The 52,500-nt window shown below is 35.0% G+C and overlaps 2 protein-coding genes and 2 long non-coding RNA genes across 5 annotated transcripts in view; 1 reads left to right on the top strand and 3 right to left on the bottom strand.

Moving 5' to 3' along the window:
• Positions 1–2,130: 2,130 nt before the first annotated feature.
• Positions 2,131–8,760, bottom strand: LOC144973116 (3-oxoacyl-[acyl-carrier-protein] reductase FabG-like). Its single transcript, XM_078915163.1, has 2 exons — positions 8,675–8,760; positions 2,131–6,451 (listed from the first exon to the last, which is right to left on the bottom strand). The coding sequence occupies exon 2, from the start codon at positions 6,426–6,428 to the stop codon at positions 5,586–5,588; it is 843 nt and encodes a 280-aa protein (XP_078771289.1). The 5' UTR covers positions 6,429–6,451; positions 8,675–8,760; the 3' UTR covers positions 2,131–5,585.
• Positions 8,761–17,345: 8,585 nt separating this feature from the next.
• Positions 17,346–39,671, bottom strand: LOC144973113 (uncharacterized). The gene is made up of 10 exons (XM_078915159.1): positions 39,518–39,671; positions 36,503–36,640; positions 34,895–34,999; positions 30,156–30,226; positions 29,086–29,158; positions 27,789–27,887; positions 27,166–27,402; positions 26,599–26,719; positions 25,551–25,617; positions 17,346–25,140 (listed from the first exon to the last, which is right to left on the bottom strand). Exons 1-10 carry the CDS (start codon positions 39,644–39,646, stop codon positions 21,867–21,869), a joined length of 4,314 nt encoding a protein of 1,437 aa, XP_078771285.1. The 5' UTR covers positions 39,647–39,671; the 3' UTR covers positions 17,346–21,866.
• A 1,836-nt stretch (positions 39,672–41,507) lies between these two features.
• On the top strand, positions 41,508–44,971 carry LOC144973112 (uncharacterized). The gene is made up of 3 exons (XR_013645493.1): positions 41,508–41,752; positions 42,788–42,967; positions 43,298–44,971. It is a non-coding gene; the product is annotated as an uncharacterized LOC144973112 (long non-coding RNA).
• Positions 44,972–46,758: 1,787 nt separating this feature from the next.
• LOC144973111 (uncharacterized) overlaps positions 46,759–52,500 on the bottom strand; it is a 12,059-nt gene continuing 6,317 nt past the window's right edge. The window contains exons 1-4 of one of the 2 annotated variants that reach the window (XR_013645492.1): positions 51,928–52,500; positions 50,579–50,691; positions 49,976–50,052; positions 46,759–48,648 (exon numbers count right to left, since the gene is read on the bottom strand). The exon at positions 51,928–52,500 is cut by the window's right edge and continues 391 nt beyond it. This is a non-coding gene — a long non-coding RNA (uncharacterized LOC144973111). The remainder of the gene's footprint in view (positions 48,649–49,975; positions 50,053–50,578; positions 50,692–51,927) is intronic. The other variant, XR_013645491.1, reaches the window with a different exon arrangement.

Genomic DNA, 52,500 nt, shown 5'->3' with positions numbered 1-52,500 from the left:
TTGCATGATCATCAATGTTTACATGTTATTCCAAAGTTAGGAAAACTATTACAAATGGGAATCGGACAAAAGAGAAAAGAAACCATCCATTATTCAAACGATTTACTTTTGAAGCTATTGATTTACTATTGATTTTAAATTGATCTGAGGAGGTGATTTCAAATGTCTGCTTTGACATCATCCCAAGAAATGGCTATTTTTTGCCATTTGCTTAGAGAGTTACTAAATACAAAAAAATGAGCTCTTTGCCTTCTGTATTCTAAAAGTTAATCTCCTTATCAGGAGATTTCAAGGTGTCAAGCCGACTAAAAGAGAGTGTTAACTCATGATCTCTCTTGGTGTGAGATAGTAGCAGGTTTTTAAAGTCACCTCATCAACTTATTTTAGAATCCTCATTGCTTGAACAATTTGTAAGAGCAGACCTGTCTACTCGGAAATATAAAAATTAGTGATTCTCTCAGGGGATTAAAATTGTATTCACTATAGATAACTTTAAAAATCAACAGTTCTCCCTCAAAATCCTTAAAATTATGTATTCTGGCATCAACATTCGTTTTCAATAGGTTTTAATTTCTCAGAAATCCTCATAAAGTTCTGAAATTGGAGCCAAATTTTCGGAATTCTACGAGTTTTTATTTTTTTTTTTTTTTTTTTTTTTGTAAGATTAGGCAGGCCTGGTAATAGGTACCCTATATGTTGCACACAATATATAAAAAATATAATTATATAATGATATTTATTCATTTATCAACTTATATACAATCAATAAATGTCAGATCTCCCTTACACTCCAGTCCTGTAGTAAAATGACTTAATAGCATATTATCTTATTTTGGCTAGGAAAAAAATAAACTTCGTTTAAAAATGATTGCCTTACCAAATTCATCGCCTACGGGAAATCTATTTAAGGGTTTATTCAATAGAAGATTACAATAAGTCGGATATCGGCTGTAGTACGGTGCGGCAGACTGAGCTAAGGCGAGATTCGAACTAAAATTGTATGGGTGAAGCTTAAAATTCCAATCTAAGTACGAAATTTACTGTGACTTATTACGTTTTGAGACGATTGGTCACTTATTAACAGACTAATATGTCCTTTAATCATTTAGCCACTGTACCCTGAGAAAAACACGTATTTAACAATTTGGCCAGAAAACTCGTCCTTCAAATATTGATCAACTTAAATGACCCTCATCTTGTCAAAAACTCTCAAACCTGGGATTTCGCGAAGTCCCACGTTTGAGCGTTTTTGACAAGATGAGGGTCATTTAAATCGGTCGATAATTGAAGGAAGAGTTTTCTGGCTAAATTTTAAAATTTGTGTTTTTCTAGAATACGGCAGTTGACTGATTAACTTGTCAGAAAATCCTGGATTTGAGAATTGTCGGTAGAGAGTAGAGACTCGATATTTTAAAAGGTTTTAATAATTGGGTTTTTGCATGCTTTATGCGAGTATAAACAGCCAAGAATAGAATTTCAACACTAGGATTCGTTTGAATTTTGATTTGGAAAGATTAAAATAAAGTAATATCATTTTATTGACCTAGTTTAAAAATTAAAATAATGTAATATTATAGGAAAACATTCCATATAATTTAAATATCTTGCGGAAACTGATTGTTTGTTTTTAAGAAAACTTCTTGGTCAGAATTAAATTACGATTTTTGTTTTAAATGGCGCATCTCGTCTCCTTTTTTAAGTTTCATTTTCCTTTTGTACTTTGAACGACCTGAAGAATTTTTAAGCTGAGTGAAAACCACAAAATCTGATTCTTGGTATCTTTTCTTTTTTATGTTGTTTTTTTTTTACCTTACCTTGCCATTGTGTCCCAAATTTGCCCGATATAAGATCTATTAACAAATGTACAATGTATTTTAAATTTTACCAAAATATTATTATTATTAGATGAAATAAATACAGCTATTATACATCTTGTAAAATAACATTGTTGTTCCTGCTAATGTTTACTCCAGTTGCTATACATCTCAGCAGTGAAAAGAAAAGTCGCTCCTCTGAGGCGTATAAGGCATTTTGTTGGTCGTTAGGACGATTTAATGCCTATTGATGCTATGCGTTTATGGACAATATTCACAACATCCAGATAGAAAGTACCAACACACAAAACGGTGGGTAACTTTAAACGTTTGTAATCTGATTGATATAATTTTGTGAGAACTAATAATGAACATGGCTGTTTAAAAATAATAACAAAGAGCAGTGTGACGTCAATTTCATTCCATTTATATTCTTTATAAGGGAAAATTATAGGTATAAAATCGTCCCAACTATCGGTGACCTCTATGGTGTAATGATAGCACGTCTGACCGGTAATCAGGGGGCCTGAGGTTCGCTCCCAATAGTTATTTTATTGTATTGTTCTCCCTGCTTTGTCTGACACTGTTTCATACACGCTTTTTTTCAAATGTTTATCTTATACCATATCTATAGATAGTATGCGCTTGGCTAAGAAGCTCACAATATTACCATCCGGAAGAATAACGGACCAACACACAAAACTATGTGTAACCTTAAACGTTTATAGTCTGGTTAATACAGTTTAGTGAGAATTACTCATAACCGCGGATGGCAAAAACCAATAACAAAGACCCGAGTGACATCAACTTCATTCTATCTATAAGCACAAAATCGTCCAATCGAGTAACCTCTGTGGTGCAATCGTAGCGTGTCTGACCGGTAAACAGGAGGTCTTAGGTTCGAGTTTGATTTTGGGGGTTGTATTTTGTCTTGCATTTTTTCTCTGCTTTGTCTGGCACTAGTTCTCATACGTTTTTTCAAATTGCTATCTTGAACCACTGCCTGCTCCCTAGTTTGGCACTATGACTGTACACTATGCGAATGCTTAAAATGAGATTTTATATAGCGCAATATCCACTAAACGTGCTCAAAACGCTTTACAAAGGGTCCCTGACCAACAGCAACACGTGACATAAAGAACGAGACATGACGACGCCTGTTAGGCGATAATACAATACGTTTTTTTTCCGACAGAGACAACGCTGTTAACGGCCAGGTACTCATTTTACACCTGAGTACGGTGAGAGAATGTGAGTAAAGAGTCTTTTCCAAGGACTCAACTATGCGCCGAGCGAGGCTCGAACCCAGGACCTTCCGATTGGAAAGCGAGTGTCATACCACAAGACCACATAGCTATACAATGTTTATGCTAAGCGATCACAGCACATTATTGAATATCACTCATATAAAATAGCAATGACTATCCCGCACAAATCTTTGGGCCTCTTTTTCGCTTACGAAGTGCCCGAATTCGCGTCAAAATATGGGACGAAGCCGTTTCGTATATGCTATTTTAAAAAAGTAATTACGACGCTGTTTATCGATGAATATGACTGAAAGTTGGCACACAGTTAGAAAAAAGGTCATTTAAGATTATATCAAGCGACAAAACTCGTGCGATTACCAAAAGACCGTTAAAACTAGATTTTTACTATTTGGAGTAAAATATTTCTAAAACTACCGGGCCTGGAGGTTTTGTCGCTGACAAGGTAATACATGAACATTTCTTCTTTTTGGTTGTAAAATTTCATATGAATATGACGAGTACTTTTCCCGTATTTTACAAAACACCATCCTAATTTGCTCTTCAAGTTTCAATCTTTTAATCCACTTATTACGCAAGATACAACCAAAGGTCGAAAAAAATGCCGAAAAAGCGTCCCATATTTTCGCGTTTTTTTTCCTCTTTGCAGGTCATCCAAATAAATGACACCTTTGAAACTGCATAACTTGTTTATTTATGAATGGATTTTCAAAATTCAAAAACATTTTTACTCAGTGGAGATAGGGCTTTGATTTTAGACAAAATTTTTCCTCAAAAATAGAAAAAAACATTTCTCATAGTCATTGCTATTATAAAAGTCTTTGAGGTTATGTTTATAGAATTATATACCAAAACAAACAAAAAAATTGGTAAACGATTTTCGTGAAATAATAAACAGCCTACTTCCGACCGTGCACCTGTTAGACGGAAAGTATGCACACATTATTTTTTGTCTGCTTGGGAAAAATATGGATGAGACCCAACGTGTACATATATGCAGCTCTGACATCCGAAAACAATTATGGGCCTAGTTGAAAATTTTTGTAATGGACAATATTTACGTCATATTTTTCTTTCGATTTCCATTACAACAATGAACCCATTATGAATTGGATTATCAGACCTGCAAATACGTGCACGTCGATAAGACCCAACGTTAAGATCCATGCGACAGGCAAAAATAGAAGTTTTGGGTGTATCGAATCAAAATGAGAATAGAATGGAATTCAACAACAACAACAAAAAAAAATCGAATCCAAAACAACAAAAAGAAAAGGACCAGGCAAGCCCATACATTTTTGTATACTCAACATATGAAGTGATGGGGTGTAAGTATGTTAATTTTGTTTGAGTTCTGGTGATTCTTTTTTATTTTTCATGTCTCACAAAAATAAACATACATTAGACATGTATCTCCATGCATTTTAAAAACTCAACTGTTAAAACTTGCTGCTTTTATTTCAAGATTCAAAAGACGGTATTAATCACCCAGTAATTATAATGAATTAAAGTTGTCTCTCTCTCTCTCTCTCTCTCTCTCTCTCTCTCTCTCTCTCTCTCTCTCTCTCGCTCTCTCTCTCTCTCTCTCTCTCTCTCTCTCTCTCTTTCTTTTTCTCTCTCTCTCTGTCTCGCTCAGTCTCTCTCTCTCTCTCTCTCTCTCTCTCTCTCTCTCTCTCTCTCTCTCTCTCTCTCTCTTTCTCTCCTTCCTCTCTCCTTCCGTTTCTATCTTTTTTTAACTTGCAATTATCCAATACCTAATTGAGAAAACATTAGGTTTTTAATAGGTACATTATACTGGATAAAACTGAGTGCTTCCTTTATTGTGGACACCCTGTGGTCGTGCCATTGTCAGAGGAATGTCGTTCGTCTGGGTCAGTGGGATGTTCATTGATTCACAACCTCGTACATTTCCTCTAAATCCTACATTATGTATCATATCCCTTTTAACTCTCTCCTTACCGATCCTTTTCAGTATTTTACCCAAAATGGCAAGCTTATCCAGCAGAAAAATTGATTTTTAAAACTCAAACAAGCAATCTACAAAACAACATCATGTTCTTATTAATTAAACAAAGATCAATCTTCAAAGTTTGTGATGTTCAAAATAAATCTGAATGAGAACAATGTATATTCTGTCGTGACAAATGTGACGACTTTGCAGCAGGTGGTAAGGAGAGGGTTAATGAGATCTACTTGTAAATCGTTATCAGCTGATTTTGAGACTAAAATGCCCCATGTTTCCAAATTAGCAAAGAATGGTCCTAATAAGGAAAGCAGGTCTAGAACATTTCTTGTGATGGCTTAATAATTGCCATTGCTGCAGGTGGTAAGGAGAGGGTTAATGTGAATTTGCGATATTATTCTGTATATTCTAAAATGGTTCCTCAACGTCTAAATACTTTTGAAACAAATGTTTCAATTATTTGGAAATTGTTGCGTCTCTTATTTAAGAAGAATTAATAATCCCAAATGGATTTATATTAAAATGTAATTATTTCATGGGAATTTATCCATCGGCTTCTTTGAAAAGATAAAAGTTTTCATTAAACCCGGGGCAAAGCTTGTTGCACAACCCGTCCACTGGAATCAGCTCTCCGTTTACGTAGCTTGACTCATCACTGGCCAAGAAAGATATAACCTCACTCTGTTCTTTGAGTGTACTCACTCGGTTCTCTAGGGGATGATCTTTGCCGGCTGTGATAGCAAAGGCACTTGTCATGGCGTCCGCCTGGTCTCCTACTGCCCGGAATATTTTAGTAACGGCAAACCCGGGACATGCAATGTTGACTCGAACACCCTTTGGGCCCAGTAATATTGCAAGAATTCTACCCAGATGGTTTAAAGATGCCTTCATGCAACTATACACCCACAGATTTGGGGATTGGTAGATACCTGCGATTGACGAAAGGAGCACGATGGAGCCTTTGGTAGACTCAAGATGTTGAACTGACTCCTGGACGAGAAAAACTGTTGACTTCAGTAATATGTCAACCATTTGGTCGAAATCTTCTTCAGGTACGTCCATAAATGTTCTGGGGAAGCTGGCTTCTCCGGCGTTGGCTACCAAAATGTCCAGTCGGCCGAAGGTCTTAACTGTTTCCTCCACTGTCTTTGTTCTGACGGCCTGGTTGGTCAGATCTCCAGACACCGCAATAAAGCGCTCAGGATGCCCAGTCAGCTCGCAGCACTTAGTCCTAACGGCGTCCAGTCTCTCTGTGTTACGGCCACACAAGGTGACGCATGCACCTTTTAGGGCAAACATCAAAGCAGTTTCTTCTCCAATGCCAGAATTTGACCCTGTCACTATCGCCACCTTACCATCAAGCCGTCGTGAAGAAAGGGTGGACATGTTGTCAGTTTAAATCTTTTGAACTAAATGACAAATTTAAAAAAGAACACGATATTAATGACATTAACACATCAAAACAGTATTATGACTGGTTAATGTATCCAATGACAATTGAATTTAAAGTGGAAAACATGACTTGGTTACGTTATTTCAAATGTTCTAGTAAGTTTATATATGAAATTAAATTTTCGGTATCAGGTATTCAGCGGTATAATAAAAGCAGATCATAGCGGCGGGTCATATTTTCGATGTGGTTTCATTTACTTTCCTCATGTAAATTGTAAAATAAGCGTAAGAGTTAAGTACCGCTATATCATGTTTGTGGTGATAACGTGCTAAGGCACAAGGGTAAACATTTCCCCCGATTAATTTCAATTTCAGAAATTATTATTATTATTATTATTATTATTATTATTATTATTATTATTATTATTATTATTATTATTATTATTATTATTATTATTATTATTATTATTATTATTATTATTATTTTTATTATTATTATTATTATTGTTTTATTAATTATTATATTATTATTATTATTATTTATTATTATTATTATATTATTATTATATTATTATTATATTATTATTATTATTATTATTATTATTATTATTATATATTATTATTATTATTATTATTATTATTATTATATTATTATTATTATTATTATTAACCCACCCTTTTATGGGATGTAATCCAGCACCTTATGAGATCGGTCACAAGCCCGGATAAATCGGAAGTGTTTGCTCAGGAAGGGCATCGTGACAGTAAAATTTAGGTCAAAGGTAGTTTTAAAAAATGAATTAATGAAACCAGAAGTATCCTACCGAATAAGCAGAGGCCCTGGATAAAAACAACGCCTCTGTCATTATTAATTGGAGAGAAGGATTTCAGTGAAAATTCAGTGACTGATTGTCACCCACAAAAGGAGGAAAGGCGTACGCGAGGGGGGGGGGGGATGAAAGGATGGGAGTGGAGATCAAGACTAGAAGTTAGAATGCTGGAAGTATGACAGGCAGATCAAGGGAAATCGTGATACCATGGAAAGAAGGAAAATTAACATTTCGTGTCTGCCAGAAACAAAGATAGAAAGGTGAAACAGCAAGGGAGATTGTTGGAGGATTTAAATTGTTTTATAAAGGAAATGAGGCTACAAGAAATGGAATTGGTATCCTTCTGGATAAAGAACTTGCACAAAATGTTGTTTAAGTCCGCAGGGTGTCCGACTGACTTATGTGGATCAATATTGTAGTTAATATGGAGCAAATCACTGTTTGTGAGTAGGTACATACGCACCCCAGACAGTTTGTACGCAAGACGAGGATGAAATTTGGAAACAGATTGGTGAAAAAAATGGAAATGTTTGACAAATCAGAAAGTTTTCATCGGTGCGCACTTGATCGAATGGACACGTTGGAGAAAGCAATATCGGAAAGGAGAGATGGTTAGGAAGGTATGGATACGGCAGCAGAAATGAAGAAAGCGAAGAAATTGTAAGATGTGAAACAAGGATGCGTTTGGCAATACTGAATAAGCATTTCAGAAAGGAAGACGACTAAAGGATGACAAATTCAAGTGGTGGGAGAAAGACACAAGTGGATTATTCCATGTTGAACTGGATGAGGAAATTTGAAGGAAGTATCAGATTGTGGCAGTTTGCGGGGGGGGGGGGGGGGGGGGGGGGTTGCAGCGCAGCATAAGATTGATATTGCGAAAGTGGCGTTTGAAAAGAGAAAGACAAGAGAGAAACGAAGTGAGGGAAAAACACGGTGGTGGAAACTAAAAGAAGAAGAGCAGAGGAAGCTATTTGCTACAGCAGTGAAAGGAAGACTAGGAATTGATTTCCCGATGGACTGGAGAATAAACTCTGATACAATCCGCGAAGTGGCCAAATAAGTGTTTGGTGTGAGCTCGGGAAGAGGAAAGGTTGGAAAAGAAATATGGTTGTGGAATAAAGAAGTTCAAGTAAGTAATAAAGAAAAAGAGGGAAGCAAGGAAAAACACGGAGACAAACAGGGGTGCTATGAAAGTAGAGGAATATAAACAGGCAAAGAGTAATAATAATAATAATAATAATAATAATAATAAATAATAATAATAATAATAATAAATAATAATAATAATAATAATAATCGCCATCATTATTAATCTTAGTCTTAACGCTGGGCATTAGCTTTAAAAACACATAAATAAAGTATAAAGACGGTGCAATGAATAAAGACCATTGTAGAATATAAACTTACTTGAGATATAACCCACAATATCGAAGCAACACCAAGTAAACGCAAGGGGCAGTTAGTTAACCACAACAAATTCAATCGTATCTCTATATCAATATTAATATAAGAAGGGAAACATGCTGAGCATATAATTATCGTACAGTTGTCAATCAATTTTTTCTTTTTTTTTTGCTCTTTTACATACATCATGATATCATATATCATACCATATTTATGATCTACCGTCTCAAAACGGTATTATCCCGTCACCAAATTGATGCATAAAATAGAATTTGTAGTCAAAAACGCGAGACTCTGATCAAATCAATGTAGTTTATTAAGAAGAATGAACATTGTTTCTTAAATTGAGAAAGACTAAAATTTGATATTTTGTACCATTTAAATTTCAAAATCACTTTTTGGCGTCGGTTAAATCACGATATGATACTAACGTTTTGAGAACGTGGGTCACATTTACGGGTGAGATTAGTTTACATTTTATTATCACCGTGGTTTAATGGGTTTTGCTTAACTAGTCGTGAACGTTAATAATATTATAGTTTAGGATGCATAATTAGTGTGTAGCTATGTGGTCTTGTGGTTTGATCGGATCGTAAGGTCTTGGGTTCGAGTCTCGCTCAGCGCATAGTTGAATCCTTGGAAAAGGCTCTTTACTCACATTCTCTCAGCTCACCGTACTCAGGAGTAAAATGAGTACCTAGCCATCAACAGTGTGGCCTCTGTCGGGGGAAAACATTGTAATATCGCCTAACAAGCGTCATGTCTACATGATACGTGTAGCTGTTTGTCAGGAACCCTTTGCAAAGCGCTTTGAGCACGTTTAGTGGATATTGCGCTCGATAAAAGCTCACGTTTTTGTAATCCCATGCTCAAATATCTAACTATACAATGCTTTTAGTCAATAATGCTATCTCTGGATAAAAAAAAAAATTAAACAAACATTTTTAAAAAATTTGGGCCAGAAAAATCGTATCTACTTCAAATAATGATTGATTAGAATGACCATCATCTTTTGAAAAACCTTCAAACCTGGGATTTCTTGGAGATGATGGTCACTTTAACCGATCGATATTTGAAGGACGATTGAATTTTTATTTAATGTTGTGTTGTTTTGTTCTTTTTGAGTAGTAACTGAAAAATAGGTTTACATAACAATGCGTCATCTTCACATAATTGAAGCAAAATGGAAAAGTTTGTTTAGTTGTTTGTTTTTGTTCTGTTCTTGTGTTGTTTTTTGTTTTGTTTTGTGGTTTGTTTGTTTGTGTTTTTTGTTTTTTGGGGTTTTTTTTTTGGGGGGGGGGGACGTTTCTTTTCTTTTTTTAATATATATGGGCTCATAAATGATATGATCATACATACATTGTCCTTCAGAACCTTTAAGCTAGACCAAGCAGACCCTTTGGGCTATTTACTCACATTCTCTCATCGTACTCAGGTGTAAAATGAGTACCTGACCTTTAAAAGCGTTGTTTCTGACGAGAAAAAAAATGTAAATCGGCTAACAGACGGTATGTCTCGTCCTAAGTGTTAAGTTAAGTGTTGCTGTTGGCTATGTACCCCTTGTAAAGCCCTTTGAGCACGTGTGGTTAATATTGCACAATGTAAATGCTTCTGAGTCGTCCCGACATAAAACCATTTTGAGACGGTTGGTCATATATTCAACTACAGATCAAACCAACCATCTGCACAGCCGGTACGCAAATACTCAAATTTGGTATGCAATGTTACCCTATCGTCTGGGCGAATTATAGTTATAGCCAGGAATGCCCATCTGTGAATATTTTAATCGCTTAGAATTCATAATAAGCGTTGAACTTGCCACGCTGACAAATTATATATATATATATATATATATATATATATATATATATATATATATATATATATATATATATATATATATATATTAAAATATATATATATATATATCAAGAATATTTATGATCAACTGCTACAATATTATATTTATATGATAGTGATCAAAAGAAAGTATACATTTGTTTTACCTACAAAATTGTATTTAATATTTTTATGGTGTATTTAAATTTAAAAGCTATATGTGATCATAGTAGCCTACTATCACTATCATTTATCTCTCATTTCGTTAGAATTTGTAACGTTTATGGTTGATCTTGTACTTGTACTTGTATGCAACATAGACTTTTTAAAACATGATCTTCAAAAAGGGAAGTAACAAGTCATAACATACACTATAATTTTCACAGGCAATGACATTTTAATAAATTTACTTGTGTTCATTTTATCTGAATCTAATTCAATCAGTAAGGAGTATGTCCCCCGTTCGCTCCAATCACAGCATTGGATCTCCTACGCATGGAATTGGTCAATCTGGTCTGCTGTTGTTGAGGATTGTTATTAGTTATCCCAAGCTGTTTTTTTTTTTTTTTTGTTTTTTTTTTTTGGCGCGGAACAGTAGTTCATTTTGTGTGCCGGGTCTAATGAACGAATTTAGCGGCCGATTATGTCCGACACATTTTCTATCGGATTTGGATCCGGGGATATTGCAGGCTACGGGCTGATAACATTCACATTATTTGCTGCTATAAAATCCCGAGTTACAATAACTCGGTGGGGTGGTGCATTGTCGTATTAGAAAGACAAATTAGGATGTTCGTTAAAAAATGGGGTTGTAAAATGTGCTAGGGATACAGCTACTTTGACTAGAGGTGTCCGATAGTCTCTGCTCATTCCAACCCACACCATGACTTGTTGGGGATTCCAAGACACAAGAATCGTGAAATCGCTCGTGTGATCTTCGGTAACAACGTAATCTACCGTCATTTCTCCCAATCACAAAGCGTGATTCACCTCGTGTTGTTACTCATGTTCTGCCAGTTCGATCTCGGTTTCTTACCGTTTGTGTCATTTCAAATTGATCCACTAACGAATATACGGCTCTCCTTGTGATATAATATTAAACATTCTAGCGACATAAGCCACAGTCACAGACTGTCCAGCTTGAAGATGACCAATGGCACGTGCGCGTTGTTCTAAACTATGTCGTGGCATCGCGTAGATTAATGGATGGTATTTTTCATTGTGTTTTCCTGCCTTGAAAATGTTTCAAGAAGACACTGATGGCAAAAAAAAATTAATTAATCTACACACTTCCTGTCCACAGTTAGGGGCTAAAAGGTCGTTCAGGTCCAAAAAGAAAAACCGACTATCGGTACACAGAAAGGCTAATGGTAAAAAACTCAGTGAGAAATAATTAGCCTACGCCAACGGATAAAAAAAAAAAAATAACGACGAATTAAAATGTGTATACTTTCTTTTGATCACAACATACCACAAGACTAACATAGCGGCCTGTCAAATATTGATGATTCAAAAAAAAAAATATTTTATTTGTCGAGAAATACAAATTTAAGGGCTTTTGGCACAGTGTGCTGGGTCCTTGGCGAAAATACATTGAAGATAAAACTTAACAAATAAATAAACAAAGTTAAGAAACCCGCAAGAGAGTAGAAAATAAACAAACAAGTAAAAAATAAAATCAGTAAGTGTCAAACGACACTGTATTTATTAACATCAATTTTACTCATAATTTTAAACATCATTGCCATAACATCCTTCTAAACAATTCTTCTACTTCAATTTTCGAATTGCAGTTTGAGCAACTTCTTAGAATACCAAAGCGAACAATGCAGTTGATAATCTATGTGGCATTCATGTAGTTTACACTGGATAAAAGAATATAATGGAAGACATCTCAGTAAAGTTATGTCCTTCAAAATCGTATTTTTTGTTTCATTTACAGCGGTATTGGTAATCTCCAATGCAATCCAATATGGATCAAATGAAGAGGAAGAAAGAAAAAAAGAAAAATTAGGAGCAGCAGTAACAATGATAATGACAATAATAATAATAATAATAATAATAATAATAATAATAATAATAATAATAATAATAATAATAATAATAATAACGGTGATGATGATAATGATAATAAAAATAATAATAGCAATAGCACCTATTGAGTGGATGAATTTGCTAATCCATACTCCACTGGTATCTCAGGATTGTGGCTTATTGTTCTATTTAAGTACTATAATACTGATGCATGTTGTTGATTATTTTGGCTATCATAAGTTACGCAAATGTTACCGACAACCTAAAAACCATATTATGTATTATTATTATGAACTAGACTCTGAAAAAAAAATTGGAATTAAAATGGAAAGAAACAAACTTTGGGTAGGATTAAAATAAAGATCTGAAAATGTGTGTATGAAACAGTGCCAGACAAAGCAAAACATTGTACATGGTACGTTTTTAGCAAGACGAGCTTTACATAACAGCATTAACTTCTTTTAGTTTTAACAAAGATCTTTCATCAAATTCTCTTGTAAGAAATTTGTGCATTGAATGGTAACGAATGTGATGATTTTCCTTGAGTTGGTAAGGAGAGGATTAAAAAGTGTTTGTGACACGCTTTTCGATTATATTGGTGCTGTTTAAAAAAAAAAAAAAAGAAAACAAATGAAAAGAAAATTATGGGATAAATTCTGAGATCTCGAGACTTTATCGATTAAAAATTTCAAAAATATAAATCAAGCTTAAATGGTGTCATGGTTAATAAACAAAACCAAATGTTGCAATAAATACAAAATTACATATTTACATACATTACAAATATACACACAACATAGTGTGTTAGCCTTCATTGGAAAAAATGAGGTAAGATGAATTATTCTCTCTAACAATCAGTGAATATTAACAATAAAATCCAAAATCAAGAATCGAGAACCAAGAGATCCTCCTGGGTATTATGACTACTTTGTAGGGTTAATTCATATTTTTGTCCATCTAATAATAGATGATAGAAATAAATGGTTTGTTTGTATTTGCTTTTAAGGGTTTTACGGCGCCTGCAACACATTTAGGATATATCAGCGCCAGTAAAAAAGGGATGTGGGGAAGATTAGTGTGATAGGATTATGTTGTTGTTGTTGTAAGTGTTTTGTTATGATATGACTGTCAGTGTCTCGATCGAGCTGTTGTGAGTAATCTTCATGTTGTGTTTGTTCACTGTCTCCCGCGTAAACGTGACGTCATCGTGTCTACCCTATAAAAGCTCGCGACACCCTTCATTCTTTTCTCTTCGACACCAAGCCTGATTCTTACTACTTTGCATTCGTTGTACCTTTTCAGAGATCCAAGCCGCCATACTTTTGGTATGTTTTAAGAATTAGACTGTACCGGGACAATTCCCGATGTGCTTTAGAGCATTTTTAACCATCCATATATGTCCTCTACATATATGGAGAACGCCCACTTCGTTGGAGACTTTTTCTGAACTATTCCCTTTATTTTGCACATCGTGCATCGTGAACGAGATTGTTCACGACAATTGGCGCTGCGACTTCATTCCGAACCCTGCCATTTTTACAGTGTATGGTAGCACTCAGTGCACGGGAATTGACTTCTTCAAGGTAAAGAGTTCTTGTAAACAAATCAGACATGAATCTAAAAACTTGTTTCATCTGATTGTGTTGTAAGTATAGCGCCTTGAATTGAGTTCCCCTGGTTTAGTTGTTTTTTTATCATTGCTTACCAGAGAGGAAAGCCGTTTATAGGGGTCGGTAATTATTTTTGAACTGGCGAAATTACGATCTCAGCTCAGCTCAATTTTTTCTTCGAGACTTCGAGCTCAACTTTCGTTTATTTTTGCCAATAATATTGTGCAATTGTGATTTCTATTCTACAAAATGGAGCAAAATTGGTGAGTACAATTCAATAATTTTACTTGAAAGTGCATGAGGGCTTAATCAATTCCCTTCAAAGAATTAGCCTGGTGAACCATTATTGGGGTCATGGTTTTCACTCCCACACTGATGTCTCAACTAAGATTGGAAAATAACCTGCATGTGAGCTAAATTATTTGCATGACTACTTAAATACTTTCCAATATTTGACATCAACAATACTATTTCTGTGAATAATATACAAATAATTGGCGCCAAGATTGTTGCTTAACAATCTCACTGTGCTTTTCTAAACAAAGGGTAACAGTCAGTATCATGATCTGTCTTTATTTAGATGATCAAAGTCAAAGCTTAGGCAGCCATGTAAAAGTGTTTCTACTCACCAAACACAGAAACTATTTTCCAGCTTTACACGCTGGGATGAATATGTGCCATTAATTGCTTCTGCTATCCGCAGTTCAGTCAATCGACACACAGGCTACACACCAAACAGATTGATGCTAGGAAGGGAGCTGACAACTCCAAGTGATCTGGTGACACCTGGACCCGCAAGAGAACATGAACTCACTGAGGAGCATGTCATAAAATTACAAGAGAGCCTAGAGCTGGCTCATGAGACTGCTAGAAAAACCCTAAGGACAGAGCTTAAAAGGATGAAACGTGACTACGACCTGAATATCCACGTTCACACCTTCAAAAGAGGCGATGCTGTGTACCTCTTGAACAGGAAAGGTGGAAAAACAGTGTCAAAGACGTTGGAGCCAGTTTAGATTGGCCCCGCTATCATCATGACGGTTTTGTCCCCCCCCCCCCCCCCCCCCTCTTTGTTTATCGAATTAAGCTTAAAAATAATGAACTGAAAGTAGTCAAACATGACAACCTAAAGCTGTGCACTGACTCCTCATTACCGAAATGGATAAACAAAGAACAGCAGTCCATAATAACAGGTAATGCCCTGACCTATTGCCTTTGCAATCAACCCGATGACGGTGATACCATGATACAATGTGATAACTGTTTTGAATGGTATCACGGGCGATGTATAAATTTAACGGACCGACAAATGGCTCAAATAAGTCAATATCATTGTCCCCAATGCTCAATGTGAATGAAGTAAAATAACTAATCAATCTCCTTTTTATGCACAGCACCATGAACCGCCAGACTGAATTCAAGTTATCCAGCTGATGGCGGAATTCCAGTCCTTTCGGGATGCCCAAGACGCCCAAAAAGGAGGGGACAGACATAATGGCAGGCAAGGCAGAGGGAGAGGAAAGGGTAGAGGCCACACCTCCCCATCGGCCCGGGGTAGAGGCCACACCTCCCAATCAGTCCGGGGTAGAAGGTATGGATTCCCATCAGAACGGAGGAGAGGAAGGGGTAGAGGGTACACCTCCCCAAGGTACAACTTCCCAACAAGATACGACTCCCCTGCCAGAGATAGGAGAAACCGGTACAGGCCCTACCAAACCCATACCAGGCCAGAGGGTTCTTGGGACCACCGAAGAGGCCCAAAGCCTACCTCACACAACGAGCCTGATGATACCAGGGGTCACCCCTCGGAACCACATGCTAGACGACAGGCCCCTCGACCTCGAACGCCAGATGATACAAGGGAGAATCCCAGTGAATCAATGGCGAAGAGGGAGAGCCACTCAGACAGCAGTGGAAACGGCAAGACGGCCAGGAGGAATGGGGACAGGCAAAAGCAATTCCGGCTGCTCAAAGAGGAAAATGCAGCACTCAAGGAGAGCCTGGCCCACATTCGAAATGACCTGAAAGAAACCCAGGCAGAACTGGCCCGTCTGAAGGGAGAGTTTAGGAGCTTTCAGCCTGACAAGTCAGCAGACTTAGATCTGCTCATGGACTTGTCTGAGCAAGAAGGTAAGTGTGTGGGACTTATTGATGCCCATTTCCATTTGGATCGATGGCACAAAGGGAAAAAGGGTCAAATTGACATGTTAGAGCAGTTATTAAAGTTCCATGTCAACCCCGCCCCCTCAGTTGATTTACCTATCCTGGGTGGGATGATAGTCTACTGTGACCCCATAAACTTTCCCCCCGAAAGCGAGCTAAGAGTGCTGAAAGGCAAATTTCCTAACTTTGGCATTGCCATAGGTATCCACCCTTCCCAAGACACTATGAACCGTAAAGCATTGTCTTATGCTATGGAGGAAGTAAGACGGTTGAGTCAAAATGACATTATCCAGGGGTTGGGAGAAATTGGCTTTGATTGGACGAAAAGGGGGACCCAAGAAGATCAGGAACATGTAGTGGGAACACTCATAACAGGTGCAAATCCCCTAAAACCAATAATCTTACATGTCGGAGGGGAAAGTTCTGATAATCTTGGAACTCGAGCATATATGCATTGTCTAGATTTTCTATCTAAGAGGTTAAGTAAAGAACAATTCCTCCAATTGCACTCCTTCTCAGGTAATGGTGTAGTTCTGGACAAGTGGCTCGGTAGGTTTCCAAATACCTTTTTCAGTTATTCAGGCTTAATAAGAACATTTAAAAGAGAGCAGCTAGAAGCAGTGAGTAAAACCCCAATTAACAGACTCCTGCTTGAAACAGACTCCCCATATTTACCTTTCAATCCCCTGGTAAAGCAAAATCACCCATACTACTTAGGGAAATCTGCTAAGGCCATCGCAGATTTAAAAGGTTTAAGCTTAACTGACATCCTTGAATCCAATTTCATAAATTTTGAGCAAGCATTCAAGATACAAATAGATAAGGGAAATGCAGCATGGCACTCTGTCATTTACTACTATCCTAAATATTAAGCTGCACAGAACAGGAATAATCCCTTTACTATTTTGCAGGCTCCTAAGGATACCTCTCCCTTCGTGTATATATATTGTACAGCCATACCAAGATGTGGATCCCTACCCCCTTTTGTATATAAGACCAACCCAGGAGGAAGAGTTCGCCCCTGAGGATTTTTTTTTTTCTTGCGTTCTTTGATTAGTGTAAATATTCCAAGCTACAAATTTTTATTGATTTTACTCGACATAATCTTCGGATTCTCATAAGGTAAGAATTTTCCTTTTTCCCCTTATGACTATAACTATTGAAGTGATGCATGAATTAGAAGGGGGAGGAATGTGGGGAAGATTATTGTGATAGGTTTATGTTGTTGTTGTTTTAAGTGTTTTGTTATGATATGACTGTCAGTGTCTCGATCGAGCTGTTGTGAGTAATCTTCATGTTGTGTTTGTTCACTGTCTCCCGCGTAAACGTGACGTCATCGTGTCTACCCTATAAAAGCTCGCGACACCCTTCATTCTTTTCTCTTCGACACCAAGCCTGATTCTTACTACTTTGCATTCGTTGTATCTTTTCAGATATCCGAGCCACCATACTTTTGGTATGTTTTAAGAATTAGACTGTACCGGGACAATTCCCGATGTGCTTTAGAACATTTTTAACCGTCCATATGTCCTCTACATATATGGGGAACGCCCACTTCAGTGGAGACTTTTTCTGAACTTCTCCCTTTATTTAAGAAAATGGGATAGTAAAGAGTTCTAGAATTACAATTAAAGCACCCAAGATAAAGTAAGACAAAGGGGAACTGAGAACAAATAAGGATCAGATGTAGATTCCAAGAGCATACCATCAATGTACTTAGTTTGAGATCACCTATGTCTCATCTGGACACAAGCACAAAATCCAGCAAAGAGGAATACACTCAAATGCTTACATTATACATTCAAAATAAATATAATAATAATACATAACAGAGAGATGATTTACAAGGAAAAAAAAATTATCTCCCAAAGCAATAACTATGCATTTGACTGCTTCCCTCCCAGCTAGGATTCCGGCCAGTGCCAGGACAAAACCCAAGTAATCTCATTCCGAGACAAAGACAGAAAGCATGTTGGAAAACAGATATAGGGGATATAAGACACAGTTGTACCTCCCTGCCCGCTATGGGAGGTCAGGATCCCCACCCAGATTTTGCACATCGTGAACGAGATTGGGAAATCCGTTCACGACAGGGAGAATATGGGATAGTAAAAAGTTCTAGAATTACAATTAAAGCACCCAAGAAAAGGTAAGACAAAGGGGAATGGTACAAACAGAGAATTGGTGTAGATTCCAAGAGCATACCATCAATATACTTAGTTTGAGATCACCTGAAATCATCCAGACAAGAGCACAGGTCCCCACTAATTGTTTTGTTTTGTTTTTAAGGGTTTTACGGCACTTGCAACACATTAAGGTCATATCAGCACCAGTAAAAAGGAAGAAAATGGGTTAGTAAAATGTTCTAGAATTACAATTAAAGCACCCAGAAAAGGTAAGACAAAGGGGAATTCGTTCAAATAAGATACAGGTATAGATTCCCAGAGTACACCATCAAAGTACTTAGTTTGAGATTACTAAAAGTCTCATCCAGACACAAGCATAGGTCCCCACTACGAGGAATACACTCAAATGATTTACAAATATAACATAAAGAAAACAAAATACAATGCATAACAGAGAGATGATTTACAAGGAAAAAAATATCATCTTCCAAAACTAACTATACATTTGACTGTTTCCCTCTCAGCTAGAGTATCTGGCCAGGGCCAGGACAAAACCAAGTAATCTCATTCCAAGACAAAGACAGTGAGTTGGAAGACAGATATAAGGGGATAGAAGACGCAGTAAGTGCCTCCCTGCCCACTATGGGAGGCCAGGAACCCCACCCAGGGGTCCCCACTAAGAGGAATACACTCAAATGCTTACATTATAAAATCAAAACAACAAATATTATAATACATCATAACAGAGAGATGATATACAAGGAAAAAATCATCTCCCAAAACAATAACTATACGTTTGACGGGGTATCCGGCAAGGGCCAGGACAAAACCAAGTAATCCCATTCCAAGACAAAGACAGAAAGCAAGTTGGAAAACAGAGATAGGGGGATAGAAGACACAGGAAGTACCTCCCTGCCCATTATGGGAGGTCAGGAACCCCACCCAGATAGAAAATGGACTTGGTGTCTTGAAATTATTGCCTTGACGTGAAAATATCAATTTTTTTTCATGTTTTCTCACATAATAGTGACAGATATACATTTATGAAACCAATGCTAAAGCCAAAGAAGAGGCAGATGAAAAAAAAAGATATTTATAGTTAGTTAATATTAATATTATTTCCTAATTGCATGTATCAATAACTCTGTAATATTAGCAAAGTGATGTCAGCGTATACTATTTTTAAGCAAGCAATGCACTGCAAATCAACCATGCTGTTATTAAGGCTGACTTTTCCTTGATTGTAAGGCAGAGGAAAAAAATATCAATTATCAAATTGTGGTTCCAACTTCAGAAATCTTTTAGCACAATCTTTATCATTCAGTGAGCAACAAGCAAGCTCGTTAAGAATTTCCTAGCAGGGAAACTTCTGACAGATACAGTGATGAATATAACAATTTGGAAAAAGAACAAAATACCAAACACCATGTTTGGAATTTTATTCCTTTTTGAAGCTGTTATACTCATTTTTGTATATTACTTTTAACAGTCCATAGCGTCTAACAGCGGAGAAATCACTTTGAAAGATATAGCCTAAAGCCCAGCATTTACCAGTAATAGCTTAAGACTCGAATTATATCATCAATACCAAGTATCAGTGTCTTTATATAATATTATGGTTAACATAACCAAAAACTTGGAATAAACAAATTACATCAAGAAGATTATCTGAAGTTATCCCAAATTATCATTCAATTAAGGAATAACATAAAACTAAAAACTCTTGAACACTTGTGGGCTTTATCCTAGCTTTCAAAATAAAATTTCTTTTGGAAATATAGAGCAAGACACCATATTATGATGACTTCAAGCATTATTTCTTAATTCATTTAGAGCAAACTGTTATGTATCAATATCATCTATAACGATGAAATTATGGAGTTATTTCTGCTCTCCAGTTCCCTCTACACCTGCTTGTCTCTCCAGCGGTGTAATGGCCCTTGCAAAACTTTTAGGTCATTTTGGTGCTGGTGAGAAGGGAGATGATGGATAGTCAAAAGATTTAGATCAAGCTAAATAGCACGTAAGAACAAAGTAAGACAAAGGGAACAAGCTCAAGGGGGGCAAAATGTAGATCAAAGGGTAAAATGTCGTTCTAGTCAGCTAGCCTGAAGACATCTAAAAGCCTCACACTGACAAAAGAGATACACTCAGATGGTTACATAATAAGCCTTCTAATATAAACCTAACAATCATACATATAATGGAGAGATCATCTCTCGAATAAAGATAAATCCATCTCTCAAAATAAAATCCCAATCAAAAACCCCAGTGAAACAAAATTTAAATGGTCCTATTCCAAAATATAGAAATAAAACCATATGGAAAGAACAAATGAAACAGGGGAATAAGAGTGATATCAAGGCCATGGACTGATGAAGAATCCTCCAGCTCAGGGGCAGACTATTTTATCCTGTTCTAAGTTCCCATCTGTCCCCAGAACAATTCGTTAAAATGGAAACATATGGAACAGGAGAGTCATATGAATTTAGTAATGAGTAAAAAAAAAAAAAATATTAAATCAAATCCTCAAAAATATACAAAATCACCATGCCATTGAATTTGAGTATTTTTCATTACAGGTAAGCATTGTCATGTACATTGGCACAAAAACACAAATTTGTTTTGTATCTTGAATAAATTACAATGATAATGACCATCTTTCTCACTATTGCAATAATGTTAAAGATAAAGCTATTGCACTTGAATTCATTTGCATTGCGGTTCAAAGAAAACAATGCTGCATTGAACGATTTAAACTTTGTTAAACGGATTGCGTTTTGATATAATGGTGCTGAAAAGACTCTTTTTAGTCCATATTAGTGAGCAGAAAAAATTTAATAAGAAACTGGCAAGATGGTCAAAAGATAGAAATTGTATGAGCTCACTATAACCAGAAAAAGATAAGTGGTCTATCCATGTGTAACTTCTAAAAGTCCCTCATACACAAGATTTTCATCGACAGGGATGCTATCAAATTATAATAATACACAAATACATAAATAGCTGAATAAATAAGACCAAAATAAATAAAACAAGAAGTTAGTCATCATAGATAAGACGTTAAAGATAACAATGCACATTTGAGTGTTTCCTTCGCAACAAAATATCCCAGCTGGAGTTAGGCCTTAACAAAATTATCTCATACATGGCAAAAATAGAAAGCAAAATCCAGTTGAATCAAAAACAGAATTATCACGCAGTACCTTAATTTTTATATGAAATTTCCAGTGACATGCAGGACCCAATAGCTGTAATGGTAGCTAAGATTAAATCATTTTATGAAGTTAATGCCAATTATTCCTGATACTTTCAGCACAAAAACCAGAGATGAGCAAGTTTCCGTTATTTGCGGTTCTCAAATCAATTCATTTTTTAATCACGTTTATGATATAGATGACTTATTCAAACCGAAAGTTCTTCTTAACTTTTTTTTTTACTCTTCCGCTTAATGGCCAATCCTTTCCCAAACCATCCTGGCAAAGAGGTTGAAGGGTTGGAAAGACTAGTTTTCAATTTGTTTGTAGTAATTGATTTCTTCCTCTTAGAAACCACCCTTTTCTTTACTTCCTTTACATTAATATCAACCTTATTGCATTTTGGTTTTGGAGTCCGCTTTGCCTTCTTCTTTGCTGGCACATCAGGATCTTTATTAGAGGAGATAATCTGAGAAGGAGTACAACCAGGGAGTGAATTTTCTTGCAGGATAACTGAACGTTTCAACATTTTGCCATTTTTTGTACATGTTTTATCCTTTCTCACTGGCACAGGGGGATCAGGTAGAAAAGTCGTCAATGGTGTACCCCAATCTGCTTTCAAAACAATTGTGTTACGATTTGGAGATCTTTTGTTGGAAGGTTTTTGAATACATCGCCAAGATACAGGATCGGAATTCTTATTAGGAAATGGTTTCAAATCTAATGGGGAAATTTCTCTCTTAGCACTAGCTACTTTTGTAGCTGAATCTACAAAGGATGGAGATCTTGTAATTGGACATACATGCTCAATTGTTCTATTCTCTTTAAAAGGTACATCAGTATTTTCTGACAACGTTTCTCCATCTTCTGAACAGTGTGCCTTCTCGGCTGCTGTAATCTTAGAGATCAGAGTTGTGGCTTGATTTGGTGTCTGAGTTTCAGGACTGAAAGAACTCTTTTGAGCAACAGCATGGCTATGAGGGGAAACGCACTTAAAACTATTATTTATCACTGACATCACATATTTTTCTGGAGCTTTAAGATAAGCTGGATTCGACAAATAAGTTGGCAAATTGTTAGTTGAAAGTAAATCATCCATGTTTAAAACACATGATGCAATCCCAGATTCTGATGATTCAAGGACAGAAATCGTTTCCTTTCTTGGTTGCTGATTCTGAATGTTTGTTACAGGAAATTTAGAACTAGAACAGACATTTTGCTGAGGTAAAAGAACACTGTCGGTGATTGGGCATGAATTAATTGCCTGTTTAAAAGGTTTGAGTAGCTGGTCTCCTTTATACATATTTTCAGGTAAAGTGGGAGATAGATTCAACACATTATTACTTGCTAATTTAGACTTGCAAATGTTATTGTTGCGTCTCACTGCATCAGATTCGGATGATTTGTTAAATATCCCAGTGATTTTTTCATGGCTGTCAATTTTGGCAGGACAATGATTATTTTCATTGATATGACGTTTTGGAATGATTGAGCTTTGAAGGTGATTTATGAGAATGGGTGATGACATCAATGATGAGGTCGATGTTGATTTTAACAACAGGTTGTCTTTGATTGTTGAATTTTGTTTGGGACTGTTGTATGGGATTTGAAATGATGATAAGGATGATGACGTCGACGACGATGATGATGATGATGACAAAGATAACAATATGGACGATGATGATTGTGACATTTCATTGGATAGTGTGACATTCTTTGACCTAAGACATCCCTGAGGTAAGGACTCTTCTTCAGCATGGCACTTGGCAGTAATTGTTTCAGTAGAAGGCAGAGAACAGATGAAAGGGGGAGGGTTCAACTTGACAGGTTTTTGGCCAGATGTCTTTAAGAGATTTGTACTAGGATACGATAAAGCAGATGTCACTGTTTGTTGAATTTGAACATACGTTGGCGAAAAAATTGAAGGAAGAGGAGATGTCAAATCTTGCTGCACACGTTCCTGTTTTTTAGATGAACTCGTCAGTTGGCAGGAAAAAGAATTTGAAGAAATATGGCACTTGTCATTAGTTGTCTCAGTGGAGAAGGTAGAAAAGGCAGGAAGTATCTTTGAATTAGTCACTGTAGATATCTTTGGTGGATCTGATACTGATATAGAACATGGTCCTGTGGAAGAATTTGCGAGAGAACTAACTTTAGTCAGTGAAATACACGGAGGAGACTTGCTGACTATATTGCTCAGAGATGAAATATTTTTATCCATGATTTGAGGGCATTCAGTTGAACTGAGAGATTTCTTAACATCCAAAATCGCATTATTAGTATGTTTTTCCCCAACATCATTATGCCTCTGCGCTGGAGAAGATGAGATCCCAGTGCTCCATTTATCTGTATCTAAGTCAATCATAATTATTGGACCAGGAGGGCTTAGATCTAAATCCCCTCCACGAATGTTATCCATCATTTCCAAATCTACGACCACTGTAGTGGGAACAGAGTCTAGCACAACAGAAAAATCAGTAATTATATCATTGCTTTGTTTCACTCGTACAGGGCTATGAAGCAAAAGTGGCTGATCCTCTTTCTTACCAGATTCTTTAGAATTTATCATTTTTTTGTTATTGACAGTTGGTAACTCAACGAGACATGATGAAAATGCTGATGAGTTTTCAGTTTTAAAATCTAAACTGCACACATCCCTTAAACATTCTGTAACCTGGGACTTTTGTGGAGGGCATGAAACGTTTTGTTTTGTAGTGGTAACATCTGCAATGGACATGTGATTTCTATTTAATGGAAATGAACTAAGATTTTTTGCACAGTTTAAGGATCCGCTTCTATGTGACTGTTCGGCACACAAACTGGTAGGCTTGGTGGCCAAACTGAAGGATGAATCTATAGAATTACTCTTACATTCTGTTTTATCATTTGCAATAGTTTTGGTGAGAGATGGATAGGAAGTGTGGCATTGTAAATCAGAGATAGATGGAGATGATTTAATACTACTGCACAAAGCAGATGGAGTTCTTCCCTGATTGTGACCATCCAATGAATAATGATCAAGTGTTTCATGATTATTGTCTTTGGTTTGTTTCTCTTTAAGATCTATCGAAACTGTTGTATTTTCTACCCCGTCATGCTCTATTTTATAATCAAGACTTTCATATTTGGTGTCATTTGAAGAAATTCCTTCTTCGGACTTTAAATTACAAAGCATACTCTCCACATTTCCATCTTCAATTTCTGTAATTTCTGATTTAACAGAATCTAACATTTTTGCTGGGGCCAGATCCTCTTTCTTTTCATCTTTGTCACATAAGGTGCCAGAGCTCTGGGACAACGGTGATGGTGAAGATGAGGTTGACTTGTCTGACTTTGTTGAAGACTTCTTGGACTTTCTTCTGGACTTAGATGATTTAGATACGACAGCTTTGACAGAATCCTTAGATGGCATGATTGGAGGCACCAGGATCTTTTTGGTAGTTGTCTTTTTCTCTGCAGCACGGAGTGGAGTACAGAACTTGAAGATGGGATCAAACTCCCTGATTGGGAAGAAAAGAAAATGCAACTATATTACCTACTCATTTTCTAACACCAGAGACAAAATAACATCTTTTTCCAGGCAAGAGGTTGTCTGCCAAAAACTGTTCTTTAATCAATATTGTAAAACTAAAATACCAATTGATTGCACAATATTTTATGATTAAATGTAAAAAAATCTTTGCGATTTTGCTGTTTTATTTTAATAACCTAAATCTTATGATAAAACGACTGTAGTGTCACAAAAAAAAAAAAAACAACTAATTCTCACAATGTTTGACACATAAAATCAACAACAACAAAAAAAAAAAAACAACAACCTAATTCTCACAATATTTGACACATTAAATCATCAACAACAAAAGAAAAACCAGCTTAGTCTTGGTAAGTAGTTGATGCTTTCAATACCAACCTCCGGTATTCAGGGACATTGTATTCCAATTTTTCCATTACTCTCCTCATTACTTCATCGCAACGACCTGAGAAATGTAATAATAATAGTCTAAATTTACATCATGCAGCTTATCTGCTTGGAAAAATTTGTTTTTTGTTTGTTTTTAAGGGTTTTACAGCACTTGCAACACGTTAAGGTCATACCAGCGCCAGTAAAAAGGAAGAAAAAGGGATAGTAAAAAGTTTCAGAATTACAATTAGAGCACTCAAGAAAAGGTAAGACAAAGGGGAATTAGTTCAAATAGGGAACAGATGTAGATTCCAAGAGCATACTATATGAGTACTTAGTTTGAGATCACCTAAAAATCCATCCAGACACAAGCATAGGTCCACACTAAGAGGATTACACTCAAATGTTTACAAATCATAAATAATATGTAAACAAAGCATAATCTAGTGCATAACAGATTTATCATCTCACAAAACTCTAACTATACATTTGACTGTTTCCCTCTCAGCCAAGGTATCTGACCAGAGCCAGGACAAAACCAAGTAATCTCATTCCAAGACAAAGACAGAACGCAAGTTGGGTTACAAATATAGGGGGATAATAGACCCAGTAAGTGCCTCCTTGCCCACTATGGAAGGTCAGGAACCCCATCCAGTGCTTGGAAAAATAAAATTAATTCCAATACACAGCATATCCTCTTGAAAATAAGTTATTTTAAAATGTGCAACACAATATTGGATCAAATCAGTAATGACACAAAATGATCCCAGCAATTTTTTGCTATTTGTGAAAATCATATGTATTTGTATGTATAATCATTCCATTTTGTGGAGTATGTTGAAGCCTTAATTCCAACCAATTCTCAAATGAAGTGAACGACATCAAAACTGAACCTATTTTCATTATGGAGAAATATTAACCATGGTTGGACCTCACAAAGACTATTAATGGCATAGTTACAAATAACAAGTTTTATAAATACCAAGAAATGTGCATCGACATTAATTACGGGAAGAGACTTGTACTCTGCTTTATAGAAAACAAAATTGTCTCTCACCATTGATTTTGAGGGTGGCTGTATCATCCTTTGGCGTCCATTGCAAATTGACAATGACCAATTTTGGCCGTTGTGATGGTCTTTTATCCATGCACCACAAACAAGTGTAGCGTCGCAGGATCTGATGTAAGAATAAAATTGTAAAGGTCATAAAAACATGCAATGTTATTTTCAATTATTCATCACAATAATTCAAAGTGTAAAAAGAATGAATTTCTTAGTTTTTACAACCCCTCAATCAGAACTCTTGAGATAAGTGTCAATAAAGTAAAAGCACAATCAGAGATCAAATGCTTGACAATACATTTGTTTTCTCATATTTTTGAGGCCACCAAATCTCTAAATTTTAAAGAAAATGTGGGAAAAAAACAAAACAACAATAGAATATATACTATTCCCTTACGAGTTGAAGCAAATTCAATCAGATGTAAAAAATGAATTTTACAGTTAACCCCTTTTTATCTTGTTTTAAGATCATGATCAAACACTTTATAATATATAAAACAAGGTGAATAGGGGTAACCTGTAAAAATCTGAATACAGTAAAAATAATTTTGATCCCTTTACCTTTAGACTTGACCCAAGGCACAAGATGAGATCAGAACCCTTCGCAGCCCGTACAGCCTCCTTCCAACGATATGGCGATTTGATTTTGCCTTTCTCTCCAAAATGAACAATGGTGTCTGTCAAATACTTTCCACAAGCACGACATTTTCTACTGGTCGTATGTCTCCTAACTCCAGTCTTTTCAGTGACATCAAACAAGCGGATGTACTCTCGATGTGGCTCGCAATTGTAACAGCACTACAAAAATGTTGAATATAAAAATTGTTGGAAATTACAAGTTTCAGACTTTATGTTATTGCTAAGACACAATTAATAACCATCTACAATGAAGGTAACTTCAAAATATACATAAAGAGCATGATAATAATAATTCAATGGTTACTGTGTCATACAACAATAACATGGAATGGTAAATTAAATACTGTAAAAATACTTGAATAGGTAATAAATATGATTGATGTACGATCATAAAACAATAAAATGGTAATGATAGAAATATACTAATTATTAAGAATAAACTTCAGAAATAGTATATCCTTAAAACAAGCTATTCATACACACACAAAAAATAAGCTTTACCATATAGTGATGCAAATAGGATAATTGTGAGCCCCGTACTTTACCTCAATAAACATGTTTCCATGCACCTCCGAAAGAGCATATCTAGGGTAACCACTTCGTATATGTAACCCATCACAATTCTGAGACACAACATGCTTCACCTTTAAAAACAGAATGTAAACATCATAACGTTAATAATAAAGTTAATGGAAATATACTTTTATGTCACTGTTTCCACTATCCTTCAAAGTAATGTCAATTGAGTTTTTGCCATCTCATTTTATACAATTGTCTGCCATGACATATTTACATGATTGCAAATAATTTTAAAAAATCATTTAGTTTATCGCCCATCATATATTACATTATTCTTCTGTTTTACAACTTAAATGAAAATAACACATTAATACCAAAGACCTGCCAACCAACAATGCCAAAGGTTAGACGCCTACAAAGTCTTGTGTTTTTTTTTTCATTTCTTTCTTCTATTCTGCAGAGGCCAAAACCTGGAATAAGCTTTCTATTTTTTTTTAAAAGTATGTATATCCAAAAACAAAAATGAATGAATTTTTTTTTTTTAATAACATTTTAAATAGATTTTGATTCATAGTATTGATAAAAACTAAAGACTTTCTGATAAGATTAAATAGAAAATCATTTAAATACCCAATAACAAATGTAAACATCGAGGATAAAATCAAAGAAAAAAACAGCATTGTTGCAATCCTACTAGGATTAATCTTTAAAAAAAAAAAAACACACAAAGGGGATAAATCTTAGGGTTTAAAAAAATAAGCACGATTCATCAAGTTCAAGTCCAACATCAAAACTCATCATCTTCTATGTATCTTAATCTCGTTCGATAGAAAGACGTCTAACCATATAGATTTTAAACTTTTAAAATGTCTTTAAATAAATAAATAATTGAGCTTTATATAGCGCAATATCCACTAAATGTGCTCAAAGCGCTTTACAAGGGTCCCTGGTCAACAGCAACATTTAACATGTAGGATGGGACATGACGCCTGTTAGGCGATATTACAATTTTACGGTGTTAACAGCCAGGTACTCATCTTACACCTGACTACGGTAGATGAATATGAGTAAAGAGCCTTTTCCAAGGACTCAACTATGCGTCAAAGCAAAAATTTGAATAACCCAGGAATCAGCCGAAGCATCGCACCACAAAGAGATCTAAAGCCACACAATATGGCAGGGGGTCAAATTCTGTACCTTGTGGCTAAGAGAAAAAAAGGCCATATGGCATGTCACAATTTCTAATGAGTTCAAGAGAAAAACACGAAAAGATAAAATTAAATTTAAAATGAAAACATTTTGATAATATAAAAAAAAACTTACTCTTCCTGTGCGGAATAACTTGGTGATGGACATGTGAGTAAAGGTTGGCTCAGCATCACTCAAATCTTGAGCACTGTAACAAATATTATAGCAATGTAACTGAAGAAAGACGACCCCCCCTTCTCTCTCTATCTCTTACACACTGTGCATCTATGAATATGTATAATATAAAGAAATCCTTCAGAGCCATAGGTCCTATGGAGCTGGACATTATCCATGTTTCTACTGCATAAAACGTGCAACAACAATTGCTGGTCTATCGCAAAGTACTTTCCATCATATCTAACAGATCCAGCAACCCAATTACTGTTGGGTGGACATGGGGTCAAAAAATAAACTCAACTTCACTTGCAATTGATCCTGCCCCTTTTGCATGTGAAGTGCGAGCTCTCTTTCAACTCTGTGTCTGTGTGAGAATGTGTGCATATTTGTGTGTATATGTATTTTGCAAAAGTCTTCAATCTTGATCTGACTGCACCAGGAGCAAAATCATGTCTGTAAAAATGTTCATGGCTGAGTGGTACATTATCATGTCTTGTCTAGCAATGTTTATCAGATGACCAAGCGGGTAATTATAATCAGGAAACTCTGGTCCGAGCAACAACTAGTATTGTTAATAATAATAATAATAATAATAATAATAATAATAACAATAAAAATAAAAACAATAATAATAATAACAATAATAATAATATAATAATAATAATAATAATAATAATAATAATAATAATAATAATAATAATAATAATAATAATATAATAATAACAATAAAAAAAAAAACATTTAAAAAAAAACAAAAACAAAAAAAAAAAAAATAATAATGAACAATAAAAATAATGGTAATATATAATAATAGTAATAGTAATAATAATAATAATAATAATAATAAAAATAATAATAATAATAATAATAATAATAATAATAATAATAATAATAATAATAATAATAATAATAATAATATAATAAAAAATAATAATAATTATTATTATTATTATTATTATATTATTTTTATTATTATTATCAATATTATTATAATTATAACAATAGCAAGAAAAATAATAAATCAAAACCTCAAAGCCTGTCCTTTTTTGAGCAAAGTCCAAACTCCATTAGGTCCTCTGTAATCTGGAATGGATGCTGCCTATCAAAACAAAAACAAACAAAAAGTAAATTATGATGATATACAAAAAAAAAAAAATACAAAAACAAAAAAAATCCAATATCACAAAACAAACAATTATGATTAAAAGAAACATATGGCAAATACAAACTCATCCTTGAATCATCGGAAAAAAATATTAATAAATAATAATCTAAAACCAAAGAAATGACACAAGAGCAAATGACATACAATCTCGGATAGAGGCTTTTAGTTCAGTATAAACTGTTCAGGAGTCCTTGTGCTCTGTTATGGTACTTAAAACCTGCTGTCCTCCAATCTAAAAGAATTTCTATACATTATTTTTCTAGATATCTGCATTGATATTGGTATTGAAGTGCATAATAATAAAAACATGGTTAATAAATAAGTGAGAGGAAGGGGCAGAATGGGGAGAAGTGCAGAGCAACAATACTGAATTAACTATGAAAATAGTGATGGCAATAATCATTACTAAAAAATAATTGATGATGATGATTATAAGAGGCCTACTATTACTATTAATAATACTATTAATAATACTATTAAAAGCAGAAAAAGAAGAAGAAGAAGAAGAAGAAGAAGAAGAAGAAGAAGAAGAAGAAGAAGAAGAAGAAGAAGAAGAAGAAGAAGAAGAAGAAGAAGAAGAAGAAGAAGAAGAAGAAGAAGAAGAAGAAGAGGCAGAAAAGCATTTATATAACATTTAGTTTCCCTTAAGTACTAAGTATACTTGATAATTGCTCTTTACGTTCACATGAAGACCACAGTAGGAATTATGATTAAATAAAACAACACAAATTGCCCATGAGAATAATTTATATTCCGATTATCAATCTTTTTTTTTAACAGCACAATTAAAAAATGAAAGAGATGTTTATCCATCATTTGGCACACAAATGTTACTGGAGGTGGAGTGACTGTCTGTTAAAAATTGCAAAAAAGAGACACATACTATATTGTCTGTTTCAAAATACATGATCATAGATTTCAATCTGTTTTTCTCGAACTGTGTATTGTCATGAATCTTTGCATACAAAGGGTAATGAAACAAATAAGTCAGAGAATATGGCAAATGAGTCAGAGAATATGGAACAACAACCACAAAAATTGTCTACTTTGGTTCAAGGACTGGCTTTTGTTTGTTTGTTGCTTTAGGTCTCTTCCAACACAATTGAGGTTATATGAGAGACCGCTGAAACAAAAAAACAAGCAATCTAACAAAAATAGTACAAATGTAAATCAAAATCATAACCTAAAGATATCATAAGCTAAATTATAAATAACCAAGAACAAACAGGCAGAAGATTTACAGAAGAAAAAAAATATCCCCTGTCAATAATACAATCACAAACCAAAGAAGCAGGATAGGCTAGTAAATAGAAGAAGAAACGACATCACTATCGGATCGTACACCCATGCGAACATCATAGGTATATGATTCAAGGGTGATGCTCCCATCCAACCACCCGCAAGGACTGGCTTTGCAATGGAATGCAACAAGTTGTCATTGATGGAAACTCAAGCGAAAAATGTAATGGCTTATCAAGAGTAACACAAGGAACAGTACTTGGGCCTTTATGCTTCTTAATATCTAAAAATGACCCTAGAAACAAATCATCTCCACAAACAGATGATAGCCTTCTTTGTTTCAGGACAATAGATAGTAGCATAGAAGCACATGAACTCCAGAAAGATCTTGATTCCCAATGAAATTCCATCCATCAAAATGCTTTGTCATGTCATCAAACAAGAAGGAACTTTATACGCACAATTACAAAATGCATGATCATCCTTTACAATATGTTGAATCCATAAAATACCTCGGAGTCCATCTCAATAATAAGTGGCAAACTCATTTCGAACATATCACAGCAAAGGCAAGGACGCTGGGGTTTCTCAAAAGGAACATAAACAATTTCCCACAATGAATTAAACTCCCGATGTACACAGCACTTATCAGGCCAATATTAGAACATGCCAGTGCCATGTGGAACCCCTACACAAAACAAAAAAAAAAAGACATGACAAGATTGAATAAGTACAAAGAGCAGCTGCAAGATTCACAACAGGATGCAAATCCAGAGACCAGGGCTGTGTCACATCCTCCCTCCAGTCATTTGAATGGAAACCATTGAAAAACCTGCACAAGGTATCCTGTATTGTTAGCTTATATAAAACCATCAACGACCCAAACGCACTCATCATCATCATCCAAACTACATAAAAAGCAATTCAGATAGGTTCACTGCATGTAGATAGAATGCATCACAATACATACAACCATATACAAGAACAGATACATACAAACACAGCTTTTTCCCACGAACAATAAATGACTGGAATGTCCTCCCACAGACAAAACAAATGTTGAATGCTTGGAAACTTGCAAAACAGATTTGAATACACTCACTCACTCACAAGTAATTTGTGACTGTTCCCCGTTTTGATTGGACTGTAACTGAACATTTTCAGTGAAGGGCCCAGGGGCCTTTTGCAAATTAAAGCCATTGAAGATAGTCTTAGATTTAACTAGACCAAATGAATCCTAAATATGAATAATGTATCTTTTACGGTTGTCACGCAATCGCTAATTTCTTTGATCTTCTGGAGTGTTTTCATTTTTACCACCCAGAACATTTAGAATTTTACAGTAAGAGACAATATACCATTATGAGGACTATTTTCAAGAAGGGGCGTCGCGTGGACAGAGCAGAATTCTTGACCACCTCAATATCCACACAAAACAAACCAACATACAACATTCCCATCCCTGTTTTACTCACAGATATTCTGAGTGATATTTAGTAAAAATGGAATGGGAATTTAATCTGTATGATACGCTAAAATTTCACCTTTTTGTTGTGATGAATATTTTTCAATGTCGTACATAAATCCTGAGATTAATATATGTGCAGTGTGTTAATATGTCGCTAAATGATAAGAAACACATTGTTTGAAAAAGATACTGTGAATCTACTATTTTAGGATGCAAGGCAGTGTCCTTAATTTTAATAGATCGTTTATAAGCTAACTATTGAACCAGCTGGTTTTGCAACAAGCAAAAAATAATTGGTGAGGCCTAGTGTAACCTAAGCCACCATGTCAAATTATAACAAAATTTTGAAATGGACTATACAGAGACGCCAACTTTAAATTTGGCTCACAGGAGTTTCAGACACCACTCGTAGGAATTTCAATGCCGAAAGAGGAATTTCCGCACACAAGAAAAAGGAATTCAAATAGTATTTGATATTGTGTTTACATATTGTATAGTTCTAAATAGATAACTGATTAGAATTATATTATGATACATAAACACAATGCCAAATACAATCCCAAAGTTTCCGTATTGCAAAAGAAGTAAAGCGCCAAAACCTAATGGTAGAGATTGTTGTACTGGTGGTAATGTGGTGTTGGTGGTTGTAGTAATAGTAGTAGTGATGATGAAGATGTGAAAGTGGTTATTGTTGTAGTAGTATTGGTAGTGATGATGATGTGGTGGTGGTATAGTGGTTGTAGTAGTTGTGGTCGTGATGATATGATGTGGTGGTGGTTGTAGTAGTGGTGGTAGTGTTGTTGATGTGGTGGTGATGGTGGTTGTAGTACAAATGGCAGTGATGATATTGTGGTGGTGGTGGTTGTAGTAGTAGTCGTGGTAGTGATGATAAGATAATGTGGTGGTTGTAATAGTAGTAGTGGTAATGATGATGTGGTGGTGATGGTTGTAGTGGTTGTAGTAGTAGTGCTCGTGATGATGATGTGGTGCTGATGGTTGTAGTAGTAGTGGTAGTGATGATGATGTAGTGGTGGTTGTTGTTGTAGTAGTAGTAGTAGTGGTAGTGATGATGATGTGGTGGTGATGGTGGTTGTAGTAGTAGTGGTAGTGATGATGATGTGGTGGTGGTGGTTGTAGTAGCAGTGGTGGTGATAGTGATGAAGATGAAGCGGTGGTGGTGCTTGTAGTGGTAGTGATGATGTGGTGGTGGTGGTTGTAGTAGTAGTAGTGGTAATGATGATGTGGTGGTGGTGGTTGTAGGAGTAGTGGTAGTGATGATGTGGTGGTGGTTGTAGTAGTTGTGCTATTGATGATGATGTGGTAGTTGTGGTTGCAGTAGTAGTGGTAGTGATGACGATTTGGTTGTGGTGGTTGTAGTAGTAGTAGTAGTGATGATGATGTGGTGGTGGTCGTAGTAGTAGTGGTAGTGATGATGATGTGGTGGTGGTTGCAGTAGTAGTGGTAGTGATGATAGTTGTAATACTAGTGGCAGTGATGATGATGTGGTGGTTGGAGGGGTGGGGGGCGGGGGGGGGTATCCCTGGAACAAATTGACCTCACCGGAATTTGACGGAAGTTGCCTGGAGCCCGGAATTTTTTGCTCCAAACCGGAGTTTTGGCATCACTGACTATAGTAATCTCCACCGCTCAGCTCTTTGAAACAAAATTTCCAGCATTTTTGGACAAGAAAAAATAAATAAATAAAAAATAAAAGACACACAGAAAAATGGAAGAACAAGCATCATAATAATATTAATATCATAATACCTTCAGTTATCATTAAATCAATTGGAAATAGATTGAGGTTTTTTTTTTTCGTTTTGTGCACTGTGGTGACATGATAGAGAGGTAATCAAAAAACACAAAACAATATTTCAAATTGATCAAAATTTTACCGTGCTAATACCAGCTCCTGTATAGACTACAATTCTACTGGAGTTACCAATAAGATCTGCCAACTCATCACACTTTCTGGTGAGGTCTTCTGGTTCATCTTCAACCTGAGGAGGAAACAACCCTATATAATGGTACCCAATTTAATTTTTTTTTTTAAAGAGCAAGTCATCTTTATCTTCAGTGCACTTTTACTGTAAGAACATATGATTATGATTGAATCGTAAATAGAACAAATACACTATAATTACAATTGCATTAACAAATAAAAAACAAAGTCAGCAGGTTTCCTAGACATTTAAATGAGCATTATGCTTCACAAAACTTATCTAACCCATTACTTTCTCTATTAATTGATGGTAGGAGTGGCATCAAAGATAATTTTTGAGAATCAGTATGAACGCCTTAATACGGTGATGCTTAGACTTAGAATGTTGAATACAAATAATATAAGGGCTTTTACTATTATTATTACTTATTATTATTATTATTATTATTATTATTATTATTATTATTATTATATTATTATTATATTATTATTATTATCATCATTATCAGAGAATCACAAAAATGCTCCGATAGATACAATAAAAAATAATTGTTTTCAAAAAACTGAAATCTCAATTAAATGATGATAGGAGCCACGCAGCATTAAGATAAGTTTTGAGAATCAGTATAAACGCCTTCGGTGATGCTTAGACTTAGAATGTTGAATATACATAATATAAGGTTTTTACTATTATTATTTATTATATCATTATCTTATATTATTATCATCATCATCATTATTATTATTGTTATTATTATTATTATTATTATTATTATTATTATTATTATTATTATTATTATTATTATTATTATAATTATAATAATAATAATATAATTATTATTAAACTCCAGCACGGTTTCCTCAAACTCATTTCCAACGTCGCAAAATGTTTTCACTATTATTCTTTGTTCTCATTCCATTCCTTCCTCAAACTAACTTTTACTTCAAACACCATTTCCTCAAACTAATTTCTCCCAGCGAACGTAATTAAAAAACTCATTAATTTAAAGGGTTTTTTTGTAATTTGTTTATGCGTCCGGTGATTTCGACCACTGATGCGTGTATCTACCTACACTGCAGGTGTGTGTTTATAACAATATGATACACACAGTCACTCACTACATAAACTTTCGTGTATGAAACAAAGACCATACCGCTGACTGAGCCACACATCCCTGCCCATAAGTCATTATGGCAAGGCACGGTTTCCTCGAATTCTTTTGCATGTCCTGAGGTGTTCAAGGAAACCGTGCTAGAGTGTATTAATTATTATTGTTATTATCATCATTATCAGAAAATCACAATACTATTCTGATAAATACAATAAAAAATTATAGTTTTTAAAAAACTGAAAGCTCAAAATTTATGTACTATATTTATATGGGTGGAAGCGGCATTTAGCAATCCGTGCAGAAGGGTGTAAGAATATATAGACACAACCTGATAAATAAATAAATACAAAACTTTGATTCTTATATAGTAATTTGAAAATTAAAAATTCCAAATATAAATCCTCATACTCCCTTAAAGATTAAGAACCAGTATTAAATAATCTGTTTACCTCAAGAACTCTGTCTTTTGTGGCCTGCAGTCGCTTGGCATTATTTTGAGAAGCCTTAACAATATCAGGATTCTTCTTGACCAGTAACTTTTCAGCAACCGTTCTCTCATTCTCTGCTTTTTTCAGTATTTCAGAGATCTGAATGATGCAAAAGACTAATATATAACAACTTCTATGCTTGTTCTGATAAAGAAAACATAACTTTGGAGACAAAAATGCAGTCTGTTCCATCAGGGACTTTATATCCAAAATTAATGTAGATATGGGGAGGGGGCATGATGATAATAAAATTACATACAGGCCTAAAAAAAAACAAACCAAGAACAGTAACAAACAAGTAATAAATAAATAGAAGAAAAAAAGAGCAGACAAAAAAAAAAAAACACTTTATTCTTCAACATAAAGAAATGGTTCCAAAAATAGTTGTGCGCCATGAAACCAGAATCTTGGTCACCCTGGCCAAAACTGGCCAGTTTGGCGGGAGACCAAGATTTTGGTCTTCCTAGCCAAAATGGTCGATTTTGGCTAGCGAGACTAAAATCTTGATCTCCCTAGTCTCTACCATGAAAGAATATAAATTAATCTTAAATTAAAAAGTCTAAATTGGAAACCAAGTCTGAAAAGTAAGCTGGCAAATTCCGTAATTAATAAGTGGTAGAAAATTGCTTAATAAAACCAGTTGGCTACAAATTGGACAAATATGATCAAATTTTCCAACAATTCAATTTGACACAATCCATTGCCATTCTTTGTCTTTTTGACTGTTTTCAGTTTCCACCTGGAAAGTGTATACAATATTTTGCAAACAGTGACTGAGATTTACAAGTTCATGTTTGAAATTTATCTTAAACTTAAAGATTATATATGTCGAAAAGGAACATAATTGTCATTGTCAAAAGAAAAAGTCATAATCAAATCAAAAATTTGAAAAGAACAAAGCAAAAACTATTTCTTCCACATGACAAGTTTCTCATTTTGTATAAAATTTATGCCATCTGGCAAGGAACTGTCAATGAGGTCTCTGATTATTGACAGACGGGTATGAGTATGATGAGGATAAAAATAACAACAGCCTTTTTAAAAAAAAATTAATGTAGAGTCAAAGTGGCCGAGACATGTTGAATTGTTTTGTTTAAAACATCCAACCCAGTCCAGAATTTCTAGGCACTATTTGTGATTTTATTTTAGAAAATATATCTTATTGACTGCACCATTAATGGGCAAAAGAACCTTAACTTCTTTCAAATTCAATAAGACAAATTATAATGTATGAAAATGCAACTGTTTCAGTTTCACTGACAAAAAACAAAAAAACAAATGAAGTGACTATTTCTCCGAATACTCGGGAAAATAAACTTGATCTATATTTCTCTGAACGGTTTCCGTACTCAAGATTTTTTTAGTTATTTGCGAGAGTGTCTGTGTGAATGATGAAATTGTATGCATTTTTTGGGATTTTTCTTTTGCCAGTGCTTGGGCTCTCTTGTCTTTTATTCCCAACTTTCTGTTAGACTTTTGGCTGTCATTATCCCCAGACACCTGTCTGGGGATAATGAAAATTCGTTATCCCCAGACACCTGTCTGGGGATAACCAAATTTCGTTATTCCCAGACAGATATTTGAAACTCCGCTCTTTTAAACAATTATCCACATTCCAGAATATGGAATGTTTCCAAATGCACATAGAAATAAGGAAAGTTAATAAAATATCTATAAAAACAGAAAATAACCAACATTAAATCAGTTGTTACTACATATACACAATATGCGTCGACTTCGAAGTGGGTGTCATGGCCGAATGGTTTAGTCGTCTGCCCTGGAAGTTTTACCAGAAGCGACGTTGCGGGTTCAAATCCTGGTTCCGCCACTTTTTTTTTTTTTTTTTTTATTCCGTCTTCTTTTAACAGAACGGTGCAAGGGATAAATGTCCCATCCATCCTCCCCCCACCTCTTTTTTTTTAAACTCTCTCTCTCTCTCTTAGTTCCTTTCTAGTCTCTAGAAAATTGTCATATTCGTCCCCACTCCGATCTCAAAAAGTGTCTAAAAAGGATAAATAATTAAAAAGCAAACAAACAGAAATATTGAGAGAGCGACCAAATGGTGAGATAGAGGAGAAAAAAACAAACAATAATTTTTTTAAAAATAAAAACAATTTTAAGAAATTCATGCTCAGAAACAGAACAAAAGGTCAAACAAAGAAGATGGAATTAAAAATAAACAAAAATATAAAAGTGGCGGAACCAGGATTCGAATCCACAACGTTGATTCTGGTAAAACTTCCAGGGCAGACGACTAAACCATTCGGCCATGACACCCACTTCGAAGTCGACACATATTGTGTTGTAGTAACAACTGATTTAATGCTGGTTAATTTTATGTTTGTATAGATATTTTATTAACTTTCTTTATTTCTATTCTGGAATGTGGATAATTGTTTAAAAGAGCGGAGTTTCAGATATGTGTCTGGGGATAACGAAATTTGGTTAACGAATTTTCACTATCCCCAGACAGGTGTCTGGGGATAATCACAGCGTTGTTATTGTTATCTTGGTTTGAGTTTGTGCTATCCTGTCTTTTCAACATCTGCTCCCGTCTTGAAACTTTGGCTTTGGTTTTTAGGTTTACTTCTGTTCTCTCTCTGATAGTGCAGCACGAAGTGCAAAAGTAAGGGCACCATGGAGTATTCGCGATAGCACAACTTTTTGATAAAATCTGTCTTTGTCAACAATGTGCCTAAAAACGTGAGCTTGGGCTTGATGATTCGATTCGTGAGAATTCCATGTCCACTCTGAGCATTTACATTTGCCTCGAAATTACATCCATAACCCATCAGCTACTAGAGGCTAGCCAACCATTTGGAGAAAAAGAGTCTGTTTATTTTCCTGAGCGTTCAGAGAAATAGAACCGGCCAAACCAAAAAAAAAAATGAGAATTGGTCTGAATCTCAAGTGTCGAGTAAGCTGGCAAATTCACAATTTTCGAACAAACAAATTGACTGAGCAATAAAAGATAACCTTTTTCACTTTTTCCCGTTTCTCTAGTTTAGCATTTCGTTGGACAACAAAAGAATTTACAGACGCTTTCCTCACAGATCTGCGACGAGATGTCGCATCATCTACAGGCTGAACGCCATCGTCAGCCATTGTTACTAACGAACACCCTTACAGTGGAACGAAGAGCTCTAGACAGGGGAAATAACGCATTTCTGTACAAAATGAAAATACTAATTGCATAACATCAAGACAAGGCGTCTTATGTGCTATTGAACAGTTGAACTCGACAGGCAAACGGGCTTACGATTCAGGCAACTGTTCATTCTGTTAGCTCAAATTGGTGTGGTATCATTCTTGTAATGGAAATACTCTGAACCCGACGCAAAATAATAATAATAATAATAATAATAATAATAATAATAATAATAATAATAATAATAATAATAATAATAATAATATAATAATGATGATGATAATAATAATAATAATAATAATATTATTATTATTATTATTATTATTATTATTATTATTATTATTATTATTATTATTATTATTATTATTATTATTATTATTATTATTATTATTATTATTATTATTATTAATGTTATTATTATTATTATTATTATTATTATTATTATTATTATTATTATTATTATTATTATTATTATTATTATTAAATTTATTATTATTATTATACCGCTATCAACAATATAATAAGTCTCTTGAATCTGGTACCTTACCTATTGAATGGAAACAAGCCAATGTAACTGCCATATAGACCCATCCGTTTAACATGCATACTCTGCAAGGCGCAGCAAGGTTATGGAGTATATCTTGAAAGGCCGAATAATGGACTTTCTTGAAAGTCATACGATGCTAAACGATAACCAGCATGGTTTTAAATCGAAGAGATCATAAATTACTCAACTTTTAAAGATGATGGAGGATTTTACCATTGATGTTGTTTATCTTGATTTCCGAAAGGCTTTTGATTCTGTACCATATGAGAGATTATTCATTAAATTAAAAGCATATGGAGTTAAAGGGAATCTCTTTAACCTGATTAAAGACTTTCTTAATAATCGAATACAAAGAGTCATTGTCAATGGGGTGGGGTCGGATTTTAAGAATGTCATAAGCTGTGTACCCCAAGGAAGTGTATTGGGACCACTTTTATTTCTTTTATATATAAATGATATACCATGTCGCATAAATTTAGCCTGCAAACTGTTTGTAGACGATACGAATATCTATAATACAACTGAGCATCATGACATTCTACAAAATGATATACATTCACTTTTCAAATGGTCTTCAACATGGCATTTGGATTTTAATGTTTCGAAATGTAAAGTATTACATATTGGAAAAAAATCCATATCATAATTATTTTACAGATACTTCTATGTCACAACCAATTTCCGTTGTGCTTTATGAACAAGATGTGGGAGTTACTTTTGATTCATTTTTTAATTTCGATGTACATATTGATAATTGTATAAGCCGTGCAAACAAAATGATGGGAATAATATATAGAATCTTTATAAGACTTGATAAAACCATATTTTTGTATTTGTATAAATCGCTCGTTCGACCATTTCTAGAATACGGAAATTGTATCTGGAGCCCTTTATACAAAAGACAATCTATTAGTATTGAAAGTGTACAGAGGAGAGCTACCAAAAAAGATTTATGCCATACAGTATTTAGCTTATAATAATAATAATAATAATAATGCTGAAAACGTATATAGCGCTACAACTCCGAGACACCAGACTCTAAGGGCTTAAATTACAAATTACTTTGGCTGAAACATAATCATTTACACACACAAGCACACACACACACACGCACACACACACACACACACACACAACACAACACACAACACAATACAAACCAAACCTATCTTGCTTCTCATACCATCTACTAAAATCGAAACAGATATGTTTTAAGCGAACGTTTAAAAATAGACAAAGATTCTTTTTCACGAAGGCTACGCTTATTTGTACTACCACTGCAAATAACGCCAGAGCTTATTTGTACTCTTACTAAAAATAGAATTTGCGTAATTACTAAAAATATGACATTTTATACGGATAGAACTGCAATATACAATGAATTATCTGGAATGGAAGTCAAAAAGTGACCACTTCATCTCATCACAATCACATTATAACTATTATTACAAGTTGATTTTGACGGACTTTGGTAATTCTTCACTCTTTTCAAGTCACAGAATACTCAGTTTACAAGGTAAGCATACGAAATGCACATTTTAATTCATTTCTTATTTTTATAACTAAACATGCTTTGGGGTTGTGTGTTTGTTGATTGTGCATCAGCTGACGACACATTTGTCGCTACCGCGAATTACTTAACTTTATTACTTTATTTTGTGAAAAATAACAATAACAGGGCTTTAAAAAAATTAAAATACTAATTCCCCCCCCCCCCAAATAATTTAAATCATCCTTCCATGTCAGGCGATTAAAACCAGGTGTTTCAATGTTCGATCCCCAGCGAGGCGACCAAAAGATACTAGATATTTTTAGAAGGCCCTGATCCCCAGTCAAAAGGTTGCTAATTTTATCACGATCAAGAGGTTTCGAGTACTCACGACATTCCAGGCTCAGGGTCCTTTAAAAAAATACTTTTCATTCAGTTATTGTTATTATCTTTATTATGGCCGACACATCGTCCATACTTTTTCAAAACTGTTTTTTTTTTTTTTGGGGGGGGGGGGGGCTGTTTTTTTATATCGGAAAATTGGGTTTTGTATGTTATGTTCATGGAGAGAGAGAGAGAGAGAGAGAGAGAGAGAGAGAGAGAGAGAGAGAGAGAGAGAGAGAGAGAGTAATATTTTATAATGATAAGATATCTGTAGTGGTAGTATTATTAGTAGTTTTGAAATGCCTATGATGATGACAATGTGAGATAATTATATTAGTGTGATTATTTTTATTATATTTTTAAAAATTACGTACGGCTATGTCGTAGTGGTATGACACTCGCTTTTGGACCGGAAGGTCCTGGGCTCGAGCCTCGCTCGGCGCATAGTTGAACTCTTGGAAAAGGCACTTTGCTCACTTTCTCTCACCGGACTCAGTTGTAAAATGTGTACTTGGCCGTTAACTGCGTTGTCTCTGTCCGAAGTAATTGTAATATCGCCTAACAGACGTTATGTCCCGTTCAACATGCGAAGTGTTGCTGTTATAAACTTTAGCATTGGCATGTATGTGCCTATTTTGCTGTAGTGAATTTAATTTAATTTTTTGTTTTCATCGACAGCTAACATGAAAGAACACTGTTGACGTTACTGGTGTCCTGACAATCCATAAAGATGCTGGCTCAAGGGCTATTCTGGCAAGGTGTGTTGAGGCAAACCTTTGCCTGTGGCAAAACTCATCAATCAGCAAACCATCATCTGGGCCAGCAGACCAGAGTGTCTGCATGCACTTTTTGACAATGGTTAGTAATGTTTTCAAATCTCCATTGCGCCTTTACATTTTTTATTGGTGATCAATAAAATAAATGCTCATTTTTCTAAATGAAAATGGCAAAGCATCATTTGAATTGAATTACTACTGAATGTATTAACTTAACGACAGACTATAGTTTGTTGCCAAGAGTTTTGTTCTAGGGATGTAAAACCAATGAAATTTCAAGTGTGTTGTTGTGAATAATGATCATTTTTTAAAAATTGCTATGTCTTTGACAAATGCATTTTATGACAATAATGCCATTTCCAAAAATTGCTAATGAAATGTGTCTCTTTTTTATTTCAATTTTTCCATCCAGAGCAGGATCAACCCTCTTTGTGGAACTACAAAAAAAGTGGTGGCAAACAAGTAGTGTTGACTTTTTCTGTAAGATTTTCAAGGGTTTGGGAAAGCAAATTGCTTTTTATTCAGAATTAGTGCACTATTTAAAGTTTTATTGTCTAAAATAGAATTGATTTTGCAGTTCAACTTGACTAGATATCTAATTTTATACGACTTGTCTCTCAAGTAGAATAAAAAAATGAAAAATGAGGATAGCGTGCCATATCATATTTTGAAAAATCATTTAATATATCTAGAAATCATCTGTATAACCTATTGTATACAGTAAATAATTAGGTTTTGTGATTATAATGATGAATTCATAAGGTATGACATCATATTTGACCACAAAATTATTTTATCTCTGGGCGTAAAAAAAATCAATTTTACAGCATTTTTTTTTATCTAAGGGGTATGGGTTAGTGAACTGATTATAATTTTTTTTAGACTTAGATCAATCTACAAAATTTTCGTTTTCTTGTCCTATTACGGTCATATTTTGAAAGTTTGATGGATCATTTCTTTTAGTTGTCTGCAAAATCAGCCTTTTAACTTTATGTCAAATTATAGAAAAAGCTTGCGCTTTCTCAAATGTCTGTTTTATGTCATTTGTCTGATTTTCTAGCAATCCTACCTCAATCATTTTCCTTTAAATTATCTTCAAATTTATTCAGAATCTTTTCTATGATGTGTTTTACATCATGATGTGCGGGTGGTTGGATGGGAGCATCACCCTTGAATCATATACCTATGATGTTCGCATGGGTGTACGATCCGATAGTGATGTCGTTTCTTCTTCTCTTTACTAGCCTATCCTGCTTCTTTGGTTTGTGATTGTATTTTTGACAGGGGATATTTTTTTCCTGTAAATCCTCTGCCTGTTTGTTCTTGGTTATTTATAATTTAGCTTATGATATCTTTAGGTTATGATTTTGATTGACATTTGTACTATTTTTGTTAGATTGCTTGTTTTTTTGTTTCAGCGGTCTCTCATATAACCTCAATTGTGTTGGAAGAGACCTAAGCAACAAACAAACAAAAAAAAAACATCATGATGTAAGTGTTTGGGGGTAAATTAAAATTTAGCAATTTTATAAATTTTAAAATTCATTTGTTCCGCGCTAAATTTTCAGTTGAAATCAAATAAAAATTCTAAAAAATTATTCCAAGAGTTTTCATGATATAGCTATTTATGAAAGAAACATTGTGTTTAAATTTGAAAGAAATTTTTATGCTAGTTTTTGGTGCATCTATGTTAGAAATTTTAGGGTTTTACGTCTAATTTTAGCTTATGTTGCCCCTTAAAAAAGTTTTTTTTTTTAATTGTTATTTTTGGTGTTTAGCATCAAATTATACATTACATTATTAGTTCATGAGATATAATTAAAGAATTTTAGAACTATAAAGCATATTTGACCACTAAAGTAATTTTTTGGTGAATAACAGCAGATATTAAATTATTTCGCAATTTTTTTTCTTAGAGGTATGGGTTAGCGAATCGTTTATAATTTTTTTCAGAATTTGATCAATTTATAAAATATTACTGTTTTCTTGTTCCATATTGGTTATACTTGATGAATGTTGGCCTTTGTCTGCATAATTAGCTTTATTATCAAATTAAAGACAAATTTTTCATTTTCTCAAAATTTCATTGTGCGTCATTCTCTGATTTTCTAACATTCACATCTGGATTGTTTCCCATCAGATTGTCTTCAAATTTGGTCAGAATTTTTCTTATGATGTGTTTTGCATCATGATGGTTGGGTTTTGGGCTAAACAAAAATTTAGCAGTTTTATGAATTTTTAAATCAATTTTTTTTCCTGTCATGTCACACCAAATTTTCACTAAGAAATCGAAAAAAAAATTCTGAAAAATTTATTTTCAAGACTATTGCTAAACCTATCCATCTTGTTGTAAGAAACATTTTGTGTAAATTTGAAAGAGATCTGTTCGTTGTTTTTTTCTGCATCACTGTAAGAATTTTTGGGGTCTAATCTGAGCTTATATTGTCCCCCCTGGTGGTAGGGATTTGGTGGCTAATAGTATTAGCGCTGGTGTTAGGGACTCAGTAATAGCCATGTCGTAGGAACTCGGCGAGTAAAAGTGCTGGTGATAGGGATTCAACGAGTAAAAGCGCTGGTGGTAGGGACTCAGTGAGTAATAGCGCTGGTCGTAGGGACTCAGTGAGTAAAAGCGCTGGTCGTTGGGACTCGATGAGTAAAAGCTCTATGACTCGCTGAGTAATAGCGCTGGTGGTAGGGACTCGGTGAGTAAAAGCGCTGGTGGTAGGGGCTCAGTGAGTAAAAGCGCTGGTCGTAGGGACTCAGTGAGTAAAAGCTCTATGACTCAGTGAGTAGAAGCGCTGGTGGTAGGGACTCAGTGAGTAAAAGCTCTATGACTCGGTAATAGCACTGGTGGTAGGGACTCGAAGAGTAAAAGCACTGGTGGTAGGGACTCAGTGAGTAAAAGCTCTATAACTCGGTAATAGCACTGGTGGTAGGGACAGTGTCAGTGAGTAAAAGCGCTGGTGGTAGGGACTTCGTGAGTTATAGCACTGGTGGTAGGGACTCGGTGAGTAAAAGCTCTATGACTCAGTGAGTAAAAGCGCTGGTGGAAGGGACTCGGTGAGTAATTGCACTGGTGGTAGGGACTCGGTGAGTAAAAGCTCTATGACTCAATGAGTAAAAGCGCTGCTGGTAGGGACTGTTTGTGTGTTTATTTGTTTTTGAGGGTTTTACGGCGCTTGCAACACATTAAGGTCATATCAGCGCCAGTAAAAAGGAAGAAATGGGATAGTAAAAAGTTAGAGAATTCAATTAAAGCACCCAAGAAAAGGTAAGACAAAGGGGAATTTGTTCAAATGGGAAACAGATGTAGATTCCAAGAGCACACCATCAAAGTACTTAGTTTAAGATCACCTAAAAGTCTCATCCAGACACAAGCACAGGTCCCGACTAAGAGGAATACACTCAAATGTTAACAAATCAAATATAATATGTAAATAAAACATAATACAGTACATAACAGAGAGATGATTTACAATGAAAAAAATATCATCTCCCAAAACTAACTATACATTCGACTGCTTCCCTCTCAGCCAGGGGATCCGGCCAGGACCAGGACAAAACCAAGTAATCTCATTCCAAGACAAAGACAGAAAGCATGTTGGAAAACAGATATAAGGGGATAGAAGACACAGTATGAACCCCCCTGCCCACATTGGGAGGTCAGGAACCCCGCCCAGGTGGTAGGGACTGGGTGAGTAATAGCGCTGGTGGTAGGGACTCAGTGAGTAAAAGCGCTGGTAGGAATTCAGTGGTGTCACTGATTTTATGACATTAGAATATAAAGAAATTTACAACTACAATCAGACTAATGATTTTACAAAAGGTCCCCACAAAAAACTATATCTTTAAATTATTAAACAAGTCTGTTGATTAAATTAAATTATAATTTTATTTTAAAAGATCAAGAAAATGTCAAAATAAAAATGAAAGTTTTGACAACCAACATGTACCTATTCCGTAACATATAAAGACACACAAACAAATCTTGTCTTCTTGCTCCTCTGTAATCTTGACACAGCATTGCTCTGATATTTCGTGAAGATGTGTAGCATGAACACTACTTCACTCTATACCGATCACGACCCAACAAGTATTGAGAACAACCATGCTTCTCAAATTTGTTTTACATACAGGACTTTGCACTATCCTTTTGAATCTGGATAGAGACTTGACCGACTCAATTGTTAACGGGCACCTTTTTACTGTCACACTCTTTTATTGGGATGTGATATTACGACTTATAATGTCCCTTTTTATTTCGTCACTGACCGACCACCTTTGAAATTTTGATATTCTACAACACAGTGTTTGGTCTCCTGTGTTATATTTGTTTTATTCTGTACCGACCTGTATAACACAGTTTCTGCCTTCTCTGTGTTATATTTTTATTGGGACATATAGTAACAGATTTGCCTTCTCTGTACTATGAATTGGTCACCCGTTCACGGACTGACACAGTACAGTAGCCTGCACTATGCCTTGCTATCTTCCGGCCCCAAACGTACTTCACACAATCAACCCTGCATTATGTGAAGGATAGCTAGTGACGTTTGGCGACTGAGAGACGTTGTCATCACAAGATAGCATAGCAACAGGTTTGAAAAATACCAACTTGTGGTTGCCTAAAGCTAATATCCCATTGAGACTTAAGCTCGTTCTACAGTAACGTGACAGCCCCCACCCACGTTAAAAATTTACTTTTTTGGTGGTTTATTACATGAAAATAAATTTTACAAATGGACAATGAGTAAAGGTATTAAGGGAATTCTGTATGAAATTTCCTGTGTAGAGTCACATTTGAAAAATTTCGCAGTCTGTCTCTGTCGTGTCAAGGGCATCTTTATGGTCGCATGTCTCTGTTATCTGGAGTCCCTGTCTGGTCAGTCTGTGTGTCCATAACGTCTTTGGTCTCTCTGTCTGGTCAGTTTGTGTGTCCATAACGTCTGTGGTCTCTGTCTGGTCAGTCGGTGTGTCCATAACTTCTGTGGTCTCTGTCTGGGCAGAGTGTGTATTTATAATGTCTGTGGTCTCTGGTCAGTACGTGCATTTACAATGTCTGGTGTCTCTGAAAAGTCAGAAAGAGGGTTAGAATGGGGATTTGTCTGTATTAAGTCAGTCATGTCAACAATGTCAAAGTCTTTATCTTCAGAGACAAGAGTCAAAAATTGTTCCAACTGGGAGATTCTTTGCAGAAACTGATGTTCTACCATAACTTGAAATAAGCTATTGATCCTGTTTGTCACTGAAGATACAATTCGATACAGTCCTTCCTGTGTATTTGTCACACGTCATACTGGTACAATGTCAGTTTCAGGTTGGTCATGGATTTCCAGTCTTTCGCCCGCCATGACCCTCATCATCTATGCACATAATATTCACAAGTGGATACAAATATCGATTTACTTTGTATGTTGCATCCATAACAAACACATCACAAAAAACACTCAAATCACGCTTCATTCTTCCCGTTACTTAAAACAAATACTCAAAACCACCATCCTCATTCACACTGAACTTTGTTACACCTCCTTCCTCCTCTATCTCTCTCAGTAATTCCTGTACCGTCTCACCGTCCGTCCTGTCAATATCAGTCTTGAACAATCTCCGCTGCAAATCTTCGACATCTTTAGGCAATACATTTTATCCTTGGCTTGATTGAATGTATTGCCTAAGTTGGGTTGTGGACACCTTTGTTTTAGCCATAGCCTTCACTGTCTCATTCACGAGGGGCAGGCGATTCTCCGGATAAAGTGAGGATGGCTAAATGTAAAAAGAAAAAAGATTAAAAGTACAAAATTGTATGCAATAGCATTCAATTCAGACCTGCCAGCTAACAAAACAATAAAAAGCATTTTATTTTTTATTGACAATTTAAAGACAAAAATCTGCATATAAACCCATAATGCACGAGTTGTGTTTGTCACTCTAAAATACTTGAATGAACTAAAATGCAACAGGCGCTCATCAAATTCAAGGGTTAAATGAATGACTGCAGAATTCCCAACAAACGTCGCTTCATTGTCTTTCTAACATTTTCATGGCATACAAAAACGCAATAGAGTGGTCACCATTTATAATTAGTCCTCAGAAATCAAGCACTTATAACTGCATCGTACTCATAGTCAAAGTCAAATTTTATTTTGAAAAGTCTATGGACAACCATCAAATCTTAAAATTCCTTATCTGGAACAAAAAAAAAAACAAAGACAAAAAAAAAAAAAGACCCAAAAAAATACCACCACCTAGATCTGCTTATATTGTCTTACAGGACTTAATAGCGCTTACAACACTATAAAAAGGATGATGATATGGTGACTGATTCAATAAATAGGGAACAGTAGATTTCACGAGCACCTCAAAGATGTACCAATTTTGACATTACCTCAAAGTCTCACCGAGACACAAGCAAAGGATCCTGCTAAAACATTTACATAATGCAATAATATTCAAAACCTATAACAGTACATAACAGAGAGATGATTTACAGTATAAAAAATCATCTCAAGAAGAAAGGTACTGTATTTGACTGTCTGCCTCCCAACTAAAGACCCCCGCAAGGACCAGGAAAAAAATGAGCAATCTTAATCCATAACAAAGACAGGGAGCAACATGGAAAGGGAAAACAAATATAAGGGATAGAAAAATGTGAACTCTCTGCCCAGAACCCTTCCAAGAAATTTTTTTTTTAATAAAAAAAAATACAAATTCTGGAACAGTCAATTTTGTCACAAGCTGGTCATCATCTCTCCATCTCAGTGCGCCACCTTGAATGTATCGTAATAAAATATGAGTTGGAATGGCTGTTGTTCTTTAAACATTTGGTCCTGGTGTCAACAGTGCATTTACCTAACTAATCTATTACTATATATTACACTCAATAGTGGGAGGGGGGAGGGACAATTAAGGTACTGAAAATATAAAGTAACAAGAAAAGAAAAAATAATACATATTTATAAAAAAAATTGAGTCTAATTGCGACTAAAATAGAATTTGCAATTAATTGCTGTCAAGTGTAAAATTTTCGGCAGCGAAAAACTGCAGGGACAAAATGTCGATGGAAAATAAGTATAAAATGAATGAGTCTTACCAATTTATCGCATGGGTGATTTTCATGGTTGTGATTAGCCCCTGTAACCCTCAGAAGCCAGTATTAATTTCAGAGTCCTGCATGGTAAGAAAAACTTTTTATTACAAATAATAAAATTATCCACAACATAGTATGATAAAATATTAATAGCGTTGTCACTTGCATACCTCAATTGTGAAGGATTTCAACATGCAGATTATAGAGCAATTGAAAATAAATCTTAATAAGACATTCAATAATAATACTAATCCAGCGCAATCAGATTTTTTGAACAAATCAAGTCTTTCACTTTTTAAAACTGTTCTGGTAATAGTTGAACTATTGTCTTGCTGTATTACATCGTGCAGCCCGCCCACTGAAGACTGTAAATGAGCTGCAGATAGGCACACATTGCCTCTTCCTCTGGATGTTTTAAAATTCAGAATCAGTTTGATTGCTTTATTAAAATTGTCTTGGCAATCAAGATAGAAAAGCTGATGGTGATAATTTACTTCCGAGTTATGCTGAAATATTATAACCTTGTGCATATAATATTTTCATTTTTTTTTAAATATGTAAAAGTAAAAAAACACCTCCTGCCCCCGTCCAAAAACAACCTCCTACCTCTGGTTAGGGCGAACTCCTTTGCTTGAAGTCAATTGCTTTTTGCCCTGCTTGCATTCATAGACACAAAAGTCATAAATTAGCCAACTTTCCTCAGGGTGATATGATGGAAGCTGAAAAACACGGAATAATATAAAAGATCATAACATAAACACCTAAATATTAAGTTAAAAATTGCAATATTTTCTCCAACTGAGACAAAGGTGTTACAGTTCAGTACGTTAGAAGAATAAGAAAGTAAGTCGAGAGTTTTCTCGAAGAACTTAAATTTGTGACGTGGTACTCAAATCAGGGACTAGGTCAAAAGCTGAATGGCACAAATGGAAAGCCAAAGGCATGTTGTTTTCAATATTTAAAGTCAATAAAAATTCAAATTCTGTGCATTCTAATATTAGGCAAACAACTACAGACCACACTAAATTGAATTGTATTAAGTAAAAGGATCTTGTCACATTCAATCAAGCTGTCATTTGAGAAAAATTACTTCATTATAAATTGAAGTTCAGATCGCATGTTTGAAGCCGTATTAGGAAAATTCATGTATCTGTGTATAAGCCAAGTTTCATCAAAATCACAGTGGCAACGAGTGTCTAATATTTGCCACCAGATACACTCGTAAAATTTGAGTGTAGGCCTATTTAGCAAAATCATATATTAGGAATGGTTTATACTACATCATAAAGTAGCGCATGCCCGTCATCATCCTGCATCTTTTTTATATATATAAATATTAAAAAAAGAATTGAGCTTTCATAAGCCGCAATATCCACCAAACATGCTCAAAGCACTTTACAAAGGATCCATGACTAGCAGCAACACGTAACAAGTAGAACGTTAGGCGATGTTTTTCTTCTGACAGACAACGCTCTTAGCGGATAAGAAATCATACACATGAGTACAGTGAGAGAATGTGAGTCCTTGATGAGGCTCGACCCAGGACCTTCCAATCCGGAAGTGAGTGCCACACAGCCGCATATATCTTGGCTGTTCTTGAGAATTTGCCAAACACCTACAAACTAATTAGTAAAAAGAGGGGAGATGGGCAGAAATAGACAGACAGATACACACTCAGAGAGAGAGAGAGAATAATATCAGTTGCCTGTGGTGTCAGTCCGTTTAGGAGTGAGGTGGCGGAAGAAGTAGTCTAGCATTAGTACTTGGGTAGTAGTAGTAAGTAGTAAATAGGGGAGGTCTTCTGCACGTTCCTTGAGCTAAGGAAAGTATTCCTTCAACTAACCTTAAAATAAAAAATAAAACATTGTACATTTCCAACACTTGGACCTGCACTATGACCTATAACTAAAACTAACAGACAAAAAAAAAAACCCGCTAAGACTCCTCTCCAGTACCTTTCAATATTTCAAATTGAATTATAATGGCTGCGGAAAACTAAAACAATGGTCATATAAGGAAATTTACAAATCAATCAAGTTGTTCTACAGGTTTTAAAATGAAAATATGAAGTAACAAGATATCACTCTAATATAGTGACACCTAACTAACACTAGACATCACACCAGCAGCAATGCTGAGCGGAGTAATTTTACTTTTTTCACTAGCAACCAAGTTGCCACATTGGATTTTCTTTCTTTACTTTTTTTTTTAGTGTTCTGCTAATGTGCAATCTACATTTAAAATAAAAAGTGGCATCTTTCATTTCTTCTAATTCTTAACAGACACGATTATGTCCACTTCACATCTCAACAACAGGGACAATTTTTTTCACTTCTTGAGGCAGTTTTTTCTTACTTCTTTTAAATTTCATTTTTTTAAAGCTTCTTTATTGATTTGATTATAAGTTCTATTGTTCTTCTTTTATTATAATTTCATTGTCAATATCATTTTCATCCGTCATCAGCATACTTTTACAGTACTTTTACCATGTTATTCTTACGCTCTTACAGTTACAGTACAGCAGAGCG

The sequence above is a fragment of the Berghia stephanieae genome, chromosome 5, assembly GCF_034508935.2.
Source record: "Berghia stephanieae isolate SIO BIC M18660-M18661 chromosome 5, UCSD_Bste_1.3, whole genome shotgun sequence".
NCBI lineage: Eukaryota > Metazoa > Mollusca > Gastropoda > Nudibranchia > Aeolidiidae > Berghia > Berghia stephanieae.
Note: the sequence above shows the minus strand (reverse complement) of the source record. Positions and strands in the feature narration are given on the sequence as shown.

Excerpts from the sequence above, each read along its gene's own strand:
- LOC144973116 (XM_078915163.1), bottom strand. The coding sequence starts at position 6,428 with ATGTCCACCCTTTCTTCACGACGGCTTGATGGTAAGGTGGCGATAGTG.
- LOC144973113 (XM_078915159.1), bottom strand. The coding sequence starts at position 39,646 with ATGGCTGACGATGGCGTTCAGCCTGTAGATGATGCGACATCTCGTCGC. Across the intron at positions 35,000-36,502 it reads CAAAAGACAGAGTTCTTGAG|GTTGAAGATGAACCAGAAGA; the intron begins GTAAACAGATTA and ends TTTCCTCCTCAG. Across the intron at positions 25,618-26,598 it reads AGCCACCCTCAAAATCAATG|GTCGTTGCGATGAAGTAATG; the intron begins GTGAGAGACAAT and ends TACATTTCTCAG.